Source organism: Mustela lutreola, chromosome 12 (assembly GCF_030435805.1).
Source record: "Mustela lutreola isolate mMusLut2 chromosome 12, mMusLut2.pri, whole genome shotgun sequence".
Classification (NCBI taxonomy): Eukaryota; Metazoa; Chordata; class Mammalia; order Carnivora; family Mustelidae; genus Mustela; species Mustela lutreola.
In genome coordinates, this window is record NC_081301.1 from 40,166,568 (window position 1) to 40,238,656 (window position 72,089).

Consider the following 72,089-nt stretch of genomic DNA (forward strand, 5'->3'; position numbering starts at 1 on the left):
GGTGGATTTACTCTCACTCTTCAGATCATCTTGCCTCTTACCTCTCTGTTAAATTTCCTCAAATGATACATACTATTTTCAGAGCAAACTAAATGGATCTCTGTGTGATTGAACCCTCTAGTCAGGTTAAACACTAAAGGGGGAAAAAGGTAGCCACACTCTAATACTAATATTTTCATTCTCTGCTTCTTGGTTGAAACATTTCTTTTAGAGCATGAAAAAAGAAATGAGAGACCAAGAAAATTATGAGGCTTACCTCATATGAACATTAAGATGGTGTTTACTCAGTTCTTACTTAAGAATGGCACTGAGGGAAACATCATTGTCAAGGTTACTTACAGGAAAAAATCCCCACAGATTGTAAAATGAAGATGATGTTTTAAACTCTACATCTGTTAAATTCTAGCAGGATAATAATAGGTTAAGTAATTTTATTTACAATACAAGCACCCTCTATCTTATAGGAATAATGAATAGAATAACAAAATAGAATAGCATTAATAATAACTAAAATGCAAATTTTAAAACCAGATCTTTTTGAAGTGTTTATTATATTCTTGGCATTAAGTTTATTAATTGTGCATAGCACTTTATTTATCTGTAAATACCTTATATAATTCCTGAAAATAAGGAATTAAAAAAAAATTTTAATTTTTTATTAACATATAATGTATTATTAGCCCTAGGGATACAGATCTGTGATTCTCCAGGTTTACACACTTCATAGCATTCACCATAGCATATACCCTCCCCAATGTCCATAACCCAACTACCCTCTTCCCACGCCCCTCCCCCCAGCAACCCTCAGGTTTTTTTGTGTGTGTGTGTGAGATTAAGAGTCTCTTGTGGTTTGTCCCTGTCCTGATCCCATCTAGTTTCATTTTTTTTTCTTTTCCAACCCCCCAAACCCTCCACATTGCCTCTCAAATTCTTCATATTAGGGGGATCATATAATAATTGTCTTTCTCTGATTGACTTACATCGCTCAGCATGATACCCTTTAGTTCCATCCATGTCATTACAAAAGGCAAGATTTCATTTCTTTTGATGATTGCATAGTATTCCATTGTGTATATGTACCACTTCTTCTTTATCCATTCATCTGTTGATGGACATCTAGGTTCTTTCCATAGTTTGGCTATTGTGGACATTGCTGCTATAAACATTCGGGTACACATGGCCCCTTCAGATCTACATTTGTATCTTTAGGGTAAATACCCAGTAGTGCAATTGCTGGGTCAGAGGGTAGCTCTATTTTCAACTTTTTGAGGACCTCCATGCTGTTTTCCAGAGTTGCTGCACCAGCTCGCATTCCCACTAATGGTGTAGGAGGGTTCCCCTTTCTCCGCATCCTCGCCAGCATCTGTCATTTCCTGACTTGTTAATTTTAGCCATTCTGACTGGTGTGGGGTGGTATCTCACTATAGTTTTGATTTGTATTTCCCTGACGCTGAGTGATGTGGAGTACTTTTTCATGTGTCTGTTGGCCATCTGGTTGTCTTCTTTGCAGAAATGTCTGTTCATGTCCTCTGCCCATTTCTTGATTGGATTCTTTGTTTTTTGGGTGTTGAGTTTGCTAAGTTCTTAATAGATTTTGGATACTAGCCCTTCATCTGATATGTCGTTTACAAATATCTTCTCCAATTCTGTCAGTTGTCTTTTGGTTTTGTTCACTGTTTCTTTTGCTATGCAAAAGATGATGAAGTCCCAATAGTTCATTTTTGCCCTTGATTACCTTGCCTTTGGTGATGTTTTTAGGAAGAAGTTGCTGCTGCTGAGGTCAAACAGGTGGCTGCCTATGTTCTCCTCAATGATTTTGATGGATTCCTTTCTCACACTGAGGTCCATCATCCATTTTGAGTCTATTTTTGTGTGTGGTGTAAGGAATGGTCCACTGTCATTTTTCTGCATGTGGCTGTCCAATTTTCCCAATACCATTTGTTGAAGAGATTGCCTTTTTTCCATGGGACATTCTTTCCTGCTTTGTCAAAGATTAGTTGACCATAGAGTTGAGGGTCTATTTGTGGACTCTCTATTCTGTTCCATTGATCTATGTGTCTGTTTTTGTGCCAGTACCATACTGTCTTGATGATGACAGCTTTGTAATAGAGCTGAAGTCTGTAGTTGTGATGCCACCAACTTTGGATTTCTTTTTCAACATTCCTCTGGCTATTTGAGGTCTTTTCTGGTTTCATATAAATTTTAGGATTATTGGTCCCATTTCATTGAAAAAATGGATGGTATTTTGATAGGGATTGCATTAAATATGTAGATTGCTTTAGGTAGCTTAGACATTTTTATAATATTTGTTCTTCCAACCCAAAAGCATGGAACATTTTTCAATTTCTTTGTGTCTCTTCAATTTCTTTCATGAGTACTTTATAGTTTTCTGAGTATAGATTCTGTGCCTCTTTGGTTAGGTTTATTCCTAGGTATCTTATAGTTTTGGGTACAATTGTAAATGGGATTGACTCCTTAATTTCTCTTTCTTCTGTCTTGGTGTTGGTGTGTATAAATGCAACTGATTTCTGTGCATTGATTTTATATCCTGACACTTTACTAAACTCCTGTATGACTTCTAGAAATCTTGGAGTGGAGTCTTTTGGGTTTTCCACATAAAGTATCATATCATCTGCAAAGAGTGATAGCTTGACTTCTTCTTTGCTGATTTGGATGCCTTTAATTTCTTTTTGTTGTCTGATTGCTGAGGCTAGAACTTCTAGTACTATGTTGAATAGCGCTGGTGATAATGGACATCCCTGCTGTGTTCTAACCCTAGATGAAAAACTCTTTCTCCATTGAGAATGATGTTCTCATGATGATATATAATATATAGTATATATCATGCATGATATATGATATATGCTAAATGATATATCAAACTAAAATGATATTCCATTTTCCCCATTGAGAATGATATTCACTGTGGGTTTTTCATAGATGGCTTTGATAATATTGAGGCATGTACCTTCTATCCCTACACTTCAAAGAGTTCTGATCAAGAAAGGATGTTGTACTTTGTGAAATGCCCTTTCAGCATCTATTGAGAGTATCATACAGTTCTTATTCTTTCTTTTATTAATGTATTGTATCACATTGATTGATTTATGGATGTTGAATCAACCTTGCAGCCCAGGAGTAAATCCCATTTGGTCGTGATGAATAATCATTTTAATGTATTGTTGGATCCTATTGGCTAGTATTTTGGTGGGAATTTTTGCATCTGTGTTCATCAAGGATATTGGTCTGTAATTTTCTTATTTGATGGGGTCATTGTCTGGTTTTTGGATTAAGGTAATGCTGGCCTCATAAAATGAGTTTGGAAGTTTTCCTTCCATTTCTATTTTTTGGAACAGTGTCAGGAGAATAGGAATTAATTCTTCTTTAAACGTTTGGTAGAATTCCCCAGGAAGCCATTTGTCCCTGGGCTCTTTGTTGGGAGATTTTTGATGAATGTTTCAATCTCCTTACTGGTTATGGGTCTGCTCAGATTTTCTATTTCTTCCAGTTCAGTTTTGGTACTTTATATGTCTTAAGGAATGCATCCATTTCTTCCAGATTGTCAAATTTGCTGGTGTATAGTTGCTCATAATATGTTCTTATAATTGTTTGTATTTCTTTGGTGTTGGTTGTGATCTGTCTTCTTTCATTCATGATTTTATTTATTTGGGTTCTTTCTCTTTTCTTTTTGATAAGTCTGGCCAGGGGTTTATCAATCTTATTATTTCAACGAACCAGCTCCTAGTTTTGTTGATTTGTTCTATTGTTTCTTTGGTTTCTATTTCATTGATTTCTGCTCTCATATTTATCATTTCTCTTCTCCTGCTGGATTTGGGCTTCCTTTGCTTTTCTTTCTCCAGCTGTTTTTTATATGTAGGGTTAAGTTGTGTTCTTAAGATCTTTCTTGTTTCTTGAGAAAGGCCGGTATCACTATACACCTTCCTCTCAGGACCACCTTTGCTATGTCCCAGGGATTTTGAACAGTTGTGTTTTCATTTTCCTTTATTTCCATGAATTCTTTTAATTCTTCTTTAATTTCCTGGTTAACCCATTCATTCTTTAGTAAGATGCTCTTTAGCCTCCATGTATTGAGTTCTTTACAACTTTCCTCTTGTCATTTAGTTCTAGCTCCAAAGCATGTGGGCTCGAAATATGCAAGGAATTATCTCAGTCTTTTGGTACCAGTTGAGACCTGATTTGTGACCCAAGATGTGATCTCTTCTGGAGAATGTTCCATGTGCACTCGAGAAGAATGTGTATTCTATTGCTTTGGGATGGAATGTTCTGAATATATCTGTGATGTCCATCTGAGCCAAGGTGTCATTTAAGGCCTTTATTTCCTTCTTAATCTTTTGCTTGGATGATCTGTCCATTTCAGTGAGGGGGGTGTTAAAGTCCTTTACTATTATTGTATTATTGTCTATATGTTTCTTTGATTTTGTTATTAATTGGTTTATATAGTTGACTGCTTCCATGTTTAGGGGCATAGATATTTAAAATTGTTAGATCTTCTTGTTGGACAGACCCTTTAAGTATGATATAGTGACCTTCCTCATCTCTTATTATAGTCTTTGGCTTAAAATCTAATTGATCTGATATAAGTATTTCTTTTGATTTCCATCATCATGGTAAATTGGAAGTGTCTTGGGTCTAAAATGAGTTTCTTACAGACATAATATTGATGGCTTTTGGGTTTTTATCCATTCTGATACCCTGTGGGTTTTGATTGGGGCATTTAGCCCACTTACATTCACAGTAACTATTGAGAGATATGGATTTAGTCCCATTTTATTGCCTATAAGGTGACTGTTACTGTATATTGTCCCTGTTCCTTTCTGGTCTACTGCTTTTAGGCTCTCTCTTTGCTTAGAGGACCCCTTTCTATATTTCCTGTAGAGCTGGTTTGGTGTTTGCAAATTCTTTTAGTTTTTGTTTGTCCTTGAAAGTATTTTTCTCTCCTATTTTCAATGATAGCCCAACTGGATATAGTATTCTTGGCTGCATATTTTTCTCATTTAGTGCTATGGATGTGTCATGCAAGTTTTTTATGGCATGCCAGGTCTCTGTGGATAAATCTTCTGCCAATCTAATATTTTTACCATTTTGTGTTACAGACTTCTTGTTCCAGGCTGCTTTCAGGATTTTCTCTTTGTCACTAAGACTTGTAAGTTTTACTATTAGATGACAGGGTGTGAACCTATTCTTATTGATTTTGAGGGGGGTTCTCTGTGCCTCCTGGATTTTGATCCCTGTTCCCATTATCATATTAGGGGAATCTCTGTAATAATTCACTCCAATACAACTTCTGTCCCCCTGTCTCTTTTACTTCTTCTGGAAACCCAATTATTTTAATATTGTTTCATCTTATGGTATCACTTATCTCTAGAATTCTCCTCTCATAGGCAAGTAGTTGTTTGTCTCTTTTTCTCAGCTTCTTTATTCTCCAACATTTGATCTTCTATATCACTAATTCTCTCTTCTGCCTCATTTATCCTAGCAATAAGAGCCTCCATTTTTTATTGTACCTAATTAATAGCTTTTTTTTTTTTTAATTTCAGCTTAGTTAGATTTTAGTTTTTTTTTATTTCTCCAGAGAGAGATTTTATTTCTCCAGACAGGGTTTCTCTAATATCTTCCATGCCTTTTTCAAGCCCAGCTGGCACCTTGAGAATTGTCATTTTGAACTCTATATATGACATGTTACCAATGTCCATATTGATTAGGTCCATAGCCTTTGGTACTGCCTCTTGTTCTTTTTGTGTGTGTGTGTGGTGAGTTTTTCCACCTTGTCATTTTATCCAGATAAGAATAGATGAATATATAGAGAATAAAATATCAAAAGTGTGGCAAAAACCCCAGAATAATGTGTGTTAGTCAAATAAAAAGAGATCCCAAATTGTGTGGAGAAGAATGGGCATAAAAAGAAATTCAAAAAATTATTTTAAAGAATTATAAAATATATCTATATCTATATCTATATATCTATATATATATATTTTAATTTTAGACTGATGAATAGAATAGAGCCACCCATTTCATTTTGGGTGTATTTTGGTCTCTTAGAAGAAACTACCTCCCATTATTTTAAAGAATGGTAAACATGGTGAAGGGATGGAATATGACTGTAAAAATGAAAATTAAAAAAAATTTCTAAAAAGGGAGTTCATAAGATAAGTTGGTTGGGAAAAGAAAGAAAAAAATTAGAATTTTCTCAGACTGTAGACTAGAACAAAGCCTTGTGCTAGATTTAGGATAGATATTGATCTATTAGAAGTTGTATCCCCAAAATTTTTAGAAGATAAAACATTTTATGTATACAAAAAATGAAGTTAGATAAAATGAAGGATAAAATATGACTATAATAATGAAGGTTCAAAAATATTTTTTGAAGTAAGGTATTGTTGGGGCACCTGGGTGGCTCAGTGTTAAGCCTCTGCCTTCAGCTCAGCTCATGATCTCAGGGTCATGGGATTGAGCCCTACATTGGGATCTCTGCTAAGCAGGAAGCCTGATTCCCTCTCTCTCTCTGCCTGCCTATCTGCCTACTTGTGATCACTCTTTTTCTTTCTGTCAAATAAATAAATAAAAACTTAAAAAAAAATGAATGGTATTGTTAATATAAATTAGTTAAAAAAAAACTTAAAAGAGGAAAGAGTAGAAATTTAAAAAATTAGAATAAGAAAAAAAAATTTTAAAAATTAACTAACCAAAGAGGTAAAGGATCTGTATTCGAGGAACTACAGAACACTCATGAAAGAAATTGAAGAAGACACAAAAAGATGGAAGACTATTCCATGCTCTTGGATTGGAAGAATAAACATTGTTAAAATGTCTATACTGCCTAGAGCAATCTATACTTTTAATGCCATTCTGATCAAAATTCCACCAGTATTCTTCAAAGAGCTGGAACAAATAATCCAAAAATTTGTATGGAATCAGAAGAGACCCCGGATTGCTAAGGAAATGTTGAAAAACAAAAATAAAACTGGGGGCATCACGCTACCTGATTTCAAGCTTTACTACAAAGCTGTGATCACCAAGACAGCATGGTACTGGCATAAAAACAGACACATAGACCAGTGGAACAGAGTAGAGAGCTCAGATATGGACCCTCAACTCAATGGGTAAATAATCTTCGACAAAACAGGAAAAAATATAGAGTGGAAAAAAGACAGCTGGGAAAACTGGGAAGCTATATGTAGAAGAATGAAACTTGACCATTCTCTTACACCATACACAAATATAAACTCAAAAGGGATAAAAGACCTCAACATGAGACAGGAATCCATCAGAATCCTAGAGGAGAACATAGGTAGTAATCTCTTTGATATCAGCCACAGCAACTTCTTTCAAGTTATGTCTCCAAAGGCTAAGGAAACAAAAGCGAAAATAAACTTTTGGGACTTCATCAAAATCAAAAGCTTCTGCATAGCAAAGGAAACAGTCAAGAAAACAAAGAGGCAACCCACGGAATGGGAGAAGATATTTGCAAATGACAGTACAGACAAAAGGCTGATATCCAGGGTCTATAAAGAACTTCTCAAACTCAACACACACAAAACCGACAATCAAATAAAAAAAATGGGCAGAAGATATGAGCAGACACTTCTCCAATTAAGACATACAAATGGCTATCAGACACATGAAAAAATGTTCATCATTACTAGCCATCAGGGAGATTCGAATTAAAACCACATTGAGATATCACCTTACACCAGTTAGAATGACCAAAATTAGCAAGACAGGAAACAACATGGGTTGGAGGGGATGTGGAGAAAGGGGAACCCTCTTACACTGTTGGTGGGAATGCAAGTTGGTGCAGCCTCTTTGGAGAACAGTGTGGAGATTCCTCAAGAAATTAAAAATAGAGCTTCCCTATGACCCTGCCATTGTACTCCTGGGTATTTACCCCAAAGATACAGATGTAGTGAAAAGAAGGGCCATCTCTACCCCAATGTTTATAGGAGCAATGGCCACGGTTGCCAAACTGTGGAAAGAACCAAGATGCCCTTCAAGGGACAAATGGATAAGGAATATGTGATCCATATACATGATGGAGTATTATGCCTCCAATAGAAAGGATGAATACCCAACTTTTGTAGCAACATGGATGGGACTGGAAGAGATTATGCTGAGTGAAATAAGTCCAGCAGAGAGAGTCAATTATCATATGGTTTCACTTATTTGTGGAGCATAACAAATAGCATGGAGGACATGGGGAGTTAGAAAGGAGAAGGGAGTTGGGGGAAATTGGAAGGAGAGGTGAACCATGAGAGACTATGGACTCTGAAAAACAATCTGAGGGGTTTGAAGTGGCGGGGGTGTGGGAGGTTGGGGGAACTAGGTGGTGAGTATTATAGAGGTCATGGATTGCATGGAGCACTGGGTGTGGTGCAAAAATAATGAATACTGTTATACTGAAAATTAATAAAAAATGAATGAATTAATTAAAAAATTAATTAACTTTGCAAGACTAAAGACATGGAGAAAGCCACGAATTCCATGCTTTGCTTTCCCCTCCTCTGGAATTCTGCTGTTCTCCTTGATCAGTGATCTCCCTGATCAGTGAGCTTGGTCTTGACTGGATGTTCTTCCTGATCTTCTGAGGGAGGGGCCTCTTGTAATGATTCTCGAGTGTCTTTGCCTGAGGCAGAATTGTGCCGCCCTTACTAGAGGCCGGGCTAAGTAATCTGCTCCGGTTTGGTCTCGGGAGCTTTTGAGTGCTTTCCATAGAGCTCTGGAGGATGGGAATGAAAATGGTAGTCTCCCAATGTCCAGCCTAGAGTGGCCAAGGTTTTGGGGCCCCACTCCTCAGTGCACCCTTAGAGAAAAGCACTCAATCACTCCTGTCTCCCTAGTCTCCAGCCGCACTCCAAGCTCACCCAGCCTGTGACCGAGCCTCTCTGTCTCTGGCACACAGTCCCGTTTGGAGTCTCCAAACAGGAGATTGGAGTCTCTGGAGGCAGGAATCTGCCTCCAGAGATGAAAGGTGAGTCTCCCAGATCTGTCACTTGTGAGGTCCCTGCTCACAAGTGCTATGGATCACAGTTTAAGGTAACCCCGAGCTGAGAGCTCACTCCGTAGCTCTGTCTCTATAGCCAGCTTCCCTACTCTAATACCTGCAAACTCTGCTATACTCAGAAACCCCCAATCCTTCTGTGACCCTAGAGGAAATGAGACCATGTTGTCCCCATAAGGGCTCCACCCCCTCTTAGCCTCTGGAGCAATATCCATCAGTGGAGCAGACTTTTAAAAGTTCTGATTTTGTGTTCCCTTGCTCTGCTGCTTCCCGGGAGCTGTCCCCTCCCCCCTCAGTCTATCTTCCCATCCCTTCAGATTCACTTTTCCACATGTCCTACCTTTCAGAAAGTGGTTGATTTTCTGTTTCTAGAATTGCTGCTCTTCTTCTCTTTGATCACCTGTTGGATTTTAGGTATTCAAAATGTTTTGATAACTATCTAACTGAACTCCTGTGACCTGATGTCATCTCAGCCTGCTAGTTCTCCACCATCTTGACTCCTCCCACCAAATAAGAACTTTTTTAAAATTTTATTTTATTTTTTTTTATTAACATATAATGTATTAGCCCCAGGGGTACAGGTCTGTGAATCACCAGGTTTACACTTCACAGCACTCACCATAGCACATACCATCCCCAATATCCATAACCCAACCCCCTCTCCCTAAACCCTCCCTCTGGCGACCCTCAGTTTGTTTTGTAAAATTAAGAGTCTCTTATGGTTTGTCTCCCTCCCAATCCCATCTTGTTTCATTTATTTCTTTTCTATCCCCCAAACCCCCCACATTGCTTCCCAACTTCCTCATATCAAGGAGATCATATGATAATTGTCTTTCTCTGATCGACTTATTTCGCTAAGCATAATACCCACTAGTTCCATTCATGTCATTGCAAATGGCGATACTTCATTCCTTTTGATGGCTGCATAGTATTCCATTATATACCACCTCTTCTTTATCCATCTGTTGATGGACATCTAGGTTCTTTCCATAGTTTGGCTATTGTGGATATTGCTGCTATAAACATTCAGGTGGACGTGACCCTTCAGATCACTAAATTTGTATATTTAGGGTAAATACCCAGTAGTGCAATTGCTGAGCCATAGGGTAGCTCTATTTTCAACTAAAATAAGAATTTTTTAATACTTTTTTGTTACTCTCTGTATAAAGTCATAGATTACCTCATCTTTCATGGCTCAGGGCTCTGTGTCAAGGAAACACAATTTGGTATATTTATCTGTTTTTTTTTTTTTTTAATATCTTCACTATTAGACCATGAGCTCTCATAATGCAGGAAAAGGTTGTATTATCTTTGATTTTTTCAGGGGACTTTTGGCAGACTTAGGATATATCATATCCTCAATAATATTTGCTTAGTTAATAAATACAGAGAAGTAAACTGTAGATTAGTAAACCAGGAAGTAGATACAGTAAAAGATAGTGCTTTAAAATTAAAGAAACACTATAAGGAAACAATTACATAGACAGAGCAAGGCCTTTTTAAAAGCTGTACAACTGGCATAGAAAGAAGTATTATGGATTTAGAGAAGGAAGGCACTACTATGAGTCTGAATTAGATTTGGTAAAAAAAAAAAAAAAAAAAAAAGCTCAACAAGTAGGACCTCACGATATGAGATAGAGAATAAGCAAGGCAGGAGAAAGCATATATCAAAACTTCTCAGGAAGATGGAATGACTATCACATCTTCATAGCATAAGGAATGGGCTTCTCTGTCTTCCTACAGTATCTGTTTGGGCAAGAATGGGAGATGAGATTGAAATGGAAAATTTCATCAGGTTTGACCTTGTTACTAATAGATAAGACACTATGGTGTCTTTTGAGCAAGTGTTTGCCATAAAGATTAAGTATGTGTGTGTAAAACTATTTGGTTTTGGTTAAGACAGATGGAGAGGGAAATGATTTGGGAACATAGGACCCTTTAAACTCCTATTAAAATTCTGCATTTGTGGAAATACAAGCCTAGGCTTAGAAGATAATACTGAGAACACAAAAGGAAGCATAGATACAGGAGGTAATGAAATGAAGACAGAGAAAGAGTTGGTGAAATAAGTCCAATAAGCTAGAAATATACTTCTATCCAAATGGGAATACATTAGCAAATTTCATCATAAATTCAATGATTTTTTAATGTGATGGCCTAATGTCTCTCACATGCATCTGCCAAATATAATTTTAGGGTGGTAATAATAGTTGTTATATGAACAAAAGAGACATCCTTGGTCAAATAAGCTTAGAAATTGACAATTTAAAAATAAAACTGATTTCTTAACTCAGTGATCACTGTGATAGTCTAAGAAATTAGTACGGTAATTCTTGTTATTTTTAAAACTATTTGGCTACATTAAACTAACCCCTTACTGCTCCTGTTTGTCAGAGCATTCCATATGGGTTTAATCTAGTTTTAAAAAATGCTGATTTACATTAAAAAGAATAATAAGTTTTTTCTTATAGTCTATTTTCAAACTGACACATTTATTTTTCAGTTGCAGTTGATGCTATTGCCCTACCTTCCTCCTGTAAGTCTTGAAGGATTTTTTTCTGATTTTTAAAATATTGGAGAACAATGAGTCAAATTTTCATGTGGAAAAGAAGCTTAAACTTTAAGGAAGTAGGTTTTCATGTTGTTTCTATAAGAAAACCAATTAATGAATCATTTATAGCCATGATAATTTTTTGTACATCTTCTTTTGAACATGTATATATTTGAATTTATATTTTCAGTATCAAGGAAAAGGACTTAGAATTTTTTTAATATGTTTCCTTTGAAATTAATTTTTTTAAGAATTTTTATTTATTTGCAGAGAGAGAGAGAGCACAAGCAGGTGGAGTAGCAGGTAGAAAGAGAAGGAAAAACACGCTCCCCACTAAGCAAGAAGCCATATGCTGGGCTCAATCCAAGGAACCTATGAAAATGCCTACATCCAAGGCAGTTTCTTAATCACTTAAGCCACGCAGGCACTCCTCCACTAAAATTCAGTAAGTTTTCATTGTGTCATAAGATAAAGTGCTTACGTTAAAATTTTTTATCATTATCCTTACTTATATTCCTTTTCCTGAAGGTTTATTTCATTTATCTGGGAGCTAACATAATTGAATCTCACTTCTATAAGCTACATTTTTCATTATTCCAGATATTATATCAAGTAACTAATGAGGGTATAATTCAGGAATTCCTTTCTCTGTACTTCTCCAAATGACCCAAAAGATACACTTCAAATTTCATCTCTAGGTCCATTACACTGAGTCTGAAATGCTGAGTTCATTTATGGATCAAATATAATATCTGTTAAAGAAGACATGTCTTAAAATTAAATGACATCTGTATTCTCAACACTGGTTTTTCATTCTGTAGAATTAAAGGCTGAGTGGCAGGACATTCCTGTACCAACACAGTCCTGAGTCCCAAGAAACACTTTAAAAACAATAACTAGTGAAGACATTCGTTGGTCCCTTTCATCATTCAACTACTCTCAAGATATAGAGGCAGTTAGTCACAAATTAAGCTATTTACACATCAGTTTTTGTCACAGTGATAATCTGAATATTAATTAGTTAAAATGACTAATCTCTCAAATAATTCAGGCTAGTCTAGCAAGTCAGACTTTCACCCCTGTAATTGACTATGGATACTGTGTCCAGATAATACATATTTCTACTTTATTTCAAATAATTGCTTGAAATGAAAATATATTTGTCATTTTTAATGGTATTATTGGTATTTTAATTGGTATTAATGGTATTTTAATTGGTATTCTTAATGTCATTTTTATTTTATTTTATTTTTTATAAAAGTCATAACTTATTTTTTAAATTTATTTTCAGTGTAACAGTATTCATTGTTTTTGCACCACACCCAGTGCTCCATGCAATCTGTGCGCTCTCCAATACCCACCATCTGGTTCCCCCAAGCTCCCACCCCCCGCCCCTTCAAAACCCTCAGATTGTAAGTTTTTTTTTTGTTGGTTTGTTTGTATGTTTTTACTTGGATTTAGAAGTCTTAAAACCATCTTTGTAACATAACTGCTAAGGATGAGAATAGATATTTTATTATTTTATTATTTTCCCTTTTTGGCCAAAGTTGTTCATAAGCAGTGAGCATTACATTTTAACACACAGAAATAGATGAGTACATTTCAGTCCAAGATTATCCTTATTTTGAATAAAATAAAGGCTTATTTTTTAAGCCTTAAATAAATAAAGGTTTATTTTTTAAGCCTTTAAAAGCTAGAATTTTCTGTGCATTTTAGAGTATTAGTAATTGTCAAGCTCTTTTAAATTTATTCTTTGCCTAAAAAAAAGAAAAACAGAATTTTCATGATTGTATATATCCTGTCATCCCCATCCCTAATTGCACAATAATGCAATAAAATTCATTGGAAACATTTTACAAACTGGCTTCTTCAAGAGAGCTGTATCCAGATGCCCAATATTAGACGCATTTGCTGATAGCCAGAATATCTTTGAGTTCACTGGCACCTGGAAAACACATGGTAAAAATCAAACCATCACAGAGAAGGAACATCATGGCCCCAGGAGATACGCCTACACAACGGCCAAATGCAACTACATAATTCTCTGGTTTGCACTTGGGATATTTTCAAATGCTTGTGGAACTGCTCTGAAAAGGAGACAGGGCTTCTGCATAGTAGATGTAGAGAAGTGGCTTTCCCATCCCCTGACTGTATTTCAGGATTGTTTGTTCTTTGAAACTTAAAATTATGGATGGGGCACAAAGGAGAGCAGTAGTGGGCACTCATAGGCAGCATCTGTCCCAATCAACAGCTCTTGCCCATTCTGAACACTGTTTGTACTTGCCTTTTGGAGTGTATGACCATGCCTACCATCATTGCAGTAGACCTCTCAAAGGGGAGCTCCCACTCATTCTCTTGATCCTATTAACTTCTCCCAGATCAATTGTTAACTTTATCCTCACATTAAATATTTTTTAGACAATCACATCCACTTTAAATGCTTCAAATAGATTTCCCTTCACTGTGCCTTCTTGGCTACTGAAAAATATAGCCAAGTCCAGATTGTCTATCTCTAACATAGACACTTAGAACATAGTAGTCCTGAAATAGGATCATCCCTGAAACTCTGGCCCTTAAATGTGCTTCTTTTCTTGAAATTCTTTAGTATTAACACTATTAATTTAGTCACTCAGGGCAAATAATCCATCAGTATTAATACTGTTTTCTCCATATCAATAGGTGGACATATATTATATATCCAATATATATTTATTATACATTTACTGATTTCTAATATGTTCCATCTCTGTTATCCTCACTTGTTGTACTCCACTTGTTCTTATGCATAATTCTCATACTTTACATTACAACTTACTTGCAGTTGTAAAGAGTGTAAACTTGGCATATGCAGAGAACAGGGAGAGAATGGCATGCCTTGAGGATAACAGGATGTCTTGAAGGTAATAAAAGGTAAGAATTAGGAGGTCAGCGAGTGGCAGAGGCTCTGTGCTTTAATTCTTAGAGGATCAAATGAGTGGATTTTATTACAAATGTAACATTAAACCATAGCATATTTTTAAGCAAGAGAAAAATATAATTGGACTTATGCTTTATAAGGATCACCTAGTTGTATGTATGGAAGAAGGACTGAATAGGGTGTTGGAAAATACTTAAGAAGATGGTTAATAAGTAAAGGAACAAATGAATTAACATGATTTTATAAAAGTTTTATAATTGTTTACTAAATTAACTCAGCAAATATTTATAGATATTTTGTCATGTAATAAAAAGATAAAAGTTTAGCACCCCTACTTTCAGGATACTTACAAGTTGATGGAGGAGCCTGCAGTAGATACTTGCATAGATCTCAGTGTGGACACAGTTGGGGAATAAAGAAAACCTATTTGGAAGAGAAGGCACTTGAGCCCAATTGTGAAGTTTTTGCATGAGTAGAATTATCTAAAGACTTATCAGGAAAAGCATATAAAAATTAAATGGATGCAGAAATAAGGACATTCAAAGGACCTCAAATCAGTGTATTTACAGTCATGTACAACTAAGGACTCTAGAGGGAAAGTACCTAGGTTCAAATTCTGGGCTCCCCAAATTACCTACTGTGTAGTCTGGTCAATTATTAAATAGATACACTGGTTTTATCTACAAAATTAGAGTAAATATATTCACTATTCTAGAAACCCCCTTTAAGGATGAAAGTTGGTAAATTATCTAGTACAGTTCTTGACAGAGACAAAACAATCAATAAATGGTACTATAACTTATTAGCATGGCTGGTACAGTGAGGAATATTCATGGCAGAAGATGGTTTAAAGAAGTGATTGAGGGGAGGCAAAGTAACACAAGGCAACTTTTAGAGATGGTTGATATATTTATTACTCTGATGGTGATGATGTTATGGCAAGGTATGCATATCTCCAAATTCATCAAATTGTATACATTACATATGTGTAGTGATTCATATATTAATTATACCTCAGAAAATCTATAAAAAGACTAAAATATAGTAATAAAGAAGATAATATGTACTGTACATGTACTATAAACTGCATGTAGATAATATATACTGTATATATACTGTAAACCACAATAACAATTAAACGTTTTTAAAAATTATTTTTATTAACATATAATATATTATTTGCCCCAGGGATACATATCTGTGAATCAGACCTTGTCAGGCTTGCACAGTTCACAGTACTCACCATATCACATACCCTCCCCAATGTCCATAACCCAACCACTTTCTCCATACACCTCTTCTTTATCCATTTGTCTGTTGATGGACATCTAGGTTCTTTCCATAGTTTGGCTATTGTGGACATTGCTGCTATAAACATTTGGGTGCACATGCCCCCTTGGATCACTACATTTGTATCTTTAGGGTAAATACCCAGTAGTGCAATTGCTGGGTCATATTTTCAACTTTTTAAGGCACCTCTATGCTGTTTTCCAGAGTGGCTGCACCAACTTGCATTCCCACCAACAGTGTAGGAGAGTTGCCCTTTCTCTGCATCCTCTCCAACATCTATCATTTCCTGACTTACTAATTTTAGCCATTCTGACTGGTGTGAGATGGTATCTCACTGTGGTTTTAATTTGTATTTCCCTGATGCTGAGTGATGTGGAGCACTTTTTCATGTGTCTGTGGCCATCTGGATGTCTTCTTTGCAGAAATGTCTGTTCATGTCCTCTGCCCATTTCTTGATTGGATTCTTTGTTCTTTGGTTGTTGAGTTTGCTACGTTCTTAATATATTTTGGATACTAGCCCTTTATCTGATATATCATTTACAAATATCTTCTCTCATTCTGTCAGTTGTCTTTTGGTATTGTTGACTGTTACCTTTGCTGTGCAAAGCTTTTGATCTTGATGAAGTCTTAATAGCTCATTTTTGCCCTTGCTTCAAGGGCAACATTTCTGGTGATATTTTTAGGAAGAAGTTGCTGTGGCTGAGGTCTAAGAGGTTGCTGCCTGTGTTCTCCTCCAGGATTTTGATGGATTCCTTTCTCACATTGAGGTCCTTCATCATTCTTTAGAAGGATGCTCTTTAGTTTCCATGTATTTGGATTCTTTCCAAATTTCCTTTTGTGATTGAGTTCTAGCTTCAGAACATTGTGGTCTGAAAATATGCAGGGAATGATCCCAATCTTTTGATATGGTTGAGACCCTTTTAAGTATGATATAGTGACCTTCCTCATCTCCTATTATAATCTTTAGCTTAAAATCTAATTGATATAAGGATTGCCACCCCAGCTTTCTTTTGATGTCCATTAGTATGGTAAATTGTTTTCCCTCTCCTCACTTTAAATATGGAGGTATCATGGGCCTAAAATGAGTTTCTTATAGATAGCATATTTATAGGTTTTGTTTTTTTATGCATTATGATACCTTGTGTCTTTTGATTAGGACATTTAGCCCATTTACATTCAGGGTAACTATTGAGAGATATGAATTTAGTGCCATTGTATTGCTTGTGAGGGACTGTTACTGTATATTGTCTCTGTTCCTTCCGGTCTACTACTTTTAGGCTCTCTTTGCTTAGAGGACCCCTTTCAATATTTCCTGTAGGGCCAGTTTGTTGTTTGCAAATTCTTTTAGTTTTTGTTTGTCCTGGAAGCTTTTTATCTCTCCTTCTATTTTCAATGATAACCTAACCGGATATAGTATTCTTGGCTGCATATTTTTTCTCATTTAGTGCTCTGAATATATGGCCTGCTGGGTCTCTGTGGATAAGTCTGCTGTCAATCTAATATTGTTACCATGTGTGTTACAGACTTCTTGTCCCAAGCTACTTTCAGGATTTTCTCTTTGTCACTAAGACTTGTAAGTTCAACTATTAGATGACTGGGTGTGTCCTATTCTTATTGATTTTGAAGGGGGGTTTCTCTGTGCCTCCTAAATTTTGATGCTTGTTTCCTTTGCCATATTAGGGAAATTCTCTATAATAATTCACTCCAGTATATGTTTTGCCCCCCCTCGCTCTTTTTCTTCTTCTGGAATATCAATTCTTCTAATGTTGTTTCATTATATGGTATACTTACCTCTCAAACTCTCCCCTCATGGTCCTGTAGTTGTTGTGTCGCTCTTTTTCTCAGCTTCTGTAAGGCAGTAAGAGCCTCCATTTTTTTTTTTTTTTATTGTACCTCATTAATAGCTTTTTTTATTTCAACTTGGTTAAATTTATTTTTTTTATTTCTCCAGAGAGAGCTTTTATTTATACAGACAGGGTTTCTCTAATATCTTCCATGCCTTTTTGAGCCCAGCTAGCAACTTGAGAATCGTCATTCTGAACTCTAGTTCTGACATATTACCAATGTCTCTATTGATTACATTCCTAGCCATTGGTACTTCCTCTTGTTCTTTTTTTTGTGGTGAGTTTTTCTGCCTTGTCATTTTATCCAGATAAGAATATATGAATGAGAGAATAAAATACTAAAGTGGTGGCAAATAACCCAGGAAATGAATGCTATCCTAATCAGAAGAGATCCAAAACCAGGGGGAGAAGAAAGGGGGGAAAAAGAAATCATATATTTAGACTGGTGAATTGAATGGAGCCACCCACTTTATTTTGGGTGTATTTTGGTCTCTTAGTAGAAACTACCTCCTCAAATTTTAAAGATTGGAAAACTTATGTATGTACAAAAATAAGGCTAAACATGATGAAGGGGTGGAACATGAGTGTAAAAATGAAAATTAAAAAAAATTAAAAAAGGAATTGATAGGATAAGTTGGTTGGGAAAAGAAAAAAAAACAAAACAAAACAAGGAGGAGGGAATGTGCTCAGTCTGGATACTGAACAAAGCCATGTGCTAGATTAGGGTATATTTTGATCTATTAGAAGAAATTGTATCCCATAACTTTTTTAGGGAAAGAAACATATATATACAATAAAATAAGGTTAAATACAATGATGGGATAAAATATGAGTATAACAATGAAGCTTTAAAAAGATTTTTTTAGAAAGGTATTGTTAAGATAACTAGTTAAAAAAAATGTTAAAAGAGGAAAGAGGAAAAGTTAAAAAATAGAATAAGAAAAAAAAATAGAATAAAAAAAATTTAGCTTTACAAGACTAAAGGATCATGTCAAAAGAGCCATGAATTCTATATGTTGCTTTCCCCTAGCTCTGGAGTTCCACTGTTCTACTTTATCAATGAGCTTGGTCTTGGCTGGATGTTCTTGCTGATCTTCTGTGGGAGGGGCTTTTTGTAGTGATTCTCAAATGTCTTTGCCTGAGGCAGAATTTCACCACCCTTGCCAGGGACTGCGCTAAGTAATCTGCACAGATTTGCTCTCGGTAGCTTTTGTTCCTGGAATGCTTTCCTTAGAGATTTGGAGGACAGGAATGAAGTGGTGGCCTCCCAATCCCTAGCCAGGGGGAGCTGAGAGCTTGGGTCCCCATTTCTCAGTGCGCCCTCAGAGATGTGCAATCACTCCTGTCTCCCTGGCCTAAGGTCGCACTTTGTGCTTTCCTGGCCTGTGACCAAGCATTTCTATCTTTGTCGCATGGCCCCACTTGGAGTCTCCAAACCCAGCAGACTCCTGCTGCACTGCTCTTCCCAGAAGAGGAAGGTGAGTCTCCCCAGATCTGCCATTTGTGGGGTCTCTGCCTGAAGAGCAGTGGTCTGACTGTGCCTTGGATCATGGTTTAAGGTAATTCTGATCTGAAAGCTCACTCCTTGGCTCTATCTTTTTTGTTGGTTTCCCTGCTCTGACACCTGGCAGCTCTGCCACACTGAGACACTTCCAATCTTTCTGTGCCCCCCATGGGACCTGAGAACACGCTATCCCTACAAGGGCTCCACCCCCACTTAGCTTCTGATGTCCCTCAGGAGCAAACATCTAAAAGTTCTGATTTTGTGCTCCACAGCTCTGCCACTTGCCAGGAGCTGTTCCCCTCCCCCAGTCCCCCATGGTCTATCTTCCTGTTGCTTCAAATTCACTTATCTACGTGTCCTACCTTTCAGAAAGTGATCAAATTTCTGTTCCTAGAATTGCTGCTCTTCTCTTCTAGCTTCTGTTGAGTTTGTAGGTGTTTGGAATGGTTTGATACCTATCTAGCTAAACTCCTGGGATCTTAAGTAATTTCAGTCTGCTACTCCTCTGCCATTTTGCCTCTCCCCTTCCAAGAATTAAATCTTTAAAAAAAGAGAGAGAAAAAGAAAAACTAGGTGAAAAACTATTGGTTGTGTTGGCTACATTAGTATTGACTTCATCATGAAAAAGAAACTGGCAGCCATTCACAGTTTCTATGCCAAATGTATATAGACATATTTCTCAGAAAAATAATGTGAATCACATTGTGGAGAATGTTACATGTCAGCGGGAGGGCTTTGATCAAACTGCTTGGTTAGAAATCTGTGCTATCCCACATGTGAACTGCTAAAAGTCTGCACTATATTGCAGGTCATTGAGACAAAAAGAGGATATGCAGAGAAGTATTTGGGACACATACTTTACAATTCTTGGAATTACATTGAATTTCCATTTTTCATCACTGCTGTGATATAAAAATGAAGAAATGGAGTATTTGTTAGTAGTGTGAGTTGACTGAAATTCCATGAGATTAAATAATAAGTCAAAAGTCATTCAGAAAAAAGTAAAGTAGTAATTTAATTTTGATCTGACTCCAGGTCCATATTCATTGCCTTGTTCTTACCCCCACCCATCAGTTTGGTCATTAATCTCCCTAGAAGAAATGCTTTCTTCAACCTTTGATCCAACCAGACAGTTTGTATAAACTGCTACTAAAGCTTTAGTCTCACTATGTTTTGACTATTTCTTTCAACTATTTTTTTCTAAATAGTTTGGAAATGTCTAGAATTTTGCAGTAATAGTATTTATTTTATATAAGTACTCTGGGTTCTCAGGTTCTATAGAATAAATAAATTGATGGATGAAAGAGTTAAAAATATGGTGGCCCGTGACCAGGAAAGTAGGGTATTTTATAGAATCCACTGTAAAATGGCACCATTATGTCCTACTGTTCAAAGGACAGGTCAAACTATCTGAATTCACAGCTCTGCCCTCTTATAGGTAAGCTTCGCCCTGTGGAGAGAAAATGTCTTATGTCTTTAGAAGGCTGTGCTGAAGTTCAGCCTGTGCCATTCAGTATCACAGCAGGAATATCACAGCCCATCACTTCTAAAACTTAATGTACCATCCTTCACAAGATCCTCTCTAGACTAATATTGCCAAAGGTTAAATGACATTAATATAGAAGTTCATGACTGCATAATGCAGTTTATAATCCTGAGGACATACTTTAACAGCAACAACCATTCTTCTCATATTCCCCTTGTCTTTTAGATATAAAAATTGCTCTTGTGGAAAATTGTCATTTCCCAAAGGTACAGTTCTTGGTGATGGGGCTACAAGGGGCACAGAATAGCTTAAACCTGAGTAGGGAGAAAACAGTAGATAAAGAAAGCAACTGCAGTCTAAGGATGGTTAAAGTCTAACAATTGGTTTTCTTATGTGCTGTCTTCTCTACAAAACAGAGAATGTGCTACTATGTTTTATCTCTTTTTCTAAATTCCTGTGAGTATATCCTGTATTTTTGCATGTTTACATTTGTGTTATATATCTTGCTATTTTTCTAGTTATTATCCTCTAATGATAACAGATATTAAAAATCTCTTAATGATCCTGGATTCCATGGGACTATGATTTTTTTGACACACACATCTCAGAGAGAGGGAGACGAGGAACTCAAGCCTGCCTGATACTCATTATTCAAGACAAGGGCATTTGTTACATTCCTAAAGGAATGTAACACAAAAAAGAGACATGGAAAGTCTTCAAGGAAAGTCTTCAGGCTGTAAATTCTAGGTTACAGACAGGAGTAAGTGATCTTTAGGATCTTATTAGTCTGAGTGTTCTGTGGCCTTGCAGTGAGGAGAGTATTTTATTAACAAATGTCCCATTTTACTAATCTAAGAGCTGATGAGAAAACAGAACCACTTTGCTATATTAACTAATTATTTCCTCCTCCTATAATGTCATCACATTGCAGAATAGTGACTCTAGTCGGTGTGCTTAATAATACCACTTAAAACTTAACAGCATATACCACGTCATAGTTAGAAAGTGGCTCTCCAAAATGCGTCTTTTTATGTCCATTTGTATAGTGCAAAAATCATGATTGCCAATTCAGATCATGATCAATGCTTACAAATTATTAGAAGCAAATGAATAACAAGCATAATTCAAAGAAGTATTTAAAAACAAATAGTTAAAATCCTTAAATATTTCAGAAATGTTCAAATTTTTTATTTTCTCATGACACAATTTCCCCATTTGTTTTTTAAAATTAAATAAGATAGAATTATGTTATGCCAAGAATATCTAAAGGGAATTCCTAGAATCATGTCATTTTACAGTTCTAGGGGTGCTTGGGTGGCTTAGTTGGTTAAGTGTCTGTCTCTTGATTTTGGCTCAGGTCATGATCTCAGGGTTGTGAGATCAAGCCCTGTGTCTGGGTGCTCACTGGGTGTGGAACCTGATTAAGATTTTTTTCTCTCTCCCTCTTTCTCCCTTTGTCCCTCCTCGCTAAAAAAGAATTCTAAGGTCACATGGCTTTAGGAAAATGTAGATTAAATGAAGTTACACAGATCCAGTGGGGGTTTAACAGTATATAAATGATTTGGGGAGCCTTGGTGGCTAAGTTAGTTAAGCATCTGACTCTAGAGTCTGACTCAGGTCATGATCTCAGGGTCATAAGACCAAGCCCAGTGTAGACTCTGCCTTGGGCCTGAAGCCTGCTAAAATTCTCTCTCCCTCTGCTCCTCTTCCCACTCATGTGTTCTTCCTTTCTCTCTCTCTCTCTCTCAAATAAGTGAATAAATCTTAAAAAAAAAAAAAATCCATGATCCTTTCTCTTCTTCCCCTTAAGAGGTCCCTACCTACCCTACCTAAAACTCAGTTTTCATCAATATGGATTATACTTAGTTCACTGGCTTCTAAAGAACAGCACATGGCAAGAATGTGTAAATGCCCAGATTAGTTTGTAAAAGACACTGTAGCTTCCTCTTTGCTTCACTCTATTGATTGCTTGCTTTGGAAGAATTTAACTACCATGTCATGAAGACTTAAGCTGCTCTGTGGAGGAATCCATGGAATAACTGAATCCTTATGGCAATGAGTCCTTATGGCAATTATCTGCACTGATTTGCCAAATGAGTGAATGAGCCACCTTGAAATCAGATTCTCCAGCTTCAGTCAAGTCATCAGATGACAATCTCTCCAGGGACTGATCCAGAATCAGTCCCCCAAACTGCTCCCAGATTTCTCATCTGTAGAACCTGTGGGAGAGATATTACATGTTTATCATTTTTTAATGCTAAATTTTGAAGTAACAAAAATATTTAGCAATAGATAATAAATACAGATCCTTTTATTCCAAAACTTCTCAGAGACTTTAATATGTTGATACACTGTTTTTTCACTTTTTTGTTTTTTTGAGTAAGCTCCACAGTACAGGGCTTGAATTCATGACCCTGAGATCAAGACTCTGAGATCAAGACCTGAGCAGAGAACAAGAGTCAGACACATAACCAAGTTATCCAGGCACTTCTAATACATTCATTTTTTTTTATTATTATTCTAAAGGAAAGACCAACAATGCATTGTGTAGTGCAGATATATTTAACCATAGTATCCATTCCTCAAGCACATTTCTTGGAATTATAATTTCACAGGACATTCTTTGCATTAAAAAGCTATGTATAAAAATAGTATTTACTAGCAGCTAATATGTGCCAATAATTTTATATGCATAATACCATTTAATCTCATCAAATTTATTACTATTTATCCCATTGAATGCTTAATAATGGTAAAGCTAAAAGAGAAAAGTACTTTTTACCTGATAAACCATGGCTATTTTTCATACACTGTGGTTTAAACCCAAATTTTACTTCATTTAATGACATAGAGACTTAAGAGGTGAATTTTTTTTTAGATGTTATCTATTTATTTGACAGAGAGCACAGGCAGCGGGAGCAGCAAGCAGAGGGAGAGGGAGAAGCAGACCCCTCACTGAGCAAGAAGTTGGATGTGGGACTCAATCCCAGGACCTGAAGATCATGACGTGAGCAGAAGGCAGACGCTTAACTAACTGAGCCACCCAGATGCCCCAAAATAGGTGAATTTTCAACTAAATAGATTTGGGCATAAGTTTTATTTTGTTTTGTTTAAGTTAAATAGAGGTGGGTGGGACTGTTCATATATATGCTTTTTAAAAAAGATTTTATTTACTTATTTGACACAGAGAGAGAGAGTATAAGCATGGGAGCAGCAGGCAGAGGAAGAGGGAGAAGCAGGCTCCCTACTGAGTAAGGAATGCCATGTGGGGCTCGATTCCAGGACCCTGGGATCATGACCTGAGCCAAAGGCAGATGCTTAACTGACTGAGCCACACAGGTGCCCCCATATGTATGCTCTTTTTAAGCACCAAAATTCATTAATTGTACTGTAGAACCAAAAATCAGAAAAAGGATTTGAATTGATATTACATTTCAATATACATGTAAATGTTAAATTTTAAAATAAACTCAAATTTTGCAATGCCGAGAACCCACTATTTCGAATAACAAGTTATAGTTTTAAATTACTATTCCAACATTTAGTAGCTATGCGGATGCTTCTTTTGGCAAGTAAAAGACATTCTGATGATATATTAAAGATATACCATATTTTCAAATAATCAGAGGTCCAGAGGTAATCTGTTATAGGATAAATGGATACAATTTTTTTTAATTTTTAAAATTTTTTTCAGTGTTCCAAGATTCATTGTTTATGTACCACATCAAGTGTTAAATGGATACACTTAATGTAAAGTAAATTAATGGTGCAAGAGTCTGATCAACTTCTATGTAATTCTCTTGACTTGTGTTGTATGGTTGCTACTTGGATACACCAGGTTCCAGTATCATGTTCAAACACGAATATGTGCAAAGGCTAGAAGATAGTCTTTACTTTGTGTTGTTTATAAAAGCAAAGAAAACATCCCCATAAGTCTTCTTCCTATCTCATTAGTTTAGGCTATGTCATCTCTATGATCAGAGCAATAGAAAGAATTACCAAGATTGGTTTCCAGTAATTAACATTTAACTCCTTTTTCTGGCGAGGGACCATCAAACATATATATTCAATAACTCATCAACATTAGAGTTGCATTTTTTTTTTTTTTAAATTTTTTATTTTTTATAAACATATATTTTTATCCCCAGGGGTACAGGTCTGTGAATCACCAGGTTTACACACTTCACAGCACTCACTAAATCACATACCCTCCCCAATGTCCATAATCCCACCCCCTTCTCCCAAACCCCCTCCCCCCGGCAACCCTCAGTTTGTTTTGTGAGATTAAGAGTCACTTATGGTTTGTCTCCCATTTTTGAACAAGGAATTTGCTGATGGAAATCTACAAGTTAGGTTACCAATGTCCATTGAAATATTGATGTTGAACACTACACAATTTAAATACTCCCTTTCCTTTTTGTCCTTACATGTTAAATGAGAATAATGCTGGTCTCAAAGGGCTATTATGATTATTACATGGAATAGTATGCTTTTTAATATGCCTCAGGACAGTCTATATGTGTAGAATGAATTCATCCATAAATAATGCATGTATGGATGAATAAATGAATACATAAATTTAGGTTTTCTTTTATTAACAGAGACTGGCTTTCCTTTCTATTGTCCTATATTGGTGAAATTTGATTCTATTGGAGGGATTAGGGCATAACAAACTGTATGGTAATTTTCTGAATTCATTTTTTCAATTTGCATTTTCTTTTATTTGCATAACTCCTCCCTAGAACCTTAAATAAAACTAAAAGGCAAAATTTATCTACATGCCAAATCCTATTCATGTTCTTCACTTTCCTTTTCAACACCTGTGACATGAAAGCACAGGTTGCTGCCATGCTGCAAAAGTTCACTTGAAAAAAAAAAAAAAGTTCACTTGAGCATAGTTTTATTATTATCTATGAGAATGGGTAGTCTGATGTTTCTGTACACCCAGGGGAATGCACAGTAAATGCTCCAGCTTGTAGCGAGTGGGACATGAACTAAACAGAGATCAGTGCCAACATCAGAAAGTGACTGGTGTTGCTATTAGAAACACAATTATGAGTTCCTGCCTTGAATAGTAGAATTGCCATTTTAAAACTAGTACATCTGATGAGAAGTCATACATTGTGTATATTTAATTCAGGAAAGAAAGAAAATCCATGACCTTGAGAGTATGAAATCTTAAGGGATTTTGTGAAGGATTGCTGGAATTACAGTGTGAAATCACTGGAATGTCATTATGTCAGGCATTTGATTAGTTATCTTCCCAGTTGAGGAACCAGGAAATTGCTTTCAGTCTGGTTGTTTCTATTTTGCTTAGATACCCTTACTTAGCAGCACCTAGAGGTATTATTTAAATTCAGAAATTTAAGGACATAAATATAATTGATTAGGCAAATTAAACCTACACCATGGTAGGAACTAAAGACAACTTGGCAAGTAACTTAAAAGCATATAATTTATATAGCCAATTAAACATAATTAGAAAACTCTAAGTATTTAAGCGGGCTTTGCTTTGCCAATCATTCTTTCATACGATTCTCTTAAGATCCAGAGACATGAGTGACTACAAGATTATAGTTTCAAAATGTATTGAACACTTTTCCTATATATGTTCTGGAATACAAAAAAATTTTGCCATTAAGTAACTGTCACCAGAACTGCTTACTATAAGCTCCAGGGAAATTCAGAACATTTGTATATTGGAAAGTCTGTTTAGTGTTATTCAAAAGAGACAGGTTCAATATTATTTAACACAGCAATGCTGAAACTCACTTGACAAATTAATATTTTCCATTCATATCATATCATCTTTAACTCTCTGAAGGAACCATTTATACTCCCATTCTCTTTAATGAGACCACCGAATCTCTTTTTGTCAAAATTATCAATGACCTACAGGTTATTAGATTTAATGAATATTTCTCAAGTATAATCTTCTATGACATCTAAGCTTTATTTGATACTCACTCACCAAAAAAAAAAAAAGAAAGTCCCTCACTTGGCTTTTTGTGTCCCCTCTCCTGGTTTTCTTCTCACCTCCCTGGTTGCCTCTCAGACTCTTCTAATTCCAGATTTCGCAGTCCTCTTAAAGTCACAGTGCTTTAGGGTTTGTTTGTTGGTCTTTATTTTTGTTATTTATTATCATTAAAAATTCTATTTATATGTTGATTTTTCATATATTTTATGTTATCTCCGACCTGAAATTAAGACAGGTTTGTTAAGCTGTCATCTCCTTTTGTTTTTTTTTTTTTTAAGATTTTATTTATTTATTTGACAGAGAGATCACAAGTAGACGGAGAGGCAGGCAGAGAGAGAGAGGGAAGCAGGCTCCCTGCTGAGCAGAAAGCCCGATGCAGGACTCCATCCAAGGACCCTGAGATCATGACCTGAGCCAAAGGCAGTGGCTTGACCTACTGAGCCACCCAGGTGCCCTGTCATCTCCTTTTTTCTGCCTAATTGATTCCTCTAACTCAGCCTATCTAGCTGGTCTCCTAAGCTTGTCCTGTGAGCCTGATCCACCTGCGTATTCCTTCTCAGGTGTTAGTAACTCTGTTAGAACACAAACTCAAGGCCATCTTTGATCTCTATCTCTCTATTCCTCTCCCTTTCCAGTTCCCCAATCACACCTTACACCCAACTCCTGCACAAATCTTATTGGCCATTCTGGTCCAAGCTACCATTATCTCTTACTTTTGACTAGTTTAATAACTTCCTAACTGTTATGAGCATATCAGACCACTCTTTAGCACAGAACCCTATATCCTGCTCTAGTTCACCATTTTACTCAGATTAAAGGCCTGCATATAGGCCTGGTGCTACATAGTCTGACCTCATTTCACCATTTTCAACTCATGTCTTATTTTCTCCCTTGTATACTCTACCCAGCCACACTGGCTTCCTCTCTCTGATTCAGTGACATATTTTAAGTACTTATACCAGTTCCTAGTGCATGAGAGATGGTCAATATGTATTTGTTGAATACATTAATTTAATTTTATTCATTAATTTGACACTTACTAAAATCTCCTAGGAGAAAAATACAGATTTTTTTTTAAAATAAAACAATGAAAATATGTGTAACAAAGTGAATGATATACTTCTCACTAGAATACAAATAAAATGAGGTTCAACTTTCATTGTTATTAATATTGTGATTTTTTCCTCAATATAAGATATAATAAAGTAATACAATGCAAATTATTATATATTTTAGATAATATGAATATAAAGTTTAGTTAATATGAATGAAGATGAAAATCACAATAAACTTACTGAAAATGTGTGAGTAAATAGAGAAAATAAGTAAATATTCTATGATGTATTCATTTTTCCAGTTTTATTGAAACAATTAACATATAACATTGTATGAGGTTAAGGTATATACAATGATTTGATATACATGTATATTGTGAAGTGATCACCATTATAATTTTAGTTAATATCCATCAACTTACATAATTAGAATTTTGTTTTCTTGTGAGGAGAACTTTAAAGATATACATTCTTTACATATTTTGGATATTAGCATCTTGTCAGATACATGCTTTGCCAAAATTTTCTCCCATTTCCTAAGTTGCCTTTTTGTTATTTCTTTTTGATTGCAGACATTTTTTAGTTTAATGTAGTCTCACTTGTTTATCTTTTATTTTGTTGAATCTTCTTTAGGTGTCATATCCAAAAAGGATATTGTCAAGACCAATGTCAGGGAGTTTTCCCTAAGTTTTCTTTTAGGAGGTTTACGGTTTCAGCTCCCACCTTTCAGTCTATAATCTATTTTGAGTTAATTTTTATGAGTGGTATAAAGTTAGGAGTCTAGTTTTATTTTTCATTATGTGAATATCCTGTTTTCCCAGTACTATTTATTTAACTATCTTTAGTCACTGGGTATTCTTGACTGCCTTGTTAGATATTAGTTAATCATATATGTCTAAGTTTATTTCTGTCTTCTCCATTCTCTCCTATTGATCTGTATCCATCTTTATGCCACTACCACACTATTTGGATTACTTTCGTTTTTTAAAATATAGTTTTAAAGAAAAAATTAAGCAAAATATACCTAACATCATATATATCAATGAATCCATGTGAATACGAATGGTCATATATTTTAGAAAGGCATAGGAATTGCCTGCAATGGATATTCAGTCTATTGCAGGAGAGAAAGATTTTTATTTGTATGTAATTAATGTGGTTGTGAGGAAGTCACAGGAGCCTGATATTCTGTATCTGTAAATTGAGGGGATAGAAACCTAATAGTGCTTGAAACTCTATTCAGCAAAGTCTCAGATGATATAAAGAAGCTTGTGAGCTCTAAGAGAGCTGAAGTACATAACAGAACAAATAGTGGAGGGTTAGCTTTCCCTTCCACAGCTTCTCCCAGAGATTTATGCCTTTTTAGTTACAAGTTATTTTGGTATGAAATATTCTTCTACGAAAACTTCTGCTAAAATCCAAAGTCTGGCTTATGATACCTAAGATACCTTGAGACTCAAACATTTTTCAGAGAATTGAGTTACCTAAAACCCACAATGCACAATATAATTGTACATTATAAACTATATATAATATATAATACTATATATACTATATATAATACTATATATAATTACAAATATAATAATGCCTAATGATGTAGGAAGAAATATAGGTATAGGAGTGGATTTCTTTACTCAAGGAACCCATAACCTTTTCTTGTACAGTATGACATTAAAAGTAGAGAATATTTAGTTATAGTTTTATTAAAGAATGCAGAAGGGAGGAGCTATCATTCACTGCCTGAAAGAAAAGCTGTATTATTTTGTTTTAGCAATCAGTCTTTTCCTAGGAAGAAAGGAAAAACCAAGAGCTATTCTTACACAGACTTCAAGGAAGTGGGGCCCTCAAGGATTGGCAGACTTTGAGAAGTGAGAGTGTTCAGGGATTTGTTAAACCCCAGCTATGAAAGCATGTTATCAAGTGGAATGTCTTTCTAATTGGCTGGTGTTTAAAAGTCTGTGCTCTAGAAAAAGGCTGTTGCTGCTTGGCTGATTTCTAAGAAGTGTACTACTGAAGGAAGTTGTCATTGATCAAATATGATGGGCTTATAACGGACTCAGGTTGTTACTTATTGCTATGGCTAAAAGCAATCAGTCTTTTCCTAGGAAGACAGAAATGTATTATTCTCAAGAGAAACAAAATGTGTTTTCTTTCTCATTCGGTAGTATGTTGGAGTCATGTTTTCTCACCACTTTCTTTTTTCATTAAAACCCAAAACCAAAATATTGGTAGAATTCTGGTCAAAATTAAAAATTCATGAAAAAGGGGCACCTGGATGGCTCAGTGGGTTAAAGCCTCTGCCTTCGGTTCAGGTCATGATCTCAGGATCCTGCGATGGAGCCCCACATTGGGCTCTCTGCTTGGCAGGGAGCCTGCTTCCCCCCTTTCTCTCTGCCTGCCTCTCTGCCTACTTGTGATCTCTCTCTATGTCTAATAAGTAAATAAAAAATCTTTTAAAGACTTTCATGAAATGTCTCAATTGAGAAGAAGGGTTAGTATGCTGTTAGTTGGCACATCATTTTATTTCTTCACATTTGGGGGATATGAATGGAACAACCCAAGTAAGAACATAGGTCATGGTAATAAGAATGATCATATTTAAAAAAATATTAAGCATTCTGCAAATATGGCATAGCTTTGGTGCTTGTCATAATATGAAGCTTTAGGTATTAGCGTAAGAAATGTTCAAAGAGGGTAAAACAGTGGAAAAGATAAGAAGATTTGAGATCTTGTTCTGGATTTTAAACTCATTTTAACAATGGATAAACATTAAGTTGAAGAAATGTAATAAGAATTACATTGCATCAACATAACCTCAAAAATGGCTTTTAGACACAAATAAAACATATAAACATGTATAGCATCTTTTTACAATTCATTAGGGAATGGAGATATCTTCAGAGAACTATTCTTATTTGATTATTACATAGAGGATAGTCTTGATTCATTTACCAAAAGATTCCTATTGTGATTTGTTTCTCTAGCAGAGCCAAAAATTCCTTTCAAGACCAGGCCACAAGAAATCCAGGCTCAGGTATTTTTATTTTTTTATTTTTTTTAGTATTTTAAAAACATTCTCTCTTTGTATGATTACAGGATTATAGTTGAAAAGATTTGCCAAAATACATATAAAAATACGTATGTGCAAAATACATCAAATTTATGTTTGTGCATATATATACATGTACATTTTCTAGATATATATAAAGAAATGTTTGCTAGAAAACAGGTTTTTTGTGTATTTGTTTTATGCATTTTACCATTTTGACACACCTAAAATGTCGGACTGAATTTATTATTTATATTAATTAATTAATATGTTATTTTAGTTATCTAATTTGAACTTTTTTGAATTATATAAGTTATGCACTGATTATATATTTAAGGTTCTATAATAATAATTCAATTTTATTGTCTCTATTCCAATTATAAAACATGATTACATTCATCTTTTCTTATTTTAGAAATATGATTGTTTTAAATCAATAAAATGAAAAAACAATCAGTACAGTGAATAAATAAAGATATTTTATATTAAGTGAACCACTGAAACATAGTACCTAAGCCATAGAATCAGGCTACTTGGGATGAAATCTTAACTTCCCATCCATTCGCTGTATTTTATTGGGCAAATTATATTTCTAAGCATTTGTTTCCTCAGTTATAGAACAGAGATGATGCTAGCATCTACATCAAAAGATTTTAATGAGTGTTAAATGGAAGTATTACTATAAAACATTTCACTGACTACTTACACATAGTAAGCAATCAATAAATGGTAGTTTTTAAAAAATATGTAAGCACAATTGAGTTTACTCGTATTTCAATTTTTAATTGGGTAAAAATTAATACAGTGATGTAGTTTTCCACTTATCCAATGGGCTCCAATCTAAAAGTCCAATAATAGAGTATTGGGAAATAGTCATGTATATTAGTGTATAAATTAGTTGAATGCAATAAAATTTATTCTGCACAGATAGCAGGAAGTAATTTATTATGAGTTTACTGGTTATCACACCAAATTGCTGGAATGTTGAGAATAGCTTAGAGGCTACTTATCCTCAGAACCACAAGCAAAACATGTCATAGAATCAGCTTAGTGAGCACATCACTGCTCAGAAATCTTAACACTAGACTCAGCTGACCCAATTTTAGAGGCACTAGACACTCATCATCTCTGCTGGCATTATGACAATACCACCAAAATTGATGGATATAATCTTGCCCTATAGTTTGTTTGTTGCTGTGACATGCATTTTTTTTTTTTTTTTTAGTATTCACTGCTGTTCTGTATATCACTCATTCCTGATTCAAAGCTAAGTATAGGTCACAAACCCTTATGTTCATCTCATGAAAAGCTCAAAAGTGAATATTTATTTTCTTTAAAGAAAATAAAATACAGCAGACATTAGCTGCCATGTCCCCCCTTAGCAAATTTTCTTATCTATAAGCAACAGAGTGCAGGCAGACCAAGAAGAAAGTAGAAGCCTGGTGCTTTCCATAGTATCACAGGGAAAAAACATAAACATTGAATTCCAGGGTATCAAAGATGGGTAAAAACTAAGAGGCCAAGGTTCTGAAGAAAAGAGAACAGAGAATAGTTCAATATTCAATACCACTTCTGTGGCATTTTCATATTTTCTGGATGGAGTAAGAGACTGAGACAGCAAACAGATAGAGAAAGCTCTAAGAGCCGTGGAAACTAAGCAAAATCTTTGGTTTTATAGAATTTGGGTTTGAACAGTACTGAAGATGCCCAGTATGAGTACGTCTAATCAGTAGTCCAAGTCTCTAGTTGAGTCCCCAAAAAACTATGTACTGCTAGTAAAAAACCATAAATAGATAAGTCCCATGCATAACCTGAATTTCAGGTTCTAAACAGTGTTAGACTTGTCAGATAAAAATTAAGTGCTTTCTAGAAGAAGATAATATATTTGAGAACCTATAAAATTGCCCAGTGATCATCACTGAATATCAAAATACACATCAAAATCAGTGATCATCATTACATGAAAAATTACCAGCCATCAAAATGCAGTACTAAGTTATCTAAAACCAACAAAAGTACATTCCACAAAAATAGACCCATAGACCCATATGATCAAGACTTGGGGGTTATTGAAAACAGAAAAGAGCTGTAACTCACTGTACCTAACAAGGTGAGAATTTCCATTAGAGACCTGGAATATAGCAAATAATAAATTGAATAATCTAAAAATAAGAAAATGCAGTATTATTAAACTCAATAAATGGTTTTAACAGCAGATTGGAAGAAGAAAAAGATAAAATTAGTAAACTATAAGATAGGTTAGTATAGCCAGGAAGGAGAATAATGTAAAATGGAAGAAAGAGCTAAGTAACATTCAGGATAAAACATGTCAACTACCCTGATTAAAGTACTAGGAGATAAGGCCAAGTGGAGTGAGGCAGGACAAAAAACTACAATAGCAACAACAAAAAACAAAAAACAAAAAAATAAAAGATTAAGCGGAAGCTGCAATCCTCAATTATGATGATTCAAAGAAAACAACACCTAGGAAAATTCTTGTAAATTGCTAAAAAAAAAAAAAGAGAGAGAGAGAGAGAGAGAGAAAAGAAATACAGAAAATTTGAAAAGCAGGGGAAAAAAAAACTATCTTCAAATGGGTGATTATAAGACTGATGGTCGAATTTTCAAAAGAAGTACCTGTATGTGGAGTTTTTAGCCTTATGTTTTATTATATTTCATTTAGAAATAGTTTTTTAAGTATTAATTTAGGTTACCATGTTGTTTTGAGCAATAGATATTTCTTTTATCAGTAGGATGATCTAGACCTGTAATGTCTTTCTTCTACAGAAATAAAGGTTTTATCAGCACAGCTGCTATGAGTGCTGCTGGCATTCAGCACTCAGTTGTCAACCCTTATTAGAGATTACTCCCTTGACGTTGTGTGATTGCTTCAGTTCCAGATCATCTTCAAAGGTCATAACCTCATCATTGATTGGTTCACATCCAGTGATTGCTCAACCCAGGTAAAAATATCCTGCTTTCATGCCTCATCTCTGGACATCTCTGAGGGTTTTTCCATCTTCAGCACTCCTTGCAAAGATAACTGAGCCATTCCATTGGAAATGTTTTGCAGCTTGACTTCTTCCTGTGACTCAATTCCCTTCTCCCCTCATCCAAGGCTGTTGACGCTAAGAGAATTTGTTAATAAATCTCCTGCTCTCTACTTTCTGCCCCAGAGTCTACTTATGAAGGAAACCAACCCATGACAAGTAAGTTCCATAATCTTTTTTTTCCCCCACTAATTGGGGCATACCTTATTAATGGTTAAGTTGAAATAAATTTTGTATTATATTTCTGCTGTCAAGCTATTTACATTTTTCAGTAGACATTCATATAGAAACTAGAATAAAATTTTTATAGCCAAGTGATAAATAGGAATATTAGAGTGTTAGTGAAACAAAGATAAAAGAACTGCACATTGGAATCCCTCCAGTCAACTAAGTGTATCAGCCTGGTACAGGTGTATTACATATGGCAAAAAAGAAAAGAAAATTGATTTCCAAGCATCTTCATGAGAGATTTAAGGAGCTATTGACTATCACTAAGATAGTCAAAAGTTCAGAAATAATAGAAGTAAACCAGTGAATCACCGAAGGAGTAATTAGTAAAAGTTTATTGTGCACACACCAAAAAGACAGTTGGCCAACAGGAAGTACTCTGACCAAACATGGAATGAGGCTCAGGGATATGTTGTTCTCAAGCAGCTTATACAGTGAGGAGGCACTGGTTGTTCTTCATAGCCATTGGTTATAATACCTGATTTTTCTTTATATGATTGGGAATTTGTTAGAGGTCACTTCGTAAACTTTTGGGGAAAGAGTTTACATTTTGCTGATGATTTCCAGAGGCATGAACAAGAAATGACCAGGTGAATTTAGTCTTGTAAAATAGTTAAAACTGGTTTTGTCTGTTCAGGGAATTTCTGAGGCTGATCTCTGTTTATTTTTAACATATCAATGATATCACAGGTATTGAGTAAGTTAGCAACACATACACAGTTTAGGAAAATATATTTATTTTTAATAGTGGTGTTGTCATGAATTGTTCTTTTTTATTTAGCTCTTAAGAAATATTATGTTAGTGTTTTTTTTACTTTTACAATGAAGTTTATATTGGTTAACTGTTTTTGAATAATTATATTGAGGTATAATTTACATACCATATAATTCACCCATTTGTCAACCGTAACTCAGTGTTCTTTTAGTATAGTCACAGATATGTGCAACCATCCCCACAGTTAATTGTAGAACATTTTAATCACCTCAAAAGAAACCCTGTGCCCTGTGACTATCATCCCTGTATCCCTTCCATTCCCATGCTCATTCACTAAGCAACCATTAATCCACTTTTCATCTCTCTGTATTTTTCTGTTCTGGGCACTTCATATTAATGCACTCATATAGTATATGGTCTTTTGGGACTACTTTCACTTACCATATGTTTTCCATATTTATCCCTCTTGTAGCCTATATCAGTATGTCATTTCTTTCATGTCTAAATACTACATAGCATGTGGTATTGTTTATACATTCTATTATATACATTCGATTTATACATTCTATATAACAATCTGATTGTTTCTACTTTGGCTATATAAATAGTTTGTTATAAACATTCATGTGCAGGTTTTTGTCTGGACATATGTGTTCATTTCTTTTGGCTGTATACCTACAAGTAGGATGGCTGGGTCATACAGAAACAATATCCTTCAGCATTACAGGAGCTACCAGAGAATTTTCCAAAGTGACCACAACATTTTATGTTCCCACCAACAACGTATTAGTGTTCTTATTTCTCTATATATTCAACAACTCTTTGGGTTGTGCAACTATAAGACTGTAACAATCATAGTGAATATGAAATAGTATCTCACTTTATTCTCAGTTCACATTCCCCTGATGAATAATTATGCCCAGCATGTGTTCATATACTTGTTGACCATTATTAGTCAACATTGATTAACATAGCCATGGTTTACCATGGTTATCATCCTGGAAGAAATATTTATTCAGGTCATTTGTCACTTCTTAATTGCATTATTTGCATTTTTATTACTGAGTTGTCAAAGTTCTTTCTATATTCTGGATACAAATCCCTTACCAAATAAATTGTTTGCAAATATTTTTCTTCCTATTCTATGGGATTTCCTTTCACTTTCTTGATGTGAAGTAGTTTTTAATGTTGATCCATCCAACTTGTCTATTTTTTGTTTGTGACCATGATGTGTAATTTCTAAGAAAACATAAAGGTAAATCTCTAGCTTCCACTCTTAAATTTAGGTCTTTGATCAATTTTCAGTGAATTTTTGCATATGGCATGAGGTAAAGGACTAACTTATTTTGCATGTAGCTATTGAGTTTTCCCAGCACCATTTATTGAAAAGACTTCTTTTCTCATTCGATGGTTTTGGCACCTTGTAGAAAACCAATTGACCATACATGTGTGAACATTTTGGATTTTTATTTCTATTTCATTAATCCATAATTTCTGTCCTTATATCAGTACCATATTATCTAGATTAGCACTACTTTGTAGCAAGCTTTGAAATAAAAAGTGTGAGGTCATATACTTTATTTTGTTTTTCAAGATTGTTTTGACTATTCTGGGTTCCCTTAAAACTCTATATGAATTTTAGAATCAGCTTGTTTATTTCTACAATGAAGTAAGCTGGTATTCTGATAGGAAATGTGTTGACTCTGTAGTTAAGCTTGGGGAAGTGTTGCCATCTTACAAGATAGGTCCCCATTATGAACACGGGATTTTTTCCAGTTATTAGATATTATTTAATTTCTCTCAATATTTTGTTGTTTTCAGAGTATAAGGCTTTTACTTCCTTTGTTAAATTTATGCCTAGTATTTTTTTCCTTTTTTTATTATTGTGAAAGGGATATTTTTCTTAATTTCCATTTCAGATTGTTCAATGCAAGTGCATAGAAAGATTATTTGTATGGAAAGATGGTATGGGATAATTATTTTTACATAATTAAATGTTTTCAATGAGGTAGTTCTTTAAAATTCTTAGCATTTTGTATAGTATATATCTTTTCACAAGAAAAGGAATGGAATCATAGAAGACAACATAAGACTATAAGCCTGAAAGAGATACTGATTAAAAAATATCTTTACAAATGCATAGGAGTTTAATGACAAGAAGATGCTTTATGAAATGCATTAAACGTGTTTAAGTAGAAAAGCATTTTCTGTTTATTCCCTCATTCATTCAAAATATTAAGTAGTAGAAGGCATGAATTTTGATAGTCACTAGGAATTTAATAGGAGTCAAATTTCTGTCTTTACATGCATTCTTGTTTAATTTTCTTTGTCATTCACTGGATTGTAAACAATGTGAGCTAAGTGATTGTCTGCTCTTACATGATACAACACCATAAGTTATGATAATATGATAATATATAAGATAATATACATGATAATATATAAGATAATATATAAGATACAAAATTAGGATATGGAGCTTTTGAGAATTTATTCTTAATCTGAAAATTTAAGAGTCAGGGTGGTAGGCAAAATAGTGATGTTCACATCCTAATCCTGGTAACCTATGGATATGTTACCTTACATGGAAAAAGGGATTTTACAAATATAATTAAGTAATTTGAGATTGGATTATTACCGCCATTATCTGGGTGGGACTTTGTAATCACAAATGTTCTAGTAAGTAAAAAAATAAAAAATAAATAAAAAGAGAGGCAATAGAGTCAGGGTCAGAAAGGAATGATGTCAGAATGATGTCAAAGCCAGACATTTCTGGCTTTGAAGATAGAGCTGAAAGCTAAGAAGTAGGAGCAGGCTCTAGAAGCTGCAGAGACAAAGACATGGGTTCTCCCCTAGAGCCCTTAAAATCAGCACAGCCCTGCCAACACCATGTCTGTACCCAGTAAGACCCAGTTTAGAGTTCTGCCATGCAGAACTGTAAGATAACAAATTTGTCTTGCTTAAGCCAACAAGTTTATGAAAATCTAGTAGCAAGAGGATATGAATACAATGAATAAGAGTTAATTCAGCAAGATGGCCTTGTCCTGGTAGAGCCCTTGCCATATGTTGAGAATGTAGAGAAGAGAGAACATGCCCTATTCCAAATTTTTAAAGGTAGTGTACTATAGTTGAAGCATATACTTTAAGTCAGGAGAAGTAACTTGAAAGCAGAAACCAGTTTATGAAGAATCTTGTAAATGTTATAAGGAACTGAACTTTTTTTTTCTTTTTTAGATTTTTTTTTTTAATTTGAAACAGAGTAAACACAAGCAGGATGGAGGAGCAGAGGGAGAGGGAGAAACAGGCTTCCTGTTGAGTGGGGAGCCAGAGGCGGGGCTCAATCATGGGACACTGGGATTATGACCTGAGCCGAAGGCAGTTGCTTAACTGCCACCCAGGCACCCCAGGATCTGAACTTTTATTAAGGACAGGAGAGCTTCTGAAAACTGTTAGAGTAGGGAATAACTTGATTTCATTTTTTTTTTAGAAAGGTCATTCTGAATCTAGTGCAGATTAACGGTAGCCAGAATCACATCTAGCTGTTGTTGTTACATTCAGACCACAGATACAAATGACCTAAACTTAGGTAGTTGCTGTTGTCTTAAAGAGAATGAGAAAGATAAGGAGTTAGAGTTAAGCAAACATAGTGAAAATGGACAAAGATATTAATGAAGGTACCAAATGTTCTTCCTTGCGCATTGGTGGATGGTACAATTATCAAATGATATCTTAAGACAGAATAAGCAGGTCTGGGAGAATAGCAGTTAAGTTCAATGATTGAGAGATCATATAATAGGTATTTCCAAGCTGATATTCCAGGGTAGATATATGGGTGTGAATAAGAAAAACAAAACAATTTAAAAAATGAAGGTTCAGGCTTGAATTATAAAAGGTAATTGAAACATTGAGGACATATTGTATACTTTGTCAAAAAGAAAGGAGAGAAATAGGTCTAGACCCATAACACAACCTTGGGAACACTAATATTTAAGATATTTTTTTAACCCTAAATTTTAATCTGATTGTTTTACTTTTGCTCTGTTATACAGCAGGCTTTGGAGTCAGAGAATATAGGACATAAACCATGCCTCTATATTAACAAGTCAAGTTCTTTACATCAAAACTATTTCCGTATTTTTAAATAGGTATAATAATTTCCAATCTGATGTCTATGTGAGAACAAAACAGGGTAAAGACAGTATGTTTGATGCCTAGCAAAATGACTGATTTATAAAACTGGCTACTGATTTAGTGACATACTGTTATGATCACTAAACAGTGGCATGTATGTATGTATGTGTATATGTATTTTTAGTTTAGTTTTGTTTTTTGTTATTTGAGTATAGTTGACACACAATGTTAAATTAGTTTTGGGTGTACAACTTAGTGATGCAACATGTAGATACATTATACTTAATACAAATGTGGCTATCACAAGTCACCGTACAACAATATTATGATACCATAATCCAAACAAAGCTACAAGAAATAATGACTCATGTGGAATTAAAATTTAAAGTACACATATGCATGTACATACTCCTATGTACATGCTCCTATCCCCATGACTTACTATCCTATAACAAGAAGCTTGTATCTCCCACTCCTCTTCACTTATTTTGCTCATCCACCCCCGTCCCTACCCAACACTTCTGGAAACCATCAGTTTATTCTCTGTATTTACATGTGTGTTTCTGCTTTTTGTTTGTTTTATTCCTTTGTATTTTTTTAATCATATGGTATTTGCCTTTCTCAGTCTGAGCTATTTCACTTGGTATAACACCCTCTGGGTCCATCCATGTTGTCAAAAATGGGAAGATCTCATTCCTTCATATGGCTGAATAATATTCCACCAAATAAAGTTTTCTTGCTCTTAAATAGGTAACGAAATGGCAAAACCCTACATATAAAATATGACTTAATTTATTTAATCCAATTCGTTTTTATGGAACCATAAGCAATGATTCAAAACATGTCTATTGTTTCAAAATATACGTTAGTATTTTTATATTGGTTTTGACACAGGACATGTGTTCAAATTATTGCACTGCTTGAGATTAGCAAGTCTTGCAAAGTTTGTTATTAAAAATGTTATGGGGGTGCCTGGGTGGCTCAGTGGGTTAAAGCCTCTGCCTTTGGCTCAGGTCATGATCTCAGGATCCTGGGATTGAGCCCCGCATTGGGCTCTCTGCTTGGCAGGGAACCTACTTCCTCCTCTCTCTCTCTCTGCCTGCCTCTCTCTACTTGTGATCTCTGTATGTCAAATAAATAAATAAAATCTTTAAAAGAAAAAAAAAGTTATGAAGTAATTGGTTCAGGAACCACAGAAATACAGCCTAGCACAGCAAGATTCTTCTTCCACTGTTTTTATTGCTTGTGCCTGTGATGTGTGACTGTTAAATATTTGATTGATCACAACTTCCCTAAAGTTACCTGAGGTTATAAAGCATAAATACTATCTTTTATCTTCCCCAAATATTGTATTTTCAGTGTCTTACCTCTTCCATATAAAATTTTTCCAATTACTGTAGCTCAGGCATCTAATATCTCTCCATTCCCTGTTTCACTATTACAATGTTTTTAGACTGAAGTTTAGAATTTAATTACTATAGAGCCTTCTTTCTTCAGTTAAACTGTAAGATCTTTAACTGTAGCAGTTATGCTTTACCATTATGAGTATATTTTGCAGCTGGAAGCACAAAAGTGGATACATAATAGATATGTTTTGTTTAAGAAGCAAGCATAAGCCCAGGTATATTTTATCTAGCAGGTATATGGGAATATTGACCTATAATTTGTCATTTTGTTTTATTCAGTTTTCTAATAGTTATATGAAACAGATTATAACAGAAATTCAAATAACCAAGACTGTTTGACATAAAAACGAGCAAAAACCAAACTTTATTTAACAGCTGTTGAATAATTGCATTGATAATCCAAACAAAGCTACAAGAAATAATGACTCATGTGGAATTAAAATTTAAAGTACACATATGCATGTACATACTCCTATGTATGTATTGTCTAACTTATTTGACTTCCACATGTACATAGAGTAAAAAGAGTGGAAACTTTTATCAGAATTCATACATATATGTAGTTTTTCTTACACTGCTTGCTGTACTCTTTGATGATTACAACCCATTCTTATAGGATCTTTCAAACTACCACATATCTCATTAATTCTAGTGTTGGTAGATAGGAAAGTAACTTTAATGAGACATAGGAAAAAAAATCTTTATAGTAGATGCAAGAGTATAAATAACACTATAATTTCATAATAAATGGATATTATAATCAGCCAGCTCAAACTTCCATAACAAAATATCATAGACTGGATAGCTGAAGTGGCAGAAATTTATTTCTCACAATTCTGGACACTGAAAGTCCAAGATCAAGATGCCATCAGCATCGTTGTCTGTTGAAGCCTTTTTCCATGGGTTGAAGATGGCTGCAACTTCACATGGCCTTCCTCAGTGCAGCAGGGGGAGACAGAAAACAGCCTTAGTGGCTCTTTCTAGAAGAGAACTAATCCCATTAGGAAGGTCCCAGTCTCATGACCTCATCTGAACCCCCTGATCTCCAAAGACCCATCTCCAAACACCACCACATTGGAAGTTGGGTATCAATAGATAAATTCAGGGAGAATAATTCAATTTTTAAAAAAAAATAATTTATTTATTTGACAGAGAGAGAGAGATCACAAGCAGGCAGAGAGGCAGGCAGAGAGAGGGGGAAAGCAGGCTCCCCACCAAGCAGAGAGCCTGATGCAGGGCTTGGTCCCAGGACCCTGAGATCATGGCCCAAGCCAAAGGCAGAGGCTTAACCAACTGAGTCACCCAGGCACCCCGAATAATTCAGTTTGTAGAATATGTATTTCAAAAACTGTTAAAGCCCTCAGACCTTGAGAAAATTTTTTCAAGCAAAAGTTAGAGTAGTAAAAAATTAAGGTATGTGTAGCTTCATGATCACAAAATTCATTTTGTCCTGGCTTTAGGAGGTTGACTAGAAAGGGACACTTACGTCACTAAGGAAGAGTCTGACAACAAAACACTAAATAATTTTCAAGATTCTTTCTAATAGGTTTATTCAGTGGTCTGGTAGTGGTTGTGAGAGTGAAATAGTTGCCCAGATATCTCTTTTTTAATGTGATCAATTATTACTTGTTTTCATCTATGACTAGAAATGATGAACTTAAATTTGTTTTTGAAATAAATTTTTTTACATGAAAACATAAAATCAATAAAGGAGAGGATCGACAAATCTTGACTAATTTATGAAGAGAATATATGACCTGAAAAAAGTCGAAAGAAAAGTAAAAATGAGAATTTTTCAGTAATATTAAAATTATAGTCCTAAAACTATAAAACATGTCCAAAAATAAAGAAAATATGACACCTATATGTAAAAATAGTCTATATGTATGAGAAATAAATGAGTAATTCATAAAAAAGAAATTAATAGATAAGAGTATGTATTGAAAATGTACCATCATACCAATAATTGCTTAAAATCAAAATATCTGTCAGGAGAATTATGAAAGAAATCCTCAATTTTTCTTCATGTGTAGAAACTAACAGTATTTGCATCTCAGCCTGGTTCTATTAGTAGTAACTATTACATTGAACAATTTTTTAAAATAACAGGAATTTACAAGAGCTATTATGAGTCTGATTTAATGATTAAAATTGCTATTTTTTTAAGGCTGGATCTTGTCATTTCATATTAGAAGGAAGACATTTTAATATATGTTTTCATGTTTGCAATTTGATGTGTTAGTATTAGAGTGTAATATTAAATCACACTTTCCCATCCACATTGTTCTTGCTTCTTTCTCCTTCTATTTTACTGTCAGTTATTATCCTGCACCTTCTTTTAACATGCTAATTTTGGTTTGTATGTATTTGTTCTTTCTCGAGATGGAAGAAAGTTGTCATTATCAGGTGGGAAGTATTATTTTCGTCATTTTTGTCATGTTGCCAGTATACCAGAAAAATTGCTCCTCTAATGAGGATTGACAGCAAATACAGAGAATGCAGTCTAGAAAATCAATTTAAAGGATCACTTTTCATTTATTATCTGATTGTAAAACAGTATAAAGATATTACCCATCATGTCAATATTATAGTAAACAATTCCAATAACTCAGTACTATTCTAAAGCACTTTTTTACTAGTTAGTATGACATTAAAAAGTAATTATCAACCACTGTGAAAGTAGAATTTGTCCAGTGTTCAAGCTTAATAGGTAATGTAATGCTAAAATGTGTATGATATTTCTTATGCCAGAAGTATCTGGAAATATCCACATTCCTAACACTGTCACTAAAACCCCATATTTAGATGGATTTGAAGTAACCATATTCTAGAAATAATCAGGGAGTTGGGGGATAGGAAGAGTATGTCTTTGAATGAAAATACTTCTACTTAAAGCTGATCTTAATCCATACCAATGATAAGCAATTTTTGACTACTTTCTCTAGGACTTGAAAAATGCACAACATAATAAAAATCCCACAGTGATAAACCTTCCTCAGGTTAATTTTTTCATGTTGTGAGATATAGTCATCTACATACCTGTTCTGATTTTCCAATCTGTTTACCTTAATATCATTCTTTCATCTTTCATCATAGATAATATTCTTTTAAAAATCAGTCTTATTTTCATGATTTGTAAAAGTCCATGATACTTGTGAGAAGTGCTAGTATTGCAGAGTTCAGGATTAGATAGTGATGTTAATTAAGGGGGCTTCCAAATGTACCCTCATCATCATTAAGTTATATTATACAATTTTAATAAAGCTTTTGTAAGCTAGATGGAGTTTTGCATTTTGTATTGAAGTATTTGATACATGTTGTAGAATTTCGAAAAACAAAATTAATGTACTTACTGAAATATCTGGAAGCATTGACCAACATAGTAGATTAGATTTCTCTGAGCGTTATTAGGAACTGTAATAAAATTTAATTTTAACTACTACTTTCAATAAGTATCATATACGTGATTAGAAGGACACTCACAAAACAGTGCATTACATTAATCTTAAAAAGATGCTATTATTAAATCAGTGTGGGAACCTCTTGGGTTTAATGGCATTCTAGAGCTAATATACTGGAATGACACTTACCTTTTCTTCAAGGTTGTTTTAGCCAACACTGACCTGGATATTAAAAAAAACTATTTCACCTGGTCATTGTTATCAGCAGCTAGCACCTGGGCCTGTGTGTGTGTGCTGGTGACAGGCACCATTAACTCACACCATTTCCTTTATTCACGAACAATTGATTTAACTACACTGGATCTGGTGGAATTTCAGGAAAGTAGCTATAAATAGTACGCACAGCACAACATCTAGGATTCTACTAGATGGTATACATTGATGTCATCATGAAAAAAAAAAAATTACTGAAGTAAGAGGAAAGAAAAACTCCATGTATTAACAAGCTTAGATAGCAGAGCATCAACAAGAAAGTATAAAAAGGTCGTAAGGTTGAAAAAAAATTGGCTTTATAAATTAACAGTCTTAAAAATTTCAATATCTTAAATCTCTCAAATTTCTGTAGTTGAATTCAGTTACTAATTTGAAGAGGATTCTTAAATAATTTCCTAGAATCAATGGAAATGGCACATTCCTAGAGCATAGATAATTGAAGCACCTGGAACATACAGAAATGGAAATTTATTTAGAAGTCAATGTCTGAGTGAAATGTGAAACATAAATTCATACATTTTATGCATAATAATTTATTTTTACACATACACAGCAAATGCTTAAGTAGTTATTTTAAGATTATTTGTAGGGCAGTTAAGGGACTGAACATATGACTGTTCAGGTGTCTTTTGTGTTGTCTTCAAAGTTAGAAAACAGATTCTGAAAAGAAGAAGAAAAATTAAAACTGGCTAATCAGTTTCTTACTGGAGTAGGACAGAGGGGATTTTAACCACCTGGGGTAAATGCATACCAGTTCATCTCTGCTTGAAATGACCCCATCTAGAAGCTTGCTGCGTTCCTATCTTTCAGAAAGGAAGTTACTGAAAACTTAAAAGAAGTTTGATATTTTACCATGCAAATGGTACTATCCTAGACCAAAATTAACATAGCGTTTATATGTTCCAAAAGAAGTAAAAAACCTGTGAATTCTGGGCTAATATTATCTGCCCATTTATCCTCTGTCAGTCCTTAATTGTTTGATACTTTATAATTCAAAGTATGAACTCAATTCAGTCTATTATGTCTTTGGCCAAGAATTCTGAATAATAAGGCAAAATAACAGCATATTAAACACTCAGATTTTAAGGGAACATAAGAGAAAATAAATTATAAATAGGTAGTTTAAAGTTGTAGAAACCTTCCTAAAACTTGTATTATAATGCTATTATTTTTATGTCCTGTTTTGGGATAGATATTAAAAATATTTATTGAACAAAATAGGGAAAATACTAATTTATTTATACAAAATTAGTATACAGATAACTGTATCAGGATCAGGTAACCCAGAACTATTATATTCAATCCATTAATGTCAGGGTATTTCTCATTCATAGTTTCAAAAATGGCATCAGCTCCTACAATTTATTTCCTTTCTGAAATTATTCTCCTTGAGATACAAGCAAATGTATAATGAGTGTCACTTTCTTGTGGAAAGACTTAAAATGTTCTAGGTAGAATGCAAATCAAGATTTATTTAAAATAAATGAGAAGAATATATATATTGAAAGTCCACAAAATTCAGTGGCTTTGAGTTTAAAATTCACATGAAAATAAACATTAGAGCTAATATTGAGACTTTAAATGAAAACAATTATAGTTGAATAATCTCAATTTAATATATATCTAAGCAGCATGCTTAAGAATTAAGAAAACTTGGATTTATGACTAGAAAGTGTGAGGAGGGCAACCAATGCTAATATGATTGTATCTATCATATTTTAAAACAACATTAATAAATTTCCATTTCAAACTAAAATGTCCTGGATAACAACAGCCTTTGGAAATTCTTTCCTCAATTCCTAACCGGAATTCCTTTGAAAACAGAAAATGAAAAAAAAAAAAAAAAACCAACTCAGTGGTAGAATTAGAAATTTTCATTAATTAAAAAGCTCAGTGACTGTGATGCCTGGGTTGCTCAGTGGGTTAGGCCATCTGCCTTTGGCTTGGGTGGTGGTGATCCCAGGGTCCTTGGATTGAGTCCCTTGTCAGGCTCCATGATCAGTGGGAAGCCTGCTATCCTTCTGCCTGCCACGCCTCTTGCATGTGCTCTCTCTCTCTCTGACAAATAAATAAAATCTTTAAAAACTAAAATAAAATAAAACTCAGTGACTAAATAAATTATCCACTAAGTTCTGTGTAAACTTATTGAGGATCTAGAGGAAATGGATGATTTCCTAAAAAATTATAAATCATATAAACTGACTTAATATTAATTAGAAGGATAATGCACTAAAGAAATAATGTCTAAAGACTAAAATACGTAACAAATGTAACACTGAATATTCTTCTGGAAAGTATATCCAATGCAGTTAGAGCAAAGAAAGAAACGATTTAGAGATTTTAAGTCTAAATACAAAAATTAACTTCAAATCTCCAGACAATGAGTTTGAAGAAGGAAGTGAAAGCACAGACCCCATTTATATCAGAATAAAAGATCTAAATGGGAGCTCTTCTAAAATTTTACAATAAGCATGTATAACCCATTTAAAAATCAAACACTTTTTTTTTTAAATTTTTTATTTTTTATAAACATATATTTTTATCCCCAGGGGTACAGGTCTGTGAATCACCAGGTTTACACACTTCACAGCACTCACCAAAGCACATACCCTTCCCAATGTCCATAATCACACCCCCTTCTCCCAAACACCCTCCCCCCAGCAACCCTCAGTTTGTTTTGTGAGATTAAGAGTCACTTATGGTTTGTCTCCCTCCCAATCCCATCTTGTTTCATTGATTCTTCTTCTACCCACTTAAGCCCCCATGTTGCATCACCACTTCCTCATATCAGGGAGATCATATGATAGTTGTCTTTCTCTGCTTGGCTTATTTCGCTAAGCATGATATGCTCTAGTTCCATCCATGTTGTCGCAAATGGCAAGATTTCATTTCTTTTGATGGCTGCATAGTATTCCAATGTGTATATATACCACCTCTTCTTGATCCATTCATCTGTTGATGGACATCTAGGTTCTTTCCATAGTTTGGCTATTGTGGACATTGCTGCTATAAACATTCGGGTGCACGTGCCCCTTTGGATCACTATGTTTGTATCTTTAGGGTAAATACCCAATAGTGCAATTGCTGGGTCATAGGGCAGTTCTATTTTCAACATTTTGAGGAACCTCCATGCTGTTTTCCAGAGTGACTGCACCAGCTTGCATTCCCACCAACAGTGTAGGAGGGTTCCCCTTTCTCCGCATCCTCGCCAGCATCTGTCATTTCCTGAGTTGTTGATTTTAGCCATTCTGACTGGTGTGAGGTGATATCTCATTGTGGTTTTGATTTGTATTTCCCTGATGCCGAGTGATATGGAGCACTTTTTCATGTGTCTGTTGGCCATCTGGATGTCTTCTTTGCAGAAATGTCTGTTCATGTCCTCTGCCCATTTCTTGATTGGATTATTTGTTCTTTGGGTGTTGAGTTTGCTAAGTTCTTTATAGATTCTGGACACTAGTCCTTTATCTGATATGTCGTTTGCAAATATCTTCTCCCATTCTGTCAGTTGTCTTTTGATTTTGTTAATTGTTTCCTTTGCTGTGCAAAAGCTTTTGATCTTGATGAAATCCCAATAGTTCATTTTTTCCCTTGCTTCCCTTGCCTTTGGCAATGTTCCTAGGAAGATGTTGCTGCGGCTGAGTTCGAAGAGGTTGCTGCCTGTGTTCTCCTCAAAGATTTTGATGGATTCCTTTCGTACATTGAGGTCCTTCATCCATTTTGAGTCTAATGGTCTAATGGTCCAAATTCATTTTTCTGCATGTAGCTATCCAATTTTCCCAGCACCATTTATTGAAGAGGCTGTCTTTTTTCCATTGGACATTCTTTCCTGCTTTGTGGAAGATGAGTTGACCATAGAGTTGAGGGTCTATTTCAGGGCTCTCTATTCTGTTCCATTGATCTATGTGTCTGTTTTTGTGCCAGTACCATGCTGTCTTGATGATGACAGCTTTGTAATAGAGCTAGAAGTCCAGAATTGTGATGCACCAACGTTGGCTTTCTTTTTCAATATCCCTTTGGCTATTTGAGGTCTTTTCTGATTCCATATAAATTTTAGAATTATTTGTTTCATTTCTTTGAAAAAGATGGATGGTACTTTGAAAGGAATTGCATTAAATGTGTAGATTGCTTTAGGTAGCATAGACATTTTCACAATATTTATTCTTCCAATCCAGGAGCATGGAACATTTTTCCATTTCTTTGTGTCTTCCTCAATTTCTTTCATGAGTACTTTATAGTTTTCTGAGTCTAGATACTGTGCCTCTTTGGTTAGGTTTATTCCTAGGTATCTTATGGTTTTGGGTGCAATTGTAAATCGGATTGACTCCTTAATTTCTCTTTCTTCTGTCTTGCTGTTGGTGTGGAGAAATGCAACTGATTTCTGTGCATTGATTTTATATCCTGACACTTTACTGAATTCCTGTATAAGTTCTAGGAGTTTTGGAGAGGAGTCTTTTGGGTATTCCACATATAGTATCATATCATCTGCGAAGAGTGATAATTTGACTTCTTCTTTGCCAATTTGGATGCCTTTAATTTCCTTTTCTTGTCTGATTGCTGAGGCTAGGACCTCTAGTACTATGTTGAATAGCAGTGGTGATAATGGACATCCCTGCCGTGTTCCTGACTTTAGCGGAAAAGCTTTCAGTTTTTCTCCATTGAGAATGGTATTTGCGGTGGGTTTTTCATAGATGGCTTTGATGATATTGAGGTATGTGCCCTCTATCCCTACACTTTGAAGAGTTTTGATCAGGAAGGGATGCTGTACTTTGTCAAATGCTTTTTCAGCATCTATTGAGAGTATCATATGGTTCTTGTTCTTTCTTTTATTGATGTGTTGTATCACATTGACTGATTTGCGGATGTTGAACCAACCTTGCAGCCCTGGAATAAATCCCACTTGGTCGTGGTGAATAATCCTTTTAATGTACTGTGGAATCCTATTGGCTACTATTTTGGTGAGAATTTTCGCATCTGTGTTCATCAAGGATATTGGTTTATAGCTCTCTTTTTTGATGGGATCCTTGTCTGGTTTTGGGATCAAGGTGATGCTGGCCTCATAAAATGAGTTTGGAATTTTTCCTTCCATTTCTATATTTGGAAAAGTTTCAGGAGAATAGGAATTAGTTCTTCTTTAAATGTTTGGTAGAATTCCCCCGGGAAGCCGTCTGGCCCTGGGCTTTTGTTTGTTTGGAGATTTTTAATGACTGTTTCAATCTCCTTACTTGTTATGGGTCTGTTCAGGCTTTCTACTTCTTCCCGGTTCAGTTGTGGTAGTTTATATGGTTCTAGGAATGCATCCATTTCTTCCAGATTGTCAACTTTGTTGGTGTAGAGTTGCTCATAGTATGTTCTTATAATAGTTTGTATTTCTTTGGTGTTAGTTGTGATCTCTCCTCTTTCATTCATGATTTTATTTATTTGGGTGCTTACTCTTTTCTTTTTGATAAGTCTGGCCAGGGGTTTATCAATTTTATTAATTCTTTCAAAGAACCAGCTCCTAGTTTCGTTGATTTGCTCTATTGTCTTTTTGGTTTCTATTTCATTGATTTCTGCTCTGATCTTTATGATTTCTCTTCTCCTGCTTGGCTTAGGGTTTCTTTCTTGTTCTTTCTCCAGCTCCTTTACGTGTAGGGTTAGGTTGTGTACCGAGACCTTTCTTGCTTCTTGAGAAAGGCTCGTACCGCTATATATTTTCCTCTCAGGACTGCCTTTGTTGTGTCCCACAGATTTTAAACCGTTGTATTTTCATTATCATTTGTTTCCATGATTTTTTAAAATTCTTCTTTAATTTCCGGTTGACCCATTCATTCTTTAGAAGGATGCTGTTTAGTCTTCGTGTATTTGGGTTCTTTCCAAACTTCCTTTTGTGGTTGAGTTCTAGCTTTAGAGCATTGTGGTCTGAAAATATGCAAGGAATGATCCCAATCTTTTGATACCGGTTGAGTCCTGATTTAGGACCGAGGATGTGATCTATTCTGGAGAATGTTCCATGTGCACTAGAGAAGAATGTGTGTTCTGTTGCTTTGGGATGAAATGTTCTGAATATATCTGTGATATCCATCTGGACCAGTGTGTCATTTAAGGCCTTTATTTCCTTGCTGATCTTTTGCTTAATCTGTCAATTTCAGTGAGGGGAGTGTTAAAGTCCCCTACTATTATTGTATTATTGTTGATGTGTTTCTTTGATATTGTTATTAATTGGTTTATATAGTTGGCTGCTCCCACGTTGTGGGCTAAGATATATAAAATTGTTAGATCTTCTCGTTGGACAGACCCTTTGAGTATGATATAGTGTCCTTCCTCATCTCTTATTATAGTCTTTGGGTTAAAATCTAATTGATCTGATATAAAGATTGCCTCTCCTGCTTTCTTCTGATGTCCATTAGCATGGTAAATTCTTTTCCACCCACTCACTTTAAATCTGTAGGTATCTTCGGGCTTAAAATGAGTTTCTTGGAGGCAACATATAGTTGGGTTTTGTTTTTTTATCCATTCTAATACCCTGTGTCTTTTGACAGGGGCATTTAGCCCATTAACATTCAGGGTAACTATTGAGAGATATGAATTTAGTGCCATTGTATTGCCTGTAAGGTGACTGTTACTGTATATGGTCTCTGTTCCTTTCTGATCTACCACCGATAGGCTCTCTCTTTGCTCAGAGGACCCCTTTCAAGATTTCCTGTAGAGCTGGTTTGGTGTTTGCAAATTCTTTCAGTTTTTGTTTGTCCTTGAAGCTTTTAATATCTCCTTCTATTTTCAATGATAGCCTAGCTGGATATAGTATTCTTGGCTGCATGTTTTTCTCGTTTAGTGCTCTGTAAGTATCATGCCAGCTCTTTCTGGCCTGCCAGGTCTCTGTGGATAAGTCAGCTGCCAATCTAATATTTTTACCATTGTATGTTACAGACTTCTTTTCCCGGGCTGCTTTCAGGATTTTCTCTTTGTCACCGAGACTTGTAAATTTTACTATTTGGTCACGAGGTGTGTGCCTATTCTTATTGATTTTGAGGGGTGTTCTCTGAACCTCCTGAATTTTGATGCTCATTCCCCTTGCCATATTGGGGAATTTCTCCCCAATAATTCTCTCTAGTATACCTTCTGCTCCCCTCTCTCTTTCTTCTTCTTCTTGAATCCCAATTATTCTAATGTTGTTTCGTCTTATGGTGTCACTTATCTCTCGAATTCTCCCCTCGTGTTCCAGTAGCTGTTTGTCCCTCTTTTGCTCAGCTTCTTTATTCTCTGTCATTTGGTCTTCTATATCACTAATTCTTTCTTCTGCCTCATTTATCCTAGCAGTGAGAGCCTCCATTTTTGATTGCACCTCATTAATAGCTTTTTTTATTTCACCTTGGTTAGATTTTAGTTCTTTTATTTCTCCAGAAAGGGCTTTTATATCTCTCGAGAGGGTTTCTCTAATATCTTCCATGCCTTTTTCATGCCTGCCTAGAACCTTGAGAAAATCATTCTGAACTCTAGATCTGACATATTACCAATGTCTGTATTGATTAGGTCCCTAGCCTTCGGTACTGCCTCTTGTTCTTTTTTTTGGGTTGAATTTTTCCGTCTTGTCATTTTGTCCAGATAAGAGTATATGAAGGAGCAAGGAAAATACTAAAAGGGTGGCAACAACCCCAGGAAAATATGCTTTAACCAAATTAGAAGAGATCCCAAATCGTGAGGGGGGAGAAAGGGGATAAAAAGAGGTTCAAAAAGGAAGAAAGAAAAAAAAAAAAGAAAATAAAGAAAAAAAAAAGAAAAGAATTTTAAAAAAAAGAAAACAAATAAGAAAAATATAAAAAAGAAAAAATATATATATTCGATAAACTAGTTAAAAAACATTAAAAAAGAAAAAGGTAAAAGTTAAAAAAAATTTAACCAGAAGGCAAGAAAAAAAAATAAAAAATGAAAAAATGGCGGCCTCCTGGTCTCCGGCCCGGAGGAGCCGAGAGCCCAGGGCCCCACTCCTCAGTGCGTCCTCAGAGAACAGCGCCCAGTCACTCCTATCTGCCTGACCTCCTGCCGCGCTCAGAGCTCACGGAGCCTGCGACCGGTTCAAGGTAACACCGAGCTGTGAGCTTACTGTCAGCTCTGTCTCTGTAGCCGGCTTTCCCGTTCCAATACCCGCAAGCTCTGCGACACTCAGACAGCCCTGATCCTTCTGTGACCCTGCGGGACCTGCGGCCACGCTGACCCCGCGTGGGCTTCGCCCCGTTTTAGCCTCTGGAGTGATGTCCCTCAGCGGAACAGACTTTTAAAAGTCCCGATTTTGTGCGCCGTTGCTCCGCTGCTTGCCGGGAGCCAGCCCCTCCCCCCGGGGTCTATCTTCCCGTCGCTTTAGATTCACTTCTCCGCCGGTCCTACCTTTCAGAAAGTGGTTGTTTTTCTGTTTCCAAAATTGCTGTTCTTCTTCTCTTCGATCTGCCGATGGATTTTCAGGTGTTTGCAATCTTTAGATAAGCTATCTAGCTGATCTCTGGCTAGCTGAAGTAGTCTCAGCCTGCTACTTCTCCGCCATCTTGACTCCTGCTTCAAACACGTTTTTTAAAAGAAGAGTGGTTTTTGGACATAAATAAAATGTCATATTATTAATAGCAACAAAATATAAATATTGAATATTTATATTCAGTATATTCAATATATTCAATAATATATTCAATAACAAGAAATTTGACTTTTGTGGTTAAAATCTGTAGATCTATGAAAGCTTTTAAAGGAGATGAATAAATGGAATGTCATACCAAATATCTGGAAAAGAGCACTCATTATTGTAAAGGTATCTGTTTTCTCTAAATCAATCTATAAACAAAATCAAAAGTCTAAGACTTGACAATGGAACCTAGAAACTCAGCTCTAGAATTTATCTTTCCAGACAAATATATACACATGTGCTATAAAAGTAAGTCTCTACAAAGAAACTTATTGGTCCTAATAATTGACAAAAAGAATAATAGGGACAAAATTTTTTTCTGTGGGGAGACTCGAGTCTAGTAACAAGTTCAAATATTGGAGCAAATGATGAAGGCTCCTTATTCAATTTAATTTGACTACCAAACCAGTAAAAACAAATTTTAAGTACATACTCAAAGTTAAGTACACATATCAGAGAATATGGCATACTTTAATGATCATTCTCTTTTCTATTACATTGAGGTGCCCATGAGTACATCTTTATTCTAAATTTGTCTAGACGTCCTACATTGTAATCCAGGTTCTGAAAGGGCCCAACGTGGGATGAGCTGGGATGAGCTGGGAAGGCCGGGGAATGAATGGGCTGTGTTCACAACCTTGCTAGCTCCTGGGTCTCTAGAAGGTATTTGAATCTGTGGGTCTTTGCCCAGAGATGATAAAGACCTAGCCAACAGTGTTGCCAAAACACCTTAACTTTATTGAGGTGACCAACTTTGCACATTTTGTACATTTTTGGAGCCCAGTTCATGGTCTTGGTATTCATAGCCAGATCCAGCTTAGTTTGGCATCACCTAGAGAACGATTTAAATTCATCAGATACCAGAGGATCTCTCCACAGAGGACTATGAAACTCCATTTACCTATTCCTCTAATAGGAGACCGCTATCTTCTTTCTTTCTTTCCTTTCCTTTCCTTTCATTCCCTTTCCTTTCCTTTCCTTTTTTTTTTTTTCTTTTCTTTTCTTCTCTTTTTTTCCCTACCAGGCAGGTCCTTAATAGTTCCTGAGTGCCAGGCCCGGAAACCCTGGGCAGCTCGACTTAAAAACACAAATGTGGGAACTCCCTTGAATCAGATGGCATGGGAGGCTAACCCAAGGGAGCAGGGCATGAGGGAGTGGTGGGTGGTGGTAAGTGAGAGTTTCAATCCCCCCAGTCTCACTTCTAGCTGGCTGCTGTTTTTATTTCTAAATGGTTTCTTTCTAGAACTCCCTTTGGAATGTAAGGCTTGGTCTGGGTTGAAATGCAATACCACTGAAAAAAAAAAAAAATCCCTGAATCCACAAGACACTCTTGAAGAAGAGCCCACAGAATCTGTACACAGGTCACTTACTCCAAAGACCAAGACCCTCCAATGTGCTCTCATCCTGATTATTTCTAAAACCTGATGTAGCTAAGAGTGGCTATGGAAATGATAGGGGTGTTGGTCTTGTTCGCTGGCTCTGAGATTCAAGACCTTCTGTTGCTGATACTGGTTGAAATCAGTAGCAGTTAGCTACTGTTGAAGGTAAAGCAGGTAGCTAAGTAACTGGTAGAGACATTAGAATTGGTGTTAGATATAGGTTCTGGCTCTGGGAATCTATATTCAGTATAATGATTAAAATACATGTTTTCAGTCCAATTATTGGTGAACAGCAATGACATGCCTAAATTCAAAATATCCCAAAACTTAATATTTAATTAATGGGGAGGGAATCATCATCATAAGACATTATTGAACCTAACTTATTTAAGATTAAGATAAAGAATGATGAAATAAAGATAAAGAATGGTGAAATAAAATTTGCTATTAAAATGAAACTCATTTATAATATAAAGCACATATGCTTATTATAGAGAAGTTAAAATACAAGAAAATGATAGTGAAAACAACTACCACTTCTAGTCCTTTTACAGAATTTTCATTTTAGTTTTCTTAACTTAGTGTTGTATTTATTTTGATTAGTAAAACAAATTTCTAGAAACCAAATCATCTGACTTTTAAAGAAATAACAAATGTTCATTTTAAAAATAAAAAATACAGAACAGCATTAATAAAAACAACAAAAAATTCATGCAGGTACCAGTTACTACTTAATGATCTTTTTCTTCTGCATATATCTTTACTTAGGTAAAATGATTCTATATGTCCTCACATTTTTTTAAAAGATCTATTCGTTTGCTTTTAGAGAGGGAGAGAAAGAAAGAGAGCAGGGACGGGGGGCAGAGGGAGAGAAAGAGAATCTCTAGCAACTCTACTTTGAGTGCAGAGCTCTAAGTGGGGCTTGATCCCAGGACCCTGATATCATAACCTGAGCCAAAACCAAAAGTTAGAGGCTCAAACTCCAACTGAGCCACCGAGGTATCTCTATATGTCCTGATTTTTAAGAACATTGAAAACAAATATATTTTCAGATGCTCACTGGAAGAAAATACAGAGATGCTTATGATAATGATCAGTGTATGTCCGGTGGTTGACTAGTCTTTGTTAATTAAAATTGAAAAAGCTCCCCACCAGTACCTAATTTATGTCTAAAATCCTTGAGAATAAAAATGACTGTTGAATTTTAATTTTGTTCCGTACAACAGTGATGTTTGTATAAAGGAATCCAAGTAAAAGAGGTTAAACGTTTAATAGAGGGTTCTAGAAGAAAAGACATCACCTCTGATTTTAGTAGTCATCAAGTATGTACTGAGATTCCATCTATATGATAAAATAAGGATATGCTTATTGGATCACATGTCTTGATAAGAGGAAGAAAACAGGAACAGAGCAAATGAAGAAGAGCAAACAGGGTCAAACTTTCTTCTTGAAAATCCTCTTTGCTTAAAAAAAAGTATTATAACACAAATTAGACCGAGAAACTTTAGTCATAGGGAATTGACAATTTCTCCTGCTTTCAGTAGCATTCCTGCTTGTGTAATTGGCATCCCTTTGCATGTATTTCAGTAATTGAATGGAACATACTTTTATCTAGATTTTTTTTTTTTTACTATTTCTCTAGTTCCATATAATACTGCATCCTAGCTTTGCAAGAAATATGGAATTGGAGTTATTCCTCTAACAATAAGTCTTTGTTTTACCAATTAAAAATTTATATCTAACTGTTCTTTCTTTGTATGTTGCATATAATGATACATATGACTATCTATATCTATATCTATCTATCTATATGGTATCTATCTATATAACCAAATAACTAGGGAAAGGCATGTTTACATTATCTTAGAATTCTGCATCTCATACACACAATACACACACTTCCTATCACTTGTTTATATGTTATTTAGTTGTATTTATAACTATCTAATATATATTTTATTCTCTTGTTTATTGCCCACACTAGAATTTAAGGTCTACAAAGGCGGAATTTTTGTGTTGTTTACTATTCTGTCCTCCCATCCTTGGCTATGGCTAGCTAGTATGTAATCAATAAATATTTATTGTTGAATTAATAAATGAGGACAATATAATTCCCAATTTATGGAATAAGGAATACTGAAACTAGTTACTTAGTTACTTTTTCAGTATTCCAAATAAGAGAGTAGAGCTAGAAATTGAATCCAAGTCTACCTTAATCTAAAGTTGCTATTTTATCCCTAAACCAAGATCAGTTCCTGCAAATGTGGAATTCGCCTATATTTTAATTCCCTAAGGTTCATATTGAGTCTACAAATTAAAAAATGGGTATATGTGTAAGCTATTTGAAAGAAAATTTAGAATATTTCTTACTGGTTCTGCAGTAGCATTAATTTTTAATTCATTTGACTGGACAGTATATCAGAAGATGACTCCTAAATTCTACCAAAATTTTCTTTTTATTTATCAATTCAAAACCACTAGCGAGTCCTATTTCTTATATCTATAACTGTTAACAGGAAATGAAATATACACTGACACTAACTGTGCCATCCTGTCAGAAAGTGTCTTTCATTGCTGTTCTTTTTATTTTATACTTACAATATACTTAAGATGGTGAAAGAACACAGAGGAACAGATTTAATGTGACTGAAGGCTCCCCACACAGAATCTTAAATAGCACATAGACTCTTCTTTGGAAAAGCAGATACAAGATTGCAAGCATTAAGAGGCCATGAAAAAGAGGACAAAGAACTTAACAAACATTTAGATTCCCCCACAAAGCATTTCATCTTTGTCAGAATTTAATTTAAAACATTTCTGACATTCAATTATTCACTGTAGACAGACTCTGAATCAGATCATCTGCTGCCAAAGCTAAATTATCAAATAGAGAGACATAAACCTGAGTGTTTTCTGCATGATAGCCCATAATGATAAAAAATTCTTCCTAAAGGCATCATGTACTGTAGATATTAAGACAAGATCTTAGAAGGAAATGGAGACCTACAAAAAAAATCTGCTTGCATACTCCTGAACATAGAAATGCCTCGAAAAATAAAGTTGAAACTCTTAGAAAGATTTTAATTGGATCTAAGCTTGATTTCATGTTGTTATTTTACCAGTGTCACCCATTTATTAACACCCTTTCAAACTGTCTTATCTATTTGCATTTTATCTTGTTGACATGTTTTAATGAATATTCAAATTTGATGTATTAAAATAGATTAACAACTAAATATAGCAATACTGCCACACACTCAAGGCAATACTATCAGGCATTAAAATGGAATCTCTATTAACCACATGTGGCTTATACATATCACAGTGGGCTCAAGTGTCACACAAGGGTGTTTCCCAAATCACAGTCAGATATTCTACTAGTCTAGAGCCTAAACTTTTCCTTAATATAGGTTTCATTTCCATAGTCTACCTGCCTATGACTATTAGGTACAAGATGGCAGAGTCCTAATCTCAGAACACTTGAGTTATCTTGAGCACTTGATTTAATTCCAAGTATCTTGGCCAGCATTTTCTGTCTTCTGATAAAATGATAATTGGAGTGAACAATAGTTATTATCCTCATTGGCAGATCAGGTCTTTCATTATCAGAACCAATCATTCTTTTAAGGTTGAACAATGTCTTCACTCCTACAGCTCCTCACAGGTACAAACCATAGGATAGCTTTTGTAAGTGAACCACATCATTCCATTCTTTGCCATTGTTCTCACCTGCATAGAATACATATCCCATTTAACATAGAATGTTTCTAATTCTTCAGAGCTATATTTGATATCAATGAAAGTGACTGTCATATAACCAGAATCCCTGTCTGCTAAAAAAGAAACACACACACACACACACACACACACACAACTAGAACTAATATATACAAAAAGGAATTTAATTTAAAGATACAGTAGTGTTGAATATCACTACCAAAGCTTCATGAGGTACCAGGAGAGCCTCCTTCAGGAGCATCCTGAGTTTATCTTCTCCCACTGATGCACCAAATGTACAATTATACACAAAGCAGTTTCCTCTGAAATAAATCCATAAACTAGCTGGATGAATCCAAAACATTAGGCAAATGAGAAAATACCCACATTGAAATGGACAGGAAGGACTAAGACACCCTCTTACCATAAACCACAGCACTGGTACAGTGCCAAACAATTAGAAGGGAGCACTCCCCCATCCCAAACTCCCAGGATTCCTGACTGTGATTCTTCCCAGAGCCTGAAAGGGTTGGTGACCACTTTGTCTTCCTTCTCTCTTGAGCTCATTCCAACAATAAAACCATATTGCTAGCATCTTTTTAGAAGTAGCTTGTCCAAATATCTAGTCCTCCAACTCTTACAGTTGCTACCAAAGGAATGGGCCCCCATATCACCTAGCTCTGATACCTTAGGAGCCTTACTTTTACAAATCCCTTAGGACTAAAGCAAGGAAGCAGGTATTAAAGGGCATGAGAGCACTAGCTTTAGCTATCCTGCCAAGGCTCAGTGCAAAACAAGCAAGCAAAAATGCCCATCTCCTAGGTTTTCAATGGAAGGGATTTGATGGCACAATTTATAAGCTACTATCAGAGGCTCTGGCTTCTAATTAGCATGTATATGCAAACCTCTCAGAAGCCTGAAAACACCAGTAGACATTTCTCCTACCTTCCCCCTCTGGCTCACTCCAATAATAAGACCAAATTGCTAGTATATCTGTCGATGGAGCTTATCCATACATTGACAAATTTTACAGTTACCATCCAAGGAAGGATGGCCAGTCAAATCACCTAGGTCTGATTGATAGTCAAAGGGTCTTACATTCACAAATTCCATGACACTATACCAAAAAATGACACAGTTTTTAAACTTCAAACCCCACTCCTTTCTTTCAGCTATATACCAGGGCTCAGCCTAGAAGGAAAACGCAAAAACTTATTATCTCCCAGTTTCTCTCTGAAAGAGGCATAATTATATACTTTACCAACTGCTCTCTGAAGGCCCATCTTCTAATCAGACAGCTTCTAGATGCATGCATTATTATTATTTTTTTTTTAAGATTTATTTTGGAGAGAAAGAGAGAACATGTACGTGAGCCAAGGGAAAGTCTGAGCGAGAGAAAGAATCTCCAGCAGACTCCCCAGTGAGTGTGAAGCCTGATGTGGAGCTCAATCTCACGACCCTGAGTTCATGACCTGAGCTGAAATCAAGAGTCAGAGTCTTAATTGACTGAGCCACTCAGGCACCCCATGCATGCACTATTAAAATCACACAGAAAAAGAAAAGAAAGTTCAATCATTTGAATGTAATGACCTAGTTATATGACTTAAATTTTCTTCAAGCAAAATGGGGGTTTTGAAATAGTACAAAATGACTTTCAGAAGGTTAAGGGAGGGGAGACCAAAGTGTGAGGGAACAATTACCCCTATTCGTCCTTAACTGTGCAAAACTTGTCCTCTCTGAACCCTTCACACAATAATATGCATTGCTTTAACTCATAAACCATACGTCATTTTTAAAGCTTAAAATTTACTTCCTAGTTTACAGTTTAGGCACAAATCTTTGAAATGTCACCTGTACAGATGGCTGAAACAAGAGGGACTGGATTTACAAGAAATGAGTAAACGAGCATGAAGAACAGTGGCACACAGTAAATATTATGTGGTGAAAATGTGAGTGGTTATGTTCAAGGGAAATCACTACTGCATTGAGAATTGCAGTGGAATCACTATTACTTGCTGAGCAGAGCATTAAAAAAAAAAAAAAGACAGATTTGTCTTTTAGGTTAAAACTCCTATTTGAGAGGGCATTTAAAAATGAAAGAGAAGTTTAATACTTTTGATTATCCAGTTCCCACTGGCTAAGAACAGTCAGAACAGGTCAGTTTGACATAGACTTTCCAGGGATCAGTGAAAGGAATAGATGAAAATATAGCTCGTAATAATTGAGCCTATAGTAGCAATTGACTATAACCATGAATTCTGAAGTACATTAAAAAAAAAATACCTGTGGGATGGTGTAAAATTCAAAATGGATCAAAAAAGAATGGTGTCCTTGGGAGACTTTCCAATCTTGTACTATCTTCCTGTTTTTCCTAATTTTTTATTCATAATAACCTTATTTTAATCCTCCTTTTAAAGCAATACTTTTTAAGCAAAGTGAAGTGCTTAGCATGTTAATATTTTAAAACCTCTGTGTAGTTAGTGCTTCTGTATTTTTAGTTTGCAATATAATTTACTTTAAAAGTGATTTAGGAAACAAGAATCTCATGAAACTTTAATTTGTATTTGTGCCATGGCCTCGAAGCTTGATTTTTCTTATATATCAGTCAGTCTTAAGAAATTTAAACAAATCACTAACTTCCATGAGCCTCAGTTTCCCTGGTGAAAGATGATATTTAATATGACTGCAAAAGTAATCCATATCATCTCATGATTCTAAGATATATTACCAAGTCATTGCCTGAATCTCCTCAAGACCAGATGTCATTTTGGTAATACTCTTTGTACAAAAGCTCTACAAATGTACAATGCATTCTATATTTGGCCAGCATTGACGTTAGCAAACTCTTTTACAATGATGGATGTAATACATTGATTAATAATAGGTTATTCATTAATAGACACTGATTATTTACATTGATTGAGGTTAAGATCAAAATATATAAGTTTACTTTTTTTTTAATTCTTTTTTTTTTGTATTTTAATTTTTTATTTTTTTTATAAACATATATTTTTATCCCCAGGGGTACAGGTCTGTGAATCACCAGGTTTACACACTTCACAGCACTCACCAAAGCACATACCCTCCCCAATGTCCATAATCCCATCCCCTTCTCCCAAACCCCCTCCCCCCAGCAACCCTCAGTTTGTTTTGTGAGATTAAGAGTCACTTATGGTTTGTTTCCCTCCCAATCCCATCTTGTTTCATTTATTCTTCTCGTATTTTTTAAACATTTTATTTATTTATTTGATGGAGAGAGAGAGATCACAAGTGTTCAGAGAGGCAGGCCGAGAGAGAGAGGGGGAAGCAGGCTCCCTGCCAAGCAGGGAGCCCAATACGGGGCTCAATCCCCTGAACGAAGGCAGAGGCTTAAACCCCTGAGCCATCCAGGCACCCCTCAATTTCTGTTTTAAAGAGAAGATATTTATGTAACATATATATAAAATAGCTACATAAAATAAATGTCACTAACATACAAGGCATTTAAGTTCACTTAAGACAAATTAAGTTAAAATGTCAAACTGAACTCAGACTGTGTAACTTTTTAACCAATTTGTATATTAAATAATATTAGGTTTCTCAAGGTACACCTTGCAAGATTTTGCTAAGCATTTTCTTGTTTTTCTGTCTCACTGACTGTCAGGATTTAAATATGCCACTTTAGTCTCTCTGTTCCTCTAAATCCCACTCCTCTATCAATGACTACAGCATCGTTTAGACCTCTCCTGCAGTTGGTTTTTCCTCAATCTGAAAAAAATAACTCTTGGTCTAGAATTACTATGTTTGTTTACAAATTATGGATTCTTTGTTCTGATCAGGATACTAATTGGCATTTATACAACTTAATGGGGTGTTCCTGTTAAAGAATTTAGAGTTAAGGTATCCTTGTCTTGCTCTCCTTGGTAATATTTAGGATAAAAGAAAAACATTACACTTTGGGAAAATTAGAAAACATCCACATGCTAAAAACTGAAATAAAAAGAAGAGTTTGTTATTTTTGTTTGTTTGTTTTTAAGATTTATTTGTTTCTTTTGCGAGAGACAGAGAGCAGGGACAGGTAGGGATAGTGGGAAAGAGAAACCAAGCACATGCCATGCTGAGTGCAGAGCCCAATGCAGTGTTCAGTCTCAGGACCCTGAGATCATGACCTGAGCTGAAACCAAGAGTCTGAAGCTTAACTGACTGTGCTACCCAAGCACCCCAACAAGAGCTTTAAAATCAGTAAAAATTGTGCCTGACTGAGGGCATATAGATGTCTTGTAGATCATCAGAAGCAGGAAGATTCTTCTTAAAAAAATATGAGAAACCTTTGGAAATTTATTTTAATAACCCATTGCTTGAAAATCAATGCCAGGATGTTAGAGTAGGATGCCTAAATATCCTTGATTCCTTACTGAAAGTATGAAGCAGAAATAAATGGCTGAGCTAGTGAATGATATATTCATATACTATCTTTGTGTGTACATAGTCTAGGTATGAAAAAATAAGGGAGAAAATGTACCAATAACTTGTGAACTTGGATCTTGGTCATATGATATAAATAAATGATAAATCACTATGTAAGGGATTCTTGACATGCAGCAGTACATAGTTTGTAAAATAATCTTTGTGATATCTCATTGAAATCTAAGTTGCTTAATTGCTCCATTCCCACCCCAACACTCTCATTCAACATGTAACTGGCCCCTAAAATAATGTTCCCATTTATAGTCTACTCTAAGGGAAGAAGCATAACAAGTGAAGGGAAAATATTCTGAGAATATGTGTTAATTTGAGATAAATATTTTATCATGAAATAAAGAAAACTTAAAACCTCTTTAAAACATATCCAAGAAAAAAAAAAGGATCAAACAGGAGAGGTTAAAACAAAAAGAGGAGAGAAATTTTTGAGTTATAGAACTCAGAAAAAAAAATTAAAAACAAAAACAAAAACAAAAATGAACACAGCATGAGAATCATCACAAGGGAGAAAAGGACATCCTAAAATATCAGAAGCACAGAGGACAGGCTCAAGGCAAATAAAGCCAAATTCACTGAAAAGAAAGAAATAGGATCAGGATAAGAATTAGATATAGAAGACACAAAGGAGATCTATGTGTGCATAATTTATATACTCAGTGAATAGAAAACTTGATGTTAACATTCCAAAATAAACCAGAAAGAAAGCTTTTCCCTCTTGAATGAAAGACCTAAATCTGTGGGCTTAAATAACATATTTTTAAAGGAGCTATAAAAAAATGAAGTAAATAAATCTTTAAAAAATGATTAACATCAGAAACAATTAAAATACAATTAGAAAACATTAGAGGTTAATGAAAAATTTGTAATTAAAGTCAAGAAAAACAACAAAAGTTTTCATAATCAGGAGAAAACCTCTTGGGTTTTCTTTTTTCCCTATAGAAAACTTACTGTCTATAAGCAAATTCCAGAAAGTCACCAATTAAGAAAAACAAGAGAGAAAATGCATTTTTTTCTGGTTTTATTGAGAAACAGCTGACTTCTATCACTCTAAGTTTAAGGCATACAACATGATGGTTTGATTTACACATTTTGTGAAATAATCACCACAGTACCTTAAGTTAACATCCATCATCACATATCAATACAATAAAAAGAAAAGGGAAAATATTTCCCCTTGTGATGAGAACTCAGGACTTACACTCTTTAACAACTTTCTTATCTATCACACAGCAGAGTTAGCTATAGTCATCATGGTATACATTACATCCCCAGTACTTACTTATCTTAAAACTGAATGTTGGTACCTTTTGACCATCTTCCTCTAATTCCCCTTCTTCCCACCCACCTCTTCTGGTAACCACAAAATTGGGACTCTTCTATGAGTTTGGTGGGAATTTTGTTTTGTTTTGTTTTGTTTGATTTGTTTCTTTTGTTGTTTTTCAAATTCTACATGTAAGTGAGACCATGCAGTATTTGTCTTTGTCTAGCTTATTAGCTAGCATACAGCCTTCAAGTTTAATCCATGTTGTCACAAATGGTAGGAGTTCTTTATTTTTTGTTTGTTTGTATATTTGTTTTGTTTCTTGGGGTGTTTTTGTTTTGTTTTTGTTTTTGTTTTTGGCTAAATCATATTCCCTTGTAAATATATGCCACAATTTCTTTATCCATTTATCTGTTCCATGGACAACTTACATTCTTTCTATGTCTTGGCTATTGTAAATAACACAGTTATGAACATGAAGGTGCAGATAGCCTTGTGAGTTAGTGTTTTCATTTCCTTTGGATAAATTCCCAGAAGTGGAATTGCTGGATCATATGGTATAATTATTTGAGAAACCTTCATACTGTTTCCATAGTGCCTTGTACCAATTCACATTCCCAACGGCACACAAGGGATCCCTTTTCTCTACATCTTGGTCAACACTTGTTGTTTCTTGTTTTGTTGTTGTTGTTGTTGTTGTTGTTGATGGCCATTCTAACAGGCATGAGGTGAAATCTCATTGTGGTTTTGGTTTGCATTTTCCTAATGTAGCAACAGTGAGCAAATAGAAAATAAATTTTGACTTAAGAGGGGCGCGTGGGTGGCTCAGTGGGTTAAAGCCTCTGCCTTCAGCTCAGGTGATGATCTCAGGGTCCTGGGATTGAGCCCTGCATCGGGCTCTCTGTTCAGCAGGGAGCCTGCTTCTCCTCTGTCTCTGCCTGCTGCTCTGCCTACTTGTGATCTCTCTCTCTGTATCAAATAAATAAATAAAATCTTAAAAAAATTGTTTTTTTACTTAGAAATAGAAAATAAATTTTATGGCTAGCTAACCTGCCATTCTTTCATCAAGACCACATAGGTTGTGTTTTCCATCATCCACAAGCATAAGGACTAGTGAATCTGTGAACACATTTTGGGGAAAAAATTGCTTCTAAAAATGAACTTAAGTCAACTCAGTTATGAAAGAAGTGTGTCCTGGAAAAATGATTAAACTGTGTATGAAAATATAGATCAGGGGCACCTGGGTGGCTCAGTGGGTTAAAGCCTCTGCCTTCAGCTCAGGTCATGATCTCGGGGTCCTGGGATCTAGCCCCGTATTGGGCTCCCTGCTCGGCCTCTCTCTCTTCCACCTCTTCCTGCTTCCACCTCTCTCTCTCAGCCTGCCTCCCTGGCTACTTGTGATCTATGTCAAATAAATAAATAAAATCTTTAAAAAAATAAAATGTAGATCAGAAGTTAACTCTGGATATTAAATCACTAAACAAAATGTAAGCAAAATTTTTTTTTTCCATATCTTAGCTTTTTTTTTTTTTTAATTTTTTATTTTTTATAAACATATATTTTTATCCCCAGGGGTACAGGTCTGTGAATCACCAGGTTTACACACTTCACAGCACTCACCAAATCACATACCCTCCCCAATGTCCATAATCCCACCCCCTTCTCCCAAACCCCCTCTCCCCGGCAACCCTCAGTTTGTTTTGTGAGATTAAGAGTCACTTATGGTTTGTCTCCCTCCCAATCCCATCTTGTTTCATTTATTCTTCTTCTACCCACTTAAGCCTCCATGTTGCATCACCACTTCCTCATATCAGGGAGATCATATGATAGTTGTCTTTCTCTGCTTGACTTATTTCGCTAAGCATGATACGCTCTAGTTCCATCCATGTTGTTGCAAATGGCAAGATTTCATTTCTTTTGATGGCTGCATAGTATTCCATTGTGTATATATACCACATCTTCTTGATCCATTCATCTGTTGATGGACATCTAGGTTCTTTCCATAGTTTGGCTATTGTGGACATTGCTGCTATAAACATTCGGGTGCATGTGTCCCTTTGGATCACTACATTTGTATCTTTAGGGTAAATACCCAATAGTGCAATTGCTGGGTCATAGGGCAGTTCTATTTTCAACATTTTGAGGAACCTCCATGCTGTTTTCCAGAGTGACTGCACCAGCTTGCATTCCCACCAACAGTGTAGGAGGGTTCCCCTTTCTCCGCATCCTCGCCAGCATCTGTCATTTCCTGAGTTGTTGATTTTAGCCATTCTGACTGGTGTGAGGTGATATCTCATTGTGGTTTTGATTTGTATTTCCCTGATGCCGAGTGATATGGAGCACTTTTTCATGTGTCTGTTGGCCATCTGGATGTCTTCTTTGCAGAAATGTCTGTTCATGTCTTCTGCCCATTTCTTGATTGGATTATTTGTTCTTTGGGTGTTGAGTTTGCTAAGTTCTTTATAGATTCTGGACACTAGTCCTTTATCTGATATGTCGTTTGCAAATATCTTCTCCCATTCTGTCAGTTGTCTTTTGATTTTGTTAACTGTTTCCTTTGCTGTGCAAAAGCTTTTGATCTTGATGAAATCCCAGTAGTTCATTTTTTCCCTTGCTTCCCTTGCCTTTTGCGTTGTTCCTAGGAAGATGTTGCTGCGGCAGAGGTCGAAGAGGTTGCTGCCCGTGTTCTCCTCAAGGATTTTGATGGATTCCTTTCGTACATTGAGGTCCTTCATCCATTTTGAGTCTATTTTTGTGTGTGGTGTAAGGAAATGGTCCAATTTCATTTTTCTGCATGTGGCTGTCCAATTTTCCCAGCACCATTTATTGAAAAGGCTGTCTTTTTTCCATTGGACATTCTTTCCTGCTTTGTCGAAGATTAGTTGACTGTAGAGTTGAGGGTCTATTTCTGGGCTCTCTATTCTGTTCCATTGATCTATGTGTCTGTTTTTGTGCCAGTACCATGCTGTCTTGATGATGACAGCTTTGTAATAGAGCTTGAAGTCCGGAATTGTGATGCCACCAACGTTGGCTTTCTTTTCCAATATCCCTTTGGCTATTCGAGGTCTTTTCTGGTTCCATATAAATTTTAGAATTATTTGTTCCATTTCTTTGAAAAAGATGGATGGTACTTTGATAGGAATTGCATTAAATGTGTAGATTGCTTTAGGTAGCATAGACATTTTCACAATATTTATTCTTCCAATCCAGGAGCATGGAACATTTTTCCATTTCTTTGTGTCTTCCTCAATTTCTTTCATGAGTACTTTATAGTTTTCTGAGTATAGTTTCTGTGTCTCTTTGGTTAGGTTTATTCCTAGGTATCTTATGGTTTTGGATGCAATTGTAAATGGGATTGACTCCTTAATATCTCTTTCTTCTGTCTTACTGTTGGTGTAGAGAAATGCAACTGATTTCTGTGCATTGATTTTATATCCTGACACTTTACTGAATTCCTGTATAAGTTCTAGCAGTTTTGGAGTGGAGTCTTTTGGGTTTTCCACATATAGTATCATATCATCTGCGAAGAGTGATAATTTGACTTCTTCTTTGCCGATTTGGATGCCTTTAATTTCCTTTTCTTGTCTGATTGCTGAGGCTAGGACCTCTAGTACGATGTTGAATAGCAGTGGTGATAATGGACATCCCTGCCGTGTTCCTGACCTTAGCGGAAAAGCTTTCAGTTTTTCTCCATTGAGAATGATATTTGCGGTGGGTTTTTCATAGATGGCTTTGATGATATTGAGGTATGTGCCCTCTATCCCTACACTTTGAAGAGTTTTGATCAGGAAGGGATGTTGTACTTTGTCAAATGCTTTTTCAGCATCTATTGAGAGTATCATATGGTTCTTGTTCTTTCTTTTATTGATGTGTTGTATCACATTGACTGATTTGCGGATGTTGAACCAACCTTGCAGCCCTGGAATAAATCCCACTTGGTCGTGGTGAATAATCTTTTTAATGTACTGTTGAATCCTATTGGCTAGTATTTTGTTGAGTATTTTCGCATCTGTGTTCATCAAGGATATCGGTCTATAGCTCTCTTTTTTGGTGGGATCCTTGTCTGGTTTTGGGATCAAGGTGATGCTGGCCTCATAAAATGAGTTTGGAAGTTTTCCTTCCATTTCTATTTTTTGGAACAGTTTCAGGAGAATAGGAATTAGTTCTTCTTTAAATGTTTGGTAGAATTCCCCCGGGAAGCCATCTGGCCCTGGGCTTTTGTTTGTTTGGAGATTTTTAATGACTGTTTCAATCTCCTTACTGGTTATGGGTCTGTTCAGGCTTTCTATTTCTTCCTGGTTCAGTTGTGGTAGTTTATATGTTTCTAGGAATGCATCCATTTCTTCCAGATTGTCAAATTTATTGCCGTAGAGTTGCTCATAGTATGTTCTTATAATAGTTTGTATTTCTTTGGTGTTAGTTGTGATCTCTCCTCTTTCATTCATGATTTTATTTATTTGGGTCCTTTCTCTTTTCTTTTTGATAAGTCGGGCCAGGGGTTTATCAATTTTATTAATTCTTTCAAAGAACCAGCTCCTAGTTTCGTTGATTTGTTCTATTGTTTTTTTGGTTTCTATTTCATTGATTTCTGCTATGATCTTTATGATTTCTCTTCTCCTGCTGGGCTTAGGGTTTCTTTCTTGTTCTTTCTCCAGCTCCTTTAGGTGTAGGGTTAGGTTGTGTACCTGAGACCTTTCTTGTTTCTTGAGAAAGGCTTGTACCGCTATATATTTTCCTCTCAGGACTGCCTTTGTTGTGTCCCACAGATTTTGAACCGTTGTATTTTCATTATCATTTGTTTCCATGATTTTTTTCAATTCTTCTTTAATTTCCCGGTTGACCCATTCATTCTTTAGAAGGGTACTGTTTAGTCTCCATGTATTTGGGTTCTTTCCAAACTTCCTTTTGTGGTTGAGTTCTAGCTTTAGAGCATTGTGGTCTGAAAATATGCAGGGAATGATCCCAATCTTTTGATACCGGTTGAGTCCTGATTTAGGACCGAGGATGTGATCTATTCTGGAGAATGTTCCATGTGCACTAGAGAAGAATGTGTATTCTGTTGCTTTGGGATGAAATATTCTGAATATATCTGTGATGTCCATCTGGTCCAGTGTGTCATTTAAGGCCTTTATTTCCTTGCTGATCTTTTGCTTGGATGACCTGTCCATTTCAGTGAGGGGAGTGTTAAAGTCCCCTACTATTATTGTATTATTGTTGATGTGTTTCTTTGATTTTGTTATTAATTGGTTTATATAGTTGGCTGCTCCCACATTGGGGGCATAGATATTTAAAATTGTTAAATCTTCTTGTTGGACAGACCCTTTGAGTATGATATAGTGTCCTTCCTCATCTCTTATTATAGTCTTTGGCTTAAAATCTAATTGATCTGATATAAGGATTGCCACTCCTGCTTTCTTCTGATGTCCATTAGCATGGTAAATTCTTTTCCACCCCCTCACTTTAAATCTGGAGGTGTCTTCGGGCTTAAAATGTGTTTCTTGGAGGCAACATATAGATGGGTTTTGTTTTTTTATCCATTCTGATACCCTGTGTCTTTTGACAGGGGCATTTAGCCCATTCACATTCAGGGTAACTATTGAGAGATATGAATTTAGTGCCATTGTATTGCCTGTAAGGTGACTGTTACTGTATATGGTCTCTGTTCCTTTCTGATCTACCACTTGTAGGCTCTCTCTTTGCTTAGAGGACCCCTTTCAATATTTCCTGTAGAGCTGGTTTGGTATTTGCAAATTCTTTCAGTTGTTGTTTGTCCTGGAAGCTTTTAATCTCTCCTTCTATTTTCAATGATAGCCTAGCTGGATATAGTATTCTTGGCTGCATGTTTTTCTCGTTTAGTGCTCTGAAAATATCATGCCAGCTCTTTCTGGCCTGCCAGGTCTCTGTGGATAAGTCAGCTGCCAATCTAATATTTTTACCATTGTATGTTACAGACTTCTTTTCCCGGGCTGCTTTCAGGATTTTCTCTTTGTCATTGAGACTTGTAAATTTTACTATTAGGTGACGGGGTGTGGGCCTATTCTTATTGATTTTGAGGGGCATTCTCTGAACCTCCTGAATTTTGATGCTCGTTCCCTTTGCCATATTGGGGAAATTCTCCCCAATAATTCTCTCCAGTATACCTTCTGCTCCCCTCTCACTTTCTTCTTCTTCTGGAATCCCAATTATTCTAATGTTGTTTCGTCTTATGGTGTCACTTATCTCTCGAATTCTCCCCTCGTGGTCTAGTAGCTGTTTGTCCCTCTTTTGCTCAGCTTCTTTATTCTCTGTCATTTGGTCTTCTATATCACTAATTCTTTCTTCTGCCTCATTTATCCTAGCAGTTAGAGCCTCCATTTTTGATTGCACCTCATTAATAGCTTTTTTTATTTCACCTTGGTTAGATTTTAGTTCTTTTATTTCTCCAGAAAGGGCTTTTATATCTCTCGAGAGGGTTTCTCTCATATCTTCCATGCCTTTTTCGAGCCCGGCTAGAACCTTGAGAATTGTCATTCTGAACTCTAGATCTGACATATTACCAATGTCTGTATTGATTAGGTCCCTAGCCTTCGGTACTGCCTCTTGTTCTTTTTTTTGTGTTGAATTTTTACGTCTTGTCATTTTGTCCAGATAAGAGTAAATGAAGGGGCAAGTAAAATACTAAAAGGGTGGCAACAACCCCAGGAAAATATGCTTTAACCAAATTAGAAGAGATCCAAAATCGTGAGTGGGGAGAAAGGGGATAAAAAGAGGTTCAAAAAGGAAGAAAGAAAAAAGAAAAAAAAAAAAAAAGAAAAGAATATTTTTAAAAAAAGAAAACACCTAAGAAAAATGTAAATATATATATATATATATATATTAGATAAACTAGTAAAAAATCGTTAAAAAAGAAAAAGGTAACAGTTAAAAAAAAAATTTTACCCGAAGGCGAGAAAAAAAAAAAATGAAAAAGAAAAAATTAAATTAACTGCAAGACTAAAAAAAATCACAGGAAAAAAGCCATGAGTTCCGTGCTTGGCTTTCTCCTCCTCTGGAATTTTGCTGCTCTCCTTGGTATTGAAACCGCACTCCTTGGTAGGTGAACTTGGTCTCGGCTGGATTTCTTGTTGATCTTCTGGGGGAGGCGCCTGTTGTAGTGATTCTCAAGTGTCTTTGCCCCAGGCGGAATTACACCGCCCTTACCAGGGGCCGGGGTGAGTAATCCGCTCGGGTTTGCTTTCAGGAGCTTTTGTTCCCTGAGCGCTTTCCGTAGAGTTCCAGAGGACGGGAATACAAATGGCGGCCTCCTGGTCTCCGGCCGGAGGAGCCGAGAGCCCAGGGCCCCACTCCTCAGTGCGCCCTCAGAGAACAGCGCCCAGTTACTCCCGTCTGCCTGACCTCCGGCCGCGCTCCGAGCTCACCGAGCCTGCGACCGGTTCAAGGTCACCCCAAGCTGCGAGCTTACTGTCGGTTCTGTCTCTGTAGCCGGCTTTCCCGTTCCAATACCCGCAAGCTCTGTGACACTCAGACACCCCCGATCCTTCTGTGACCCTGCGGGACCTGAGGCCACGCTGACCCCGCGTGGGCTTCGCCCCGGTTTAGCCTCTGGAGCGATGTCCCTCAGCGGAACAGACTTTTAAATGTCCTGATTTTGTGCGCGGTTGCTCCGCCGCTTGCCGGGAGCCGGCCCCTCCCCCCGGGGTCTATCTTCCCGTCGCTTTGGATTCACTTCTCCGCTGGTCCTACCTTTCAGAAAGTGGTTGTTTTTCTGTTTCCAGAATTGCTGTTCTTCTTCTCTTCGATCTGCCGATGGATTTGCAGGTGTTTGCAATCTTTAGATAAGCTATCTAGCTGATCTCCGGCTAGCTGAAGCAGTCTCAGCTTGCTACTTCTCCGCCATCTTGACTCCTCCCCCCAAAATGTAAGCAAAATTTAAGTGTGTGTTTGTATGTGACTACTTGTGATTTGATAACTATTATCATTGAGTGGATATTTTTTAAATTTTCTCATTTCTGCTTATAAAAGATTTGGTTCTTTCCCTTGTCTTCTGTGGGGCCCATGCCTAGCTATTCTTTAGTAGTTAGCAGTGACAAGTTTCAAAATTAAAATAGGAAAAAAAATCCTGTTGCTGTAGAAGTTAATGGAGAAGTGACAAAGAGGTGTGTTGGTTTAGCCTCGTAGAGAAACTGGATTTTAAAAAAGAAAACAAAATGTAACCAAAACAAACATAATTAAGTTGTAGATAAAAGAGAATTTGATAAGAAAGGTACTATGGTAGAGGTGGATTATAATAAAAGTTAATGAATGGTTAAAAAAGTCTTATAACTATTGCCATGTGCTATAAAATTATTGGTGTTGGAAACATGCAAATAAAAAGTTTCTATCATTTTGAAATTATTTCGGATACTGGACCACATTGCTGTTGTATTTTCAATTGTGGGAGAAGCTCTACCAGACTAGACAACTTGAGTCATGGCTTTAATCTGGTTACATATTGTAACAATAATTTAGGAGTGTAATAGGATGTGTAAAACAGTCTTGGAACATTGCAAGTGATCTGAAAGTTTTCACCTTCTATTTCTGGAGGGTCAATCAGTTAAGTTAAATTTTATAAATTGAATAATAGAATTCTGGAGACATTGTTTAAAGGTGAGGAGGTAACCACTAGAGGTATTCAGAATAATAAAATAGATAATCTAAATTGTTGGGTTTTTTTTTTTTAGATTAGGAAAGCATAATTAGAATTATA